The 67,664-nt window shown below is 37.8% G+C and overlaps 1 protein-coding gene and 1 pseudogene across 1 annotated transcript; both read right to left on the bottom strand.

The window, feature by feature from the left end:
- Nucleotides 1-7,763: 7,763 nt before the first annotated feature.
- LOC115419869 (serine/threonine-protein kinase 35-like) lies at nt 7,764-23,588 on the bottom strand. Its single transcript, XM_030134936.1, has 3 exons — nt 22,894-23,588; nt 17,610-18,349; nt 7,764-10,425 (listed from the first exon to the last, which is right to left on the bottom strand). The coding sequence occupies exons 1-2, from the start codon at nt 23,453-23,455 to the stop codon at nt 17,631-17,633; spliced, it is 1,281 nt and encodes a 426-aa protein (XP_029990796.1). The 5' UTR covers nt 23,456-23,588; the 3' UTR covers nt 7,764-10,425; nt 17,610-17,630.
- A 2,474-nt stretch (nt 23,589-26,062) lies between these two features.
- Nucleotides 26,063-65,732, bottom strand: LOC115419886 (helicase with zinc finger domain 2-like; annotated as a pseudogene).
- Between the last annotated feature and the right edge of the window lie 1,932 nt (nt 65,733-67,664).

Below are 67,664 nucleotides of genomic sequence, written 5' to 3'. Positions count from 1 at the left end.
CAGTTTTTATCATACTATACTATGACCATTTTTTTTAAATCATACTTAACTATGACCATTTTTTAAAATCATATTATACTATGACCATTTTTTATTTCATACTATGACCTTTTTTTTTATCATACTACACTATGACCTTTTTTTTTTATCATACAATACTGTGACTATTTTTTTTAAATCATACTTAACTATGACCATTTTTTTAAATCATATTATACTATGACCATTTTTTTATTTCATACTATGACCTTTTTTTTTTTTTATCATACTATACTATGACCTTTTTTTTTGTCATACTAAACTATGAGCATTTTTTATCATATTATACTATGACCATTTTTTATCATACTATACTATGACCTTGTTTTTTTTATCATACTATACTATGACTATTTTTTTTTAAATCATACTTAACTATGACCATTTTTTAAAATCATGCTAAACTATGACCATTTTTTTTTATCATACTATACTATGACTATTTTTTTTAAATCATACTTAACTGTGACCATTTTTTAAAATCATATTATACTATGACCATTTTTTATTTCATACTATGACCTTTTTTTTTTTATCATACTATACTATGACAATTTTTTTTAATCATACAATACTATGACTATTTTTTTAAAATCATACTTAACTATGACCATTTTTTAAAATCATACTACACTATGACCATTTTTTTTTATCATACTATACTATGACCTTTTTTTTTTTATCATACTATAGTATGACCAGTTTTTTTTTTATCATACTATACTATCATCTTTTTTTTTATCATACTAAACTATGACTTTTTTTTTTATCATACTATACTATGACCATTTTTTTTTATCATACTATACTATGACCATTTTTTTTAAATCATACTTAACTATGACCATTTTTTATCATATTACACTATGACCATTCTTTTTGTGATACTATACTATGACCTTTTTTTTTCATCATACTAAACTATGACCATTTTTTTTAATCATACTATACTATGACCATTTTTTTTCATACTATACTATGACCTTTTATTTTATCATACTATACTGACCTTTTTTTTTTTTTTTTTATCATACTACACGATGACTTTTTTTTATCATACTATACTATGACCATTTTTTTTATCACACTAAACTATGACCATTTTTTATCATACTATACTATGACAATTTTTTATTTCATACTATGACCTTTTTTTTAATCATACTATACTATGACCAGTTTTTTTTTTTATCATACTATACTATCATCTTTTTTTTTTTTTATCATACTGAACTATGACCATTGGTTATCATACTATTCTGTGACCTTTTTTTTTCAATCATATTATACTATGACTATTTTTTTTAAATCATACTTAACTATGACCATTCTTTTTATGAAACTATACTATGACCATTTTTTTTATCATACTATATTATCATCTTTTTTTTTTTATCATACTATACTATCATTTTTTTAATCATACTATACTATGATCATTTTTTTAATCATACTATACTATGACCATTTTTTATCATACTATACTATGACCATTTTTTATCATACTATACTATGACCATTTTTTTTTAATCATACTATACTATGACCATTTTTTTTTTAATCATACTATACTATGACCATTTTTTATCATACTATACTATGACCATTTTTTTTAATCATACTTAACTATGAGCATTTTTTATCATATTATACCATGACCATTTTTTATCATACTATACTTTGACCTTTTTCTTTTTTTTATCATACTATACTATGACCAGTTTTTTTTTTTTTTTTATCATACTATACTATGACCTTTTGTTTTGTCATACTAAACTATGAGCATTTTTTATCATATTATACTATGACCATTTTTTATCATACTATACTATGACCTTGTTTTGTTTTTTTATCATACTATACTATGACTATTTTTTTTAAATCATACTTAACTGTGACCATTTTTTAAAATCATATTATACTATGACCATTTTTTATTTCATACTATGACCTTTTTTTTTTTATCATACTATACTATGACCTTGTTTTTTTATCATACTATACTATGACCTTTTTTTTTTTTATCATACAATACTGTGACTATTTTTTTTAAATCATACTTAACTATGACCATTTTTTAAAATCATATTATACTATGACCATTTTTTATTTCATACTATGACCTTTTTTTTTATCATACTACACTATGACCTTTTTTTTTTATCATACTATACTATGACCATTTTTTTTATCATACAATACTGTGACTATTTTTTTTAAATCATACTTAACTATGACCATTTTTTAAAATCATATTATACTATGACCATTTTTTATTTCATACTATGACCTTTTTTTTTATCATACTACACTATGACCTTTTTTTTTTTATCATACTATACTATGACCATTTTTTTTTTATCATACTATACTTTGACCATTTTTTTTTTTTATCATACTATACTATGACCATTTTTTTATCATACTATACTATGACCTTTTATTTTATCATACTATACTGACCTTTTTTTTTTTATCATACTACACAATGACTTTTTTTTATCATACTATACTATGACCATTTTTTTTTATCACACTAAACTATGACCTTTTTTTTTTTATCACACTAAACTATGACCATTTTTTATCATACTATACTATGACAATTTTTTATTTCATACTATGACCATTTTTTTTTATCATACTATACTATGACAATTTTTTATTTCATCCTATGACCATTTTTTTTTATCATACTATACTATAACCATTTTTTAAATCATACTTAACTATGAGCATTTTTTATCATATTATACTATGACCATTTTTTATCATACTATACTATGAGCAGTTTTTTTTTTTTTTATCATACTATACTATGACCTTTTTTTTTTTTTTTATCATACTATACTATGACTATTTTTTTTAAATCATACTTAAGTATGAGCATTTTTTATCATATTATACTATGACCATTTTTTTAATACTATACTATGACCATTTTTTTTTATCATACTGTACTGACCTTTTTTTTTTTATCATACTATACTATGACTATTTTTTTTAAATCATACTTAACTATGAGCATTTTTTTTTATCATATTATACTATGACCATTTTTTTTTTATCATACTATACTATGACCAGTTTTTTTTTTTTTTATCATACTATACTATCATCTTTTTTTTTTTTTATCATACTGAACTATGACCATTGGTTATCATACTATTCTGTGACCTTTTTTTTTTCAATCATATTATACTATGACTATTTTTTTTAAATCATACTTAACTATGACCATTCTTTTTATGATACTATACTATGACCATTTTTTTTATCATACTATTCTATGACCAGTTTTTTTTTATCATACTATATTATCATCTTTTTTTTTTTATCATACTATACTATCATTTTTTTTAATCATACTATACTATGATCATTTTTTTAATCATACTATACTATGATCATTTTTTTTAATCATACTTAACTATGAGCATTTTTTTATCATATTATACCATGACCATTTTTTTATCATACTATACTTTGACCTTTTTTTTTTTTTATCATACTATACTATTACTATTTTTTTTTATCATACTATACTATGACCAGTTTTTTTTTTTTTTATCATACTATATTATGACCATTTTTTTATTTCATACTATGACCTTTTTTTTTTTTTTTTTATCATACTATATATGACCTTTTTTTTTGTCATACTAAACTATGAGCATTTTTTATCATACTATACTATGACCATTTTTATCATACTATACTATGACCTTGTTTTTTTTTTATCATACTATACTATGACTATTTTTTTTAAATCATACTTAACTGTGACCATTTTTTAAAATCATATTATACTATGACCATTTTTTATTTCATACTATGACCTTTTTTTTTTTTATCATACTATACTATGACCTTGTTTTTTTTATCATACTATACTATGACCTTTTTTTTTTTTTTTATCATACTATACTATGACCATTTTTTTTTTATCATACTATACTATGACTATTTTTTTAAATCATACTTAACTATGACCATTTTTTAAAATCATATTATACTATGACCATTTTTTATTTCATACTATGACCTTTTTTTTTTATCATACTATACTATGACCTTTTTTTTTTTATCATACTATACTATGACCTTTTTTTTTTATCATACTATACTGTGACTATTTTTTTTTACAATCATACTTAACTATGACATTTTTTTAAATCATATGATACTAGACCATATTTTTATTTCAATACTATGACCTTTTTTTTTTATCATACTACACTATGACCTTTTTTTTTTTATCATACTATACTATGACCATTTTTTTTATCATACAATACTGTGACTATTTTTTTTAAATCATACTTAACTATGACCATTTTTTAAAATCATATTATACTATGACCATTTTTTATTTCATACTATGACCTTTTTTTTTTATCATACTATACTATGACCTTTTTTTTTTAATCATACTATACTATGACCATTTTTTTTATCATACAATACTGTGACTATTTTTTTTAAATCATACTTAACTATGACCATTTTTTAAAATCATATTATACTATGACCATTTTTTATTTCATACTATGACCTTTTTTTTTATCATACTATACTTTGACCTTTTTTTTTTTTTTATCATACTATACTATGACCATTTTTTTTATCATACTATACTATGACCTTTTATTTTATCATACTATACTGACCTTTTTTTTTTTATCATACTACACAATGACTTTTTTTTATCATACTATACTATGACCATTTTTTTTTATCACACTAAACTATGACCATTTTTTATCATACTATACTATGACAATTTTTTATTTCATACTATGACCATTTTTTTTTATCATACTATACTATGACAATTTTTTATTTCATCCTATGACCATTTTTTTTATCATACTATACTATAACCATTTTTTAAATCATACTTAACTATGAGCATTTTTTATCATATTATACTATGACCATTTTTTATCATACTATACTATGAGCAGTTTTTTTTTTTTTATCATACTATACTATGACCTTTTTTTTTTTTTTATCATACTATACTATGACTATTTTTTTTAAATCATACTTAAGTATGAGCATTTTTTATCATATTATACTATGACCATTTTTTTAATACTATACTATGACCATTTTTTTTTATCATACTGTACTGACCTTTTTTTTTTATCATACTATACTATGACTATTTTTTTTAAATCATACTTAACTATGAGCATTTTTTTTTATCATATTATACTATGACCATTTTTTTTTTATCATACTATACTATGACCAGTTTTTTTTTTTTTATCATACTATACTATCATCTTTTTTTTTTTTTATCATACTGAACTATGACCATTGGTTATCATACTATTCTGTGACCTTTTTTTTTTCAATCATATTATACTATGACTATTTTTTTTAAATCATACTTAACTATGACCATTCTTTTTATGATACTATACTATGACCATTTTTTTTATCATACTATTCTATGACCAGTTTTTTTTATCATACTATATTATCATCTTTTTTTTTTTTTATCATACTATACTATCATTTTTTTTAATCATACTATACTATGATCATTTTTTTTAATCATACTTAACTATGAGCATTTTTTTATCATATTATACCATGACCATTTTTTTATCATACTATACTTTGACCTTTTTTTTTTTTTTATCATACTATACTATTACTATTTTTTTTTATCATACTATACTATGACCAGTTTTTTTTTTTTTTTATCATACTATATTATGACCATTTTTTTATTTCATACTATGACCTTTTTTTTTTTTATCATACTATACTATGACCTTTTTTTTTGTCATACTAAACTATGAGCATTTTTTATCATATTATACTATGACCATTTTTTATTTCATACTATGACCTTTTTTTTTTTTTTATCATACTATACTATGACCTTGTTTTTTTTATCATACTATACTATGACCTTGTTTTTTTTTTTTATCATACTATACTATGACCATTTTTTTTTTATCATACTATACTATGACTATTTTTTTTAAAATCATACTTAACTATGACCATTTTTTAAAATCATATTATACTATGACCATTTTTTATTTCATACTATGACCATTTTTTTTTTATCATACTACACTATGACCTTTTTTTTTTATCATTCTATACTATGACCTTTTTTTTTTTTTTATCATACTATACTTTGACCATTTTTTTTTATCATACTATACTATGACCATTTTTTTTATCATACTATACTATGACCATTTTTCATTTTATACTGACTTTTTTTTTTTATCATACTATACTATGACTATTTTTTAAAATCATACGTAACTGAGCATTTTTCATCATATTATACTATGACCATTTTTTTTTATCATACTATACTATGATCATTTTTTTTTATCATACTAAACTGACCATTTTTTATCATACCATACTATGACCTTTTTTTTTTCATCAAACTATACTGTGACCAGTAGTTTTTATCATGCTATACTATGACCGTTTTTTATTTTATACTGACTTTTTTTTTATCATACTATACTGTGACTATTTTTTAAAATCATACTTAACTGAGCATTTTTTAATCATATTATACTATGACCATTTTTTATCATACTATACTATGACCTTTTTTTTTTTTTATCATACTATACTATTCCCATTTTTTTTTTATCATCCTAAACTATGACCTTTTTTTTTTTTTTATCATACTATAGTATGACCTTTTTTTTTTTTTTTATCATATTATATTATGACTATTTTTAAAAAAAAATCATAGTTAAGTATGAGCATTTTTTATCATGACCATTTTTTTTTTCATCATATTGTACTATGACTATTTTTTTTAAAATCATACTTAAGTATGAGCATTTTTTTATCATCTTATACTATGACCTTTTTTTATGATAGTATACTATGACCTTTTTTTTTATATATATATTATACTATGACTATTTTTTTAAAATCATACTTAAGTATGACCATTTTTTTATCATATTATACTATGACCATTTTTTTTCATACTATACTATAACCTTTTTTTTTTTTTTATCATACTAAACTATGACCATTTGTTATCATACTATACTATGACCAGTTTTTTTTTATCATACTATATTTTGACCAGTTTTTTTTTCATCATAATATACTTTTTTTTTTTTATCATACTAAACTATGACCATTTTTTTTATCATACTATACAATGCCCTTTTTTTTATCATACTAAACTATGACCATTTTTCATTTTATACTGACTTTTTTTTTTTTATCATACTATACTATGACTATTTTTTAAAATCATACTTAACTGAGCATTTTTCATCATAATATACTTTTTTTTTTTTATCATACTAAACTATGACCATTTTTGTTTATCATACTATACAATGCCCTTTTTTTATCATACTATACTATGACCATTTTTCATTTTATACTATGACTTTTTTTTTTTTTTAATCATACTATACTATTACCATTTTTCATTTTATACTGACTTTTTTTTATCATACTATACTATGACTATTTTTTAAAATCATACTTAACTGAGCATTTTTCATCATATTATACTATGACCATTTTTTATCATACTATACTATGAACATTTTTTTTATCATACTAAACTGACCAGTTTTCATCATTCTAAACTATGACCATTTTTATCATAGTATACTATAACCATTTTTTTTTTTTTATCATACTATACTATGACACTGATTTTAAGTCATTTTTTTTAGTTTAATAAAAATACACATTCATTTTCAGGTATTTTCAACCTTTATTCAACAAGAATTTGTCTTTATTCAAAGTCAGAATAAAAAACATGATTCTTTCACACATGGCTTACGGAACGTGAACTAAACGAATGTCGAATGTGGATCCAGGACGTTGCATAGAAGCGAAGCACACGGAAAACTATCTGGTCCAGAGGCGACATTGGTACTGGAGATGGACCCGTCAAACGCCCACCGACCGATTCAGACGACTGGAAAAACATCAGTTATCGGTAACACCTCACTGTCGGCTGAAATATACGACCAGTTTCACATTTTAACCAGATACTTTCACATTTTAACAGGATACTTTCCAATTCTTCAGGATATATTCATGTTAAACCCAGATATTTGTTAGGTTTTAACAGGATGTTGTCACATTTTTACTACATAAACTTAGATTTCAATAAACTTTTTATCAACATAAATTAGGATGAAATAAACAAAAACAGGATAAAATTCTAGAAATGTTTTGTACGTTGTTATAAATTATCGTAAAAATCTATGAACATGAAATATCTGGTCATAATGTGAGGACTTTCTACTTTCTGTTCCGTTGTATTCGTATTGACAGTGATGTGCATCCTTTTTTCTAGATCAGCATCTGATTAATCGACCAAAGAGGGCGGAGTCTGTTCGACCGACGGACAGCGGAAGTGGCGGCATGTGCTGAGATAATGTCGTGTAAACGCGGCTGCGACAGAAACGCGTCGCTGAAAACCTTTAACAGACACAAAAGGGAAACAAAAGTAAAAAAATACTGAAAGTCATGAAATGAAACCTGGAAAAAAACGACAGAAACCGAATGTACATGAGGTAGAACGATTAAAGAACGATTTTAAACAGGAACGACGAACGGCTTCAGCATCTGGATTCAGAGGAAAACATCTGAAACTAAACGACCAGGTTCAGGAAAACAAACAGATGAGGTAGAGCCATCAAAGAAGAAAGAAGAGAAGATTCAACCTTTGGATTAGGAGGAAAAGATGAGCCAGAACGTTAGCGCTGCAATGATCAGGTCAGTTATTGTTTGACGAATCGACTCTTTTCTGAGTCGTTTAAAGGGAAAAAGGATCGTTTTCGGAGGAACTCTTCTACTCGTTGCAGATCTAGATTCTCTGAAGCCGTTTTTCATCGACAGGTTCACTTTCTTTCCTCTACGACTGAAGTTCCCTTAGTTTCTCCTAAATAACGACTTGTTTAACGTCACGTCTTTGATTCCCTTTCACTCGGACAATCGGAGTCCAAACCCACGTCCCTCGCCGTCCCTTTACCCAGAATTCCACTCACCTCCAGCCCCCGAAGCAGGAGGCGTGTCGCGGCTCATCGAGGTTGACTACGGTTCCTGTTCCTGAGTTTCAAGGCACCGGAGGTAGAAACAAAGATCTGAACACAAACCGAATTTTCAAGCGTCCACTGAGTCACATTTACAACGAAGACGTCGCACCGTCATCACCACGGAAACGAAAGACGAAGCGGTTCGCAGACGTGTCATTTACAGGCTGGAATCAAACGAATACAGTTACTGAAATCCAACGGCCGTGAAGAGACGCTTTTACTACAAATATACATTTTACTTTTAGGTTTGATTTTGATTGTTCTACGACTAAATTTGTCAAATGTTCAATATCTTTTGTCTTTTACAAATAATCACAAATAACCAAATGGTTTATTGATATAATTATTCGTATGGACTAGGTTTTCCTCCCAGCTTTAGTACCAGATCCATCGTAGACAGAAGCCGCGTTCGAAGCCTTCAGCTCAGTTTCACGGAACGACACAAGGAAACTAAAGTCACATCAGACAAAACCATTTCACATTTTACAGAGAAACCATCACATTGTCTGTTCATGTAAAGTTAAACGCTGTGAGACGTGGAGACACGCCTCAGAGCTCAAATGTCCGGAGGAGCCTGAACGCAGCAACACAAACCCCCCCACCCCCCCGGAGACGCCGTTTCCCGTCAGGTAACAAAGAAACGAACCGAAATCCAGAGCGGGAGACGTCATCCAACATCTGACACATCCGTTTTACATTAAACTAATATTTTCTATGATTATCATGAAATAAAACATTGTGCCTTAGTTTTATTTTGTTTAAATTGTCAAATTAAAGGCAGAAAATGTTTAGTTTTGCTTCATTTTGCTGCTTATTCTCACATTGAATAAATATTTCACCACCGTAACAGCTGAATGTTTCTATCTCTACTTTAAACTTTTACGTGTTTTTTCCACCGTGTTAAATAAACCTCCGACTGTTCTCCTTATTTGACTCAATGTTGTGTTAAACCACAGACGACGGCCGACTTTCTGTCTGGTTTTTTTCAAGATAAAGATGTGTCGTTCATCTGGACGATGATCGACAACGTGGGATTGGATCAGAACGAGTCGAAGAGTCCGACACTGAAGCGCCGTGTTCCGGGCGCCGTCCCAGTGTTCCTGTCGCTGGGCGTGGTCAAAGTGCACGTGGTCCTGTAGCGTCAAACAAACGGTCCGGGTTCTGGTCAGAGTTTGTGGTGTCGGGTCGGGAAAAGGACCCGAGTCAGGCTGTAAACAGGTCGGGTTTCACAGTCGGGTCCGTTCCCTCTGATTCCCTTTAGTTCAGGTTCACAGTGTTCAGGTGGAAACAGATCCAGCAGCAGCAAAACCTGGACAGACACAGGACGACAGCGGAACCAGGACACGTTACACAACATATGAACACACACACACACACACACACACCTGTTTAACATCTGGTCCAGTTTTACCACATTTAAGGAAACACAAACCTCCAAAAAATTCAACCAGAAAAAACACTAAAATGTTCTCATCAAGTTAAATCCACAACAAACATCAAGTCATTATTTGTTTAAAGACTTTTAAGTCATGAGTGAAAGATGAAAAAAAAATCTGACATTTCTATGTGGAGTTAAATTCACAGAAAATACAGACGACGGGAAAACTTTAGTTATTGGTAACACATCACTGTCAGGTCCAATTTCACATTTTAACAGGATACTTTCCAATTTTTCAGGATATATTCATGGTAAACCCAGATACTTTTTAGGTTTCAACAAGATATTTTCACAGTTTTACCACATAAAAACTCTTGTATAAAATATTCTTGTATTTTATTCTATTTTGGGTTTTTTATTCTTCTGTATGACACTGTTTTTAATTGTACAGCTGTTTGATGTCTTTAATCAATTCTTGTATTTTATTCCTTTATTTTGTTTTTTATTTGTTCTTCTGTACAGCACTTTGGTCCACTGTAGTTGTTTTAAAGAGCTTTACAAATAAAGTAGACAGAGAGAGAGAGAGAGAGAGAGCTTAATTGTTAATCTTCCCCTGTAGGTCGCTTTGGAAAAAAGTGTCTGCAGAATACATAAATGTACATAAACTGTAATTTGTTAAAGTATTAACATAAATTAGGGAGAAAAAAAAAAACGACAGAAAAACAGGCAAAATTCTATAAATGTTTTGTATGTTATAAAGTACTGTAAAAATCTAAACAGGGTTTGTACACATTTTTCAAGGTCCAATTGAAGCACTTTTCAAGGCCTTTTAAGGGTAGTTCTAAAAATTTTCCAGTACAGGACCTTATCACTGAAGTAAAATACATATGTATACGAATACATATACTCATGATTATTTTTGTCACTTTTTATCACAATGATGTACATTGTATTATGCTATAAACACCTAAAATTATGTTTCATAAGAGCAAAAAGTTTAGAAATTAAAGAAGAACACAAAGTTTTATCCAAAAAAGTTAAGCCACTTAGTGTTCTTTGGACACACTCGCGCTGAGACAAAGGTTATGATAAAAATGTACCTGGAGTCGAACTGAGAACACCCGCTAATTTTTTTTTTTGACATAAAGTTTTATTTTTCGTGTCTCACCTCTCTGTAAGTAGCTTTAGCTCAGCATCTAACCTGGCAGAGTTAATATTAAAAATAAATAAATCATCACATCACAGGGTTAGAATTGCAAGCACTTTCAAGCACTTCGACTAAAATTCCAGCACTTTCCAGACCTTGAAAACACAACATTGAAATTCAAACATTTTCAAGGATTTCAAGCACCTGTACAAACCCTGTATTGAACATGAAATACCTGCTTATAATGTGAGGACTTTCTACTCTGTTTTACTCATCCTGACAATGATGTCCATCCCTAGAGGGCGGAGTCTGTTCGACCAACGGACAGAGGATGCGACAGTGTGTGCTGAGATAATGTCGTGTAAATGTGGCGGCGACAGGAATGTAGAAAATGCAGCATTTAAGATGAAAACATCAGGGAAATCTCATAAATATGAGTTAGTGTCTTGAAATGAGATGTTAGGATCTCCTGGTTATGACTTAAGTCAATCACTGTCCATTGAATATTAATGATATTAAAAAAAGAGGCTCTAAAATCCAATAGAACAGGTGATGATTCAATTAAACTGAACTTGAACTGTAACGACACGTTAAAACAGTTACTGATAATAAAACAAATGACTGAAGATGATTAAACAGGAAAACACTGATGAAACTGTTCAGTGAATCCTGAGACAGATTCAGGTTCTAGTTCTGGTAAATCCAGGGTTTCTGCAGGTTTCAGCTAATCTAATTGAATGCTTTTGAATGCCCTTTTAATGCCACTTTAAAACACATTTAATGCCCATGTCCAACTGCAGACACACTTTTATATCTAGTTTTATGACAGTTTACCGTCCACAGGCTTTAACCAGGTTCTAAATAGTTCCTCCTCCAATCACTTCCGCTGAAACTTGCATTTTCCCATTTTTCCCACATTTACTAATATTCGCTCTGCTCTTTTGCCACAGCATGAACACGCTCACAGCACGCTGCATTCCAAGCATCCGCCGCTGTGACTTCATACATCAGCCATAAACAACAGAAAATTCAAGGGTTCCACCTGTCAATCATCACACTATACTTCCAATCCAAATTATTCAATGTTTATAGAATCAAAATAAATTGTGAACAACAATACTTTTTTCCATCAAGTGTATTTAATTTTTTAATGCCTCTGGACATCAAATTTAAGGTGTTTTAATGCCATTTAAGGCACTAATTTTCACAAAATCTATTTAATGACTTAATGCTTTTTAATGACCTGCAGAAACCCTGTAAATCAGCTCTTACTGACATGAAAACATGAATAAAACTGTTGGAAGCATCAACTTTAAAACATGGATTTGACATAAACATCCATAGAAACTAAAGACAATGATGGATGATGATGTGTCGAACCCACTCTGATTATTCTCATGTTAAATAATCACAATGTGGTCGTTATGTAATGACTGCGATGGCCTGCTGTGATGACTCCGCCCCCATCGACCCCACCCCCTGTGGACCGGCTGAGGCCCAGGTCCAGGTCCAGGTCCTGGTCTACTGTGTGATGTGTAGGTGCTCGGCCTCACAGCGGCTGATGACGGTCACGTACACTCTTAACAGTTACATAAGTGACTTAAACAGAGTCCCACGGTGGAATTAAAGCTGTACGTTTAAGCGGCACCCGCTGACCGCTCACTTTCAAGATCCGTGAGAGTCTGGATCTGGATCGAATCAATAAAACACCCATGGGTTAAAAAAGTATGCGACATAAAGCAGATGTGGTTGGTACGACCGAATCCAACAGCACTGTATTTATACAACTTCTGCTTCATTTTCATTTGTTTCTTTTAAAACATTCTATTTAAATTATTTTGTCTTAATGTTTTACTGAGTGGATTTTTAACTCCCGTCTTGTAGGACTTTGAGATTTGTCTACCACAGGTATAAAGTGCATTACAAATAAAATTATTATTATTATAATTAGAAAATAATACAACAATACAAGATTGGTACGAGATCATCTTGCAAATATTCAAAATGGAAAAAATCAGAATCCAGAGAGATAAATTTGATCATATTTGGCACAAATGGATCAAGTTTGTATCCTCTAGCCCCCAAAATTTGTATCACTCCTGATGTCCTATTTTTATAATCTCCCTGTATTTATTCTTCATTTCATGTTTTTCTGCATAAACTTGTGTAATGTTTAAAGAGCCCAGAGGCATTGTAACGCTATGATTGTTTTTAAGTGAGAAATACAGAAACTGTAAGCACCCAGTTTATATGTTAGTTTTTTTTGTTTGTTTTTTTTTTTACACTTTTGTATGTATAAAATAAGAAATACGAAAAGGGCTCTAATAGACAATATCTGTATGAATGGTAATGTTGGAGATATTTTGTCACCTCTTTCAATAAAAACAAAATTTAAAAAAGAAAGAAAATAAGAGCAGTTTTTAGTCAAATAACCTACAAATTCAAAAACCCGAACCCCAGCCCAAGGACCTGAATCCAACAGAAACCTGAAAAAGCCCCAGACTTCACAAAGACCTGGTCGTGATCAATGGATGATCTGAATGAGAGACAACGCAGATTTAGAGGAAACTAGCCATTAAACCAGCAGAACATGCCTGGTGCTGGGTCCTCGTGGATCTGGTCCCAGCAGCAGAGGAGGTTACATAAGATGGATGGTGGTTGGTTCAACAGAACAAAAGCCGCCCTCGTCCTCGGTGCAACAGAGTATTATAGGATGTGAGCCTGAGGCCGAGCGCTGAGCCGCCACCCTGTCTGCTTTATCATCCGTCGTCATAAACGTTCTGCACTGGAACATGTACAAACGGATCTGTGTCCATATGACACGCGCCTGCTTATGTCACCACTACTGGTTTCAACACAGAGAACATGACAGGTCGACCATAAACAGCTGAAAAATCCACTGACACTCACAGAAATTAACTTTAACTTCATCAAAAAAACAACTAAACAAACAATAAGTGTGAATTTACTTTAACTAATCCACATGTTATTTTGGACACTAATATAATTCAGTAATTCTTGTTAAAGTTCTCAAATATTATCCAATGGGTGAAGTCAAGGGAAGGTTAATATCTGGTCAAAAATATCGAATTACAATAATCTACACCAAACGTATATTTTGAGTAGGTAATTACTTATATTTTCAGGAAAATGTATTTTAAAATGAGAAAAAAATATTTGGAGGAGTTTTATGAGTGTGAATGTTTGGAAAGTATTTAATTCTTTAATGCCTCTGGACATCAAATTTAATGCTTTTTAATGCCATTTAAGGTCTTAATTTTCACAAAATCTATTTAATGACTTTTAATTAAGGCTGTGTATCGGCAAGAATCTAGTGATATGATACAAATCACAATACTAGGATCATGATACGATCTATCACGCTATATCATGATACTGTTAAAAAGGCAATTTTTTTGTTTGTTTCTTTTTTAAAAATGATTATTTCCTTGAAGAATTGAATTACAGCATAAATCTGAAAAATACTAAACACATTTTTATTTGATCCCAACATGATCTAATGTTATATAACAAAATGTTCCTGAGTTCAAACTGAAATTGTGTTTTACAGACATTCCAGTTTCAGATCCTGTTCAAATGTTCAGATTCTATTAGTTCACAACTAACATTAGAACAGGATTTGAGTTCAATCCCAACAAAAGAACGAACATTATTTAATAAAAGAGTGTTAAATAAGAATAAATAACATTATAAACAAAAAAGAAAAACAAAAATTAACTTCCACAATATCTGAATTTGAATAAATACCTAAAAATATCGATACAGTATTTTTTAATATTGATACAGTATTGTGAAACGAAATATTGCGATATATTGCAGAACCAATATTTTCTAACAGCCCTTCTTTTAATGCTTTTTAAGGACCTGCAGAAACCCTGTACAAACATTTGGCTCATTTTAACATTGTTAAGGAACATTTTTCTTAGTAAATGAAATTGGCATTTCTTTAGGTGAATTGAGAAATATCACAATATTATCATTATCGAAATACTGTACACCCACATCGCAAGTTTTGCCAATATCGTGCAGCCCTGGTGAAGAATTACAGTTTTAATAAGGTGATAACAATGCACACTGTTCTTCCATCTTTGTGTATATTTTCTTTAAGAATCAGTTAAAACACAAATGTTCCACAGCTTTTTGTTTTAGTGACATATTTTAGTTGAATTCAGTAAATTTTCTTGCTCTACCTTGAGGTTCCTGAAATATGCTGTTTTTCTAACCCTTTGGCATTTTCTGACCATAAAGTTCACAGTTAACAACCCTAAATAACAGTGTTTTATAATGTTTTACATAGCCTTTATGACATTCAATCAAAATAAAGGAAGTTAAGAAAATAAGCACCAAATGGACCAGTCAGGGGTGTTTTATCTTTTATGTGTTTTAGGTCGTTTTTGAGGAAGACGGAACTAAATAACAAAGAGGTAAATCAACCTGAGTGCAGATTAGGGTCAAATCCTCCTTTTTAAAGTGATTTAATCAGTTTGACTTCAGGTTAAACTGTGTCAGGGGAGGCTTCAGTAACTGACGAGTTCTTCTTTATCTCCAACACTGTGAGAGTTAAACACATTTTCTTCAGGAAATCAACAGATGGCGTTGACAGAGCTGTGGACTCCTGTTATTAATCTAAAATCATCTGGACTTGAAGAAGTTATAGGAGACGCCCAGAGTTTTGTACAATATGCCAAATAAATCATCCAACATTTCCCTGTGAGTTATTAAAATCAAACAGTTCAATAAAAACTCAGAACTACTGGTTGTGTATAAAGTTTACACTATGTGTGGATCACATGGCAGGAGCAGAAATGACAACACTGAGGCATTATGGGATAAAAATAAATAAATAACGGACACGGTCAGTGACACAATGGCTCCAAGATGATGTTAATTCTTCACATGGTTCAAGGGGCGCAAGACGGTACATGATATTTATTTTTTATGCTATATTGAACATTTTTATGTGTTTACTTGGACACTGCGATGTGTTTTGAATTTTATATCAGACATTTATTGAATCTACTTTTATATTAGTATGTTGGGACTTGTCTATCACCTGGACTTGGAGACATTCATTAACTGAAATATGCAGTCGTCATTTCTGTTTTGTATTTCGTCAATCGTTCCCTCAAGAGCAGGGGTCTCAAACTCTTTCAGGGGCCACATCCAGCCCGATTTGATCCCCAGTGGGCCGGACCAGTAAAATAATAGTATTATAACCTATAAATGATGACAACTCCAAATTGTTGTCTTTGTTTTAGTGCAAAAAACCCCCATTAAATTATGAAAATACTTACTTTTCTAAACTATCCAAACAAAAAAGATGTGAATAACCTGAAAAAACTAAAATTTCCAAAGAAAAATAAGTGCAATTTTAACAATACTCTGCCTCAACTTATCATTTCTACATATGTATTATGGATCAGATCTACAAAGACACTAAACACTTAGTAACAGCCAAAAAAATTGTTGAAATTGTGCCTAATTTTCTTTAGACATTTCAGGTTGATCATATTTGTTCAGGTTATTCGTGTTTCATTGTTACAGGATAGGTTGTAAATTTTTTCATAAGTTAATATTTTTTGCACTAAAACAAAGACAAAAATTTGAAGTTGTCATTATTTATAGACAGAATGTAAGATTATTTTTTTCACATCAAATCGAGAAGAAAATATGGAGTCATTATATTCTGTAGGTTATTCTGCTGTTATTATTTGACTGTAGATCAAATAAGTCTGTATGTGGAATCTGAACTAACATAAATTCCACAGCCTTGACTGGAATTTTTGCACTTTGCCTATTCATCACACGGGCCGGACTGGAACCTTTGTCGGGACACATTTGGCCCCCGGGCCACATGTTTGAGACCCCTGCTCAAGAGAGAGAGAAATAAATGTTGAACAGATCAGTATGAAGCGTGTCGTTGGTTCTGTCGGACCTGTGTACGTACCTGTAAATGCGCCGTCCAGGGTCACGCGGCACACGTGACTCGGTCCATCCTGGCGTGCAGCTCAAAGGCGTCAGGCCGGTCCTGCGGGTTGACGGCGAGCATGTCCTGCAGCAGCTTCTTGACGCCGTCAGACATGCAGGAGCGGCGCTTCTGGGGAATGTCCAGTACCATCTTTGGATTCTCCAGCAGCGCCTCGCCCACCGGTACGATGTCACTGCCCTGCTTCACGTAAGACCCCAGCAGCTCCCGTTTGGACTCGGCGTCGATGAACGTGATCCGCTCCAGCATGGCCCAGATGATGATTCCCAGGGCGAAGATGTCCGCCTTGGCTGTGTAGTGCCCTTCCCACACCTCCGGTGCCATGTAGAAGTCAGAGCCGCACGCCGACGACAACCAGAACTTATTGACATTAATGTTTTTGTTCTTGTCCTCGCCATCTTTGCCTTCGCCATTGTTTCCGAAACCGGCGCAGACTTTACTCAGTCCAAAGTCGGCCACTTTGAGGACTGCAGACCCCGACCTCTCGGAGATGAGGATGTTGTCCGGTTTCAGGTCTCGGTGGACAATGTTGTTCTCGTGCAGGAAGGCGACGGCGCTGGTCAGCTGGAGCATGAAACTGTTGTTGGTCCGAGGGTTGGGTCTCCGGGACAGGATGAACTGGTTGAGGTCGCCGCCTTCGCAGAACTCCATAACGAACCAGAGGTAACAGGGCTCCTCTGGCGGACTCAGGACTCTCTCACCTGAAACAAAACCAGAACAGAACCAGGGTTCCTACAAGTTAAATTTAAGACTTTTTAAGACCTTTTTGAGACAACTTAGAACAGAATTTAATGCCTGTTTTATGGCCATACTGGCAAAAATGTATGACTCCTAGAATCTAGGAAAATGCATTTATTTACTCCAACGCCTTGATTCCCACCTTTCCAAGTCCTTCACACCAGGGCAAAGTTAGCAACAGTTGGTTCCTAATTTAAATATAACTTGTTGGATTGCAGACTGATCTCATGAAATGTATGTCACGCCAGTTCTTATGGCATTTGGCGTGCTTTACGTACAAATTTTCATTGTTTTGCGTGTTATTCAACGCCATTTGATCACGTGTCAATGTACGCCAACATCTCCAGTTTACATATCTGTAACTGCTAACCCGAACCGCATGGTATTTTACGCAGCGTGAACATACACGAGGAAAGCTTATAATGCGTACAGATAACACACCAATTAAAAGTGGCACGTTATCTATATACAATTCATATCACGTTGTGGATTGGAAAGGGTGGAAATGAGTAGACTAATGTTACTTTCTTTGCAGTTTGGACATTTCCCACATACATTTAAACATATTTATGGCAGTTTATGGCAACACAATTTAAGACCTACTGTATCAAATTTAATACCTTTTAAAGACTTTTTTAACATAATTAAATGCAGATTTGTAAATTCAAGACTTAAGACTTTTTAAGACCCCGCAGGATCCCTGAGAACAGACCTCAGAGATGATTTATCTCCACAATCCACATCAGGAAACACAGGATACAATCTGATGTTACATAATGTTACACTACACGCTTATTCTATATCCTATCAGCTGCCACACCCATGATTCACAGTGAACCACAAACACTGATACACTACTTACAACACAAAAGATCCCTGTTGTTAAACCAGGACTGTGTGATCTAGCATCTGCTGCCACAAACAGCTGAGATGACCTGCCCTGACTGACCTTTATTTTATTCCCTGTTGTACAAACTCCTGCAGGTTAGCGTGGACAGAGTGACAGAATAAAGAATCACTAGAAATGGACCGAAATCCCCCCGCTGTCCCAGAACCACTGATGCACAAACAGTGATACAACCCTCTCTACACTGCATCACTACAGCACAGTTCAACAATACAACCCCAAGTAAAAACCGATCAATATCTACAACCTCACTTGGACAAAAAGAACCTATTCTCCTCTGGTTTCATGGTGACTGCCTGAGGGGCCGAGTTATTGTGTTACCATCTTCTGTTGAGAGTTGCACATGAAAGACAATGACTATGTCAGTGGGTAAAGAAGACACTTAAGCTGAAGCAAATACAATTATGTCAATTAACCTGGAAAAGAGTAGAGTGGGTGGAGTTAAAGCAGCTGTTCTCAATATAACTCAGGACCTGTGTTTAACTAAAGACCTGAACATCCACTGTTGACCTACACCACCTACCAAGGTTCTAATAATTTTGGATTTTTCATTCTAGTTTAGTTTTATTTAGTTGGGACTTTTTTTTCTAATTCAGCTAGTTTTGATTAGTTTTTACAGCAGGTTTGCTAGTTTTTATTAGCTTTTGTTATTTTCTAAATGCTTAGTTTTAGTATTAGTTTTAGTTTAGTTGTAGTTCAGTGGTCTCTTTTCTCTTCTTCTCTGTCGTCATATTCAAATAAATCCCAGACAGGACTCTGCTGCTTTCTCCCAACTTTAGTCTCCATGTTTCCAGGTAGAGTGGGGACCAGAAGACAACTGGAAACCACAAGTGAACACAAGTGACGGACTGTGAATTGTTGTATGGTGACAGCACAGAAAACTGAGAGAGACAAAGAAATCCATTTAACATCAATCTGACATTGACAAAGACAAAAATGAAGGGAATTTTATCCAGAATTTTTATCCGTTTTAGTTAATTTTGTAAACACACAATACAGTTTCAGTTAGTTATGTTTTTTTTTCTTTTAATTCTAGTTTTTATTTATTTTAGTTAACAAAAATGTTTTTACAATTCTAGTTTTCGTCATTTCGTTAGTTTTAGTTAACGATAATAACCTTGCCACCTACCAATGTAAAATGTTTATTATCTTTTGATCCACTAATCCTATCAATACATGTCAATAATTGGTGTAAAATACAGTTCTTCATTTTTTCATGGTCATCAGATATGACCCATTTGGACGTTCAGAGGCTCCATAGTTCCCATGGAACCACCATCATCTTCTACAATGATGATTCACCAGTAAAACCCATGGAGTTGAATTGATAGATTTTGAAGAAAAAAAAAAAGCGCCACTTTTTGTTCAGTTTTCTGTTTTGATCTGTTTTGACCTGAAATTTGTTAAGAAAAATAAGTGCAATTTTAACAATATTCTGCCTCAGTTTATCATTTACACATGCATTACATCTTATAGTGAATCTACAAATACACAAAGCATTTAGTAACCAGCAGAATATTGTTAAATTACACTTACTTCTCTTAAGACATTTCAGGTTGTTCATATTTGTTCACATTTTTCGTGAAAGAATAGTTTGCAGATGTAGACACTTTCTTGTAACTGTACTTTTTTTTTTTTTTTTTTTTTACAATAAAAACAAGAGACAAAATTGGAGTTATCATTATTTATAGGTTATTATGACAGTATTTTACTGTTCTGATCCACTTGAGATCACATTGGTCTGAATGTGGAACCTAAACTAAAATGATTTTAACATCCTTGATTGTTAATATCTTCAGTGTAACTTTTTCATTTAACAAATTCATCCAGTGGGCCAGATTGTACCCTTTGGTTGGCCACTTCTGACCCACAGGCCATATGTTTGAGACCAGATGTACATAAATTTGGAAGTCAACAGAAGAATAATTCTGTCTTTAAAGGCTAATCCCTGAGACATTAAATAATGATCCATTTTTACAGAATTCAGCCCAGGGAAGGACTTACTGATAAGAACATATTCCACATGTTGATCCCTACATTGAGAGTACATTATTCTAATTAGTCAAAAATCATAATGAACGTTACTGATTCTTATGAAAATTAATAACGTGAACAGTAACTACCTTTATTAAACACATACCTTTCAGTTGTTTATTTAACTTAATTACCCTGTGTTCATGGATGTGCTTATGACATGACTTACAAATCAATATTTAGCCTAAATCCAGATTTCAGTTCAGTGAGTGAATAAAACTAACTGGAGATGGGAATGTCTCCTCCACCACTGTGACATCTCCTGCCCTTTTCCTTTTCCTTAGACAAACTTTATTGATCCACAAGGGAAATTACTTGGTCACAATAGCTCAGCTGCATACAAAAACACCCCTGAAAAAACAAAACCACTCTTGGGAAAAAAAAGGCGTTTCCTTAAAAGCCTGTGTGTGGACAATATTTAACTAAATTACAGCTTCCTGAGACTCTTCTGAACCAGTTCAACACAAATGCAACATGCTTTGACTTGTGTTATAAAATTCCTGTCAAAGAGGAGCCATTTAGGATGAAGGCTTAGGTCACACAAAACCATAAACACACCTAGACCTCCCCAACAACACCACAAATAACAATAATATATATGAAGAGGAAACAAAGCCAGAAGCTGAAACCAGGATGTGATGTAACAGAAAAGGGAGGGGGTGTTTACTGACCCTAAAAATAAGTCAATATTTCACACAGTTAGTCTTGTTGCTCATTTTGTACAGGGTTAAGGGTCAAAGGTGTTGAGGCAAACATTATCTTAAAAGTTTTATGCGTTATGTTCTGACCATAAAGAAGAGTCTGAAATCACAAGTAACCATCTTTTGTGTCGTTTTTGTCTTGTTAAATAACAGTTCAGATCGCACTAATTGTCTTTATTTTGATTTAGTGTAGATTAGAAATACTGTGCATGTATTCAACAATGTTTCAACGGTAGGAGAGGCAGTAAAATGGTTCATGCTGTCCTTTCTTTCAGCTCATTTGTCTGAGCTGAGGTGTGGGGTCATAAAATATGCTTTCATAACAGTCACCGCAGAGCCGCCATCTTACTAGGGGCTGCACATAACGTTCGCTCACACAAATTACGATCATCTGGCTTTAATGAATGATCCTCACGTTACAAAAATAAACTATTTAAATAGTACAGCCCATGTGCTGTTGACTTTGACTATTTTAATCATAGTTTTGAATTTAGAGCGGGTTTCGCACAAACCAGACTTTACTTTCTCCTCAGAACTCTTTGTCTCATCTCTTTGCTGTTGTCAAACACTTTATATAACGAACGGCAGCAGTTATTCATTAAACATCAGTATGAACAGAACTTCGCCGTGTTCGCCTTCAGCTGAAAACTACTCTGTTTGTTTATACTCTCAGTCTTTAACGGAGGATATTACAGCTGAGGTTTGTTTGTGGAGAACCGTCCCCTACCAACATGGCGGCGGTTTCGTAAACTCCAAACTGCCTCAGTTCTACTGTCTGCTCCGTTCATACCTCACATTTAGGACCCGCTGCTTAAGTAAACACCGATTAAAGCGTTAACGTAACTCACCCCCCACGGTATCTCACCTTTAAGTGACGTCTCCACCAGCCGCAGGTACTGTCTGGACCGTTTGTTTCCGTGGCTCATCTTCTGGGCCATCCCGTTCTTCTGCAGGACACACTCCTCCAGCTGAACCACATTTTCGTGCCGTTTCTCCAGACTGGCCAGCGCCCAGAACTCCTGCAGGGCTAGCTCCACGTTCTCCGGGGCGTCGCACCGCAGCTTCTTCACGGCGACTCGAGCCCCGGTCCTCCGCGCCACCGCCTCGTACACCACCCCGTACGTCCCCCGACCCACCTCCCGCAGCAGGCTGTACCGGGGCGCCGTCACCCTGCGCTCCAGCCCGTCCAGCTTCAACAGCTCGGCGTCCTCCTCCGTGGCCCGGTCCAGGTCCCGGTCCCGGTCCCGCTCCATGACATGGCCCTCTTCCGTGTTCCCCACGCGCAGACACCGCAGCACACCGCGCCGTTCGCCTCGCGCCCCGGTTCGTCGTGTGCAGCTGGATCGCGCGCTCCGCCGGTTGCCTCCAAAAACCGTCTCCATACGAAAAACTAAGACGTGAACGTTAAACGGGGAAAACGGCCCCATTTTGGAACCGACACCGCGTCTGTGAGTTCCGGCGCTCCGGTTAGGCCAATGTATGTACACAAACAGGAAAGAAGTTGAAATGTAGGTTAAAGAGGGGGAGGAAAACAAAAGGAGTTCGGCTAATGCTAGCAACAGCACGAGACAAAGCTTCCGGTCGGCGCCTTCAAAATAAAGGTAGCCATAGCAACAATGAACAACCTCAGCATTTAAACCCAGGCTGTCAAACTCATTTTTATTCTGGGGTCATATTCAGCCACATTTGATCTTCAGTGGGCCGGAACTAGTGCAATAATAACATCATAACCTATAAATAAGGACAACTCCAAATTTTTTAGCGCAAAAAAATAACATTAAATGATGAAACTATTTCTATCCAAATCAAAAAAGATGTGAATACCTGGAAAAAACTGAAATTTCTGAAGAAAAATATGTGCAATTTGATCAATAATCTGCCTCAACTTATGATTTCTACATGTGCATTACAGATCAGATCTACCAAGACACAAAACAGGCAGAATATTGTTAAAATTACACTTATTTTCTTTCAGACATCAAGGGTTGTTAATATTTGTTCAGGTTATTGAAATTTTATCGTTAAAGGAGATCAGAATTTAATGACGTTATGTTTATCAGCATAATGTCATATTATTTTACTCACATTAAACCAAGAAGCACATGTGGAGTCTTTATTTCTAGGTTATTATGCTGTTATTTTTGAGTTTGATGCCCTTGACTGTTAATATCTTCAGGGTAATTTTTGCATTTAGCACTTTGTAAATTCATCTTGCAGACCAGACTGGAACCTTTGGAGGGACAGCTTTGGCCCCCGGGACGCATGTTTGACACCTGTGATTTAAACTTCTGATCATCACTTGTCAAAACTCAATGGTCCAAAAGGTCAAATGCATCCAAAATAACAGTAGTGAAACTTTACCAGGTATGAGTGACTAATAATTGTAAATTCAGTCCAAATGCTGGTTGGCTGTAGTTTCACAGATACAGTCTTGGTTCAAAATGTGAAATAGTGAGAATTAATAACAGAATGAGTTTTAGGCCAAATGAATGTTTGTGTCAGAGTAAAACACTGTACATTACAATACATTCACTTTACAGGTCCTTTATACAGGAGCATTTATAAATCTATTGGATAAATTGACATAAACCTATTTATACTGTATGTGGAGTAACACTTCATGATATACATTAAAAACAGCAGATAAGCAGCATTTTGGTCATTTGGTTTATATTCATTTTATGAAATTATGTAAAATTTAACACTTTTAATCTCTCAGGAAGATTAGTTGTAAAATAAATTATAGACCAGTATTACCACACTCCCATATTGATGAAAATATAATAGTATGTATCTCCTGTTTTCATTAATTGACATATACTTACTGTGCAAAAATACTATTGAAATGCTGTTCTTACCTTCTACATGTCTTGTCTTATTTATTTAGTTCCAAAATATAATTAACTCCACTACAAGCTGTGTAAACTTATTTGGTTCTGTACCACTATAAGGGTATCTTATCAAGGTTGGTGCTTTTATTTCTGAAGTCGTCAAACACCTCACTTCCGGTCTGTTTGGCGCCGTTGACGCAGTTTGATGCAGCCCAGAGGCTCTTCAGATCAGACCATTTGTCCAGAACATGGGGTTCTTTAAGGTGTTCAGTAACTGTTGGTTTGTTTGTCTGCCGGTAAAAGTTAGATAAAACTGAAACCCGTCCTAGTGCTGAACCTTTCCGTTTGCAGTTGTCTTATTCTTTGTTCTTTATCTCCATCCGCAGGGCGATTCCCGGTGAAGACAACAGACCGGAAAACCAGCCCCGTAAGTCCGCTTAGACTAAAGAGATGGACCTTTAAAGGATTTTACGGACATACTTTTCAGAGGTCAACTGATACATTAACAGTTAATGTCATTTTCGCCTCCGGTTCCTGTCTTTATTTCCATTTTCTCCCCCCGCAGGTCGTACTCAGATGGTTTCTTCCGCTGTTCCCAATTCAGCATGTTGTGGCACGTGCGCGCGTCCTCGTCCCGCAGTAACATGTGTCGGACCACGTTGGACGATGACGTAACATGTAACGCATCAGTTTAAACCCTGACGTCAAAGAACAGGAAGAAACATGTTATTCCCGTCGACGAATAACAATAAGAAATGTATTAATAAATTAAAACAAAAAATAGTATAATATAAATAGTAATTAAACTAACTAGTAACTAAAATAAAATAGTAAAAAAAAGTAATACAATGAAATAAAAATAAAATAATACATTTAAAAAATAAATAAAATAAATAATAATTACAAGCGATGTGCACAGTTTATTTGCCCTTTGCTTTCTCCTACTGCTGCTGTAATCAGTGAATTTCCTTGTTGTGGGATCAGTAGTTTCATCTGATCTTATTTTAAAGCTGAAGGTCACATTCTGTTTCATTATCTTCTGATCTGAACAAGTTACTGTAAGAGGGCAAAATCTGAAGAACGGATGAATTAATGAGAAATACTGGGGCTTCTCTCAACACTTGCACAATTTTTCTCAAAACTAATATCACAAGGAATACTTTCCTGACAGAAAATAAAAGAAATAACTAATGAATTAACACATTAAAGCCCATAAAGTCATTTTAATGGCATTGTCAGTCTATTGTATTAAATAGAGAATATACAATATCAATAAAAACATCACCGTACAAACAAGCATGTCGCCCTGAAAATTTAAACACAATTAATTTAAAGACTTAAAACGCAGTCACTTATGGCTTCAAATATACAGTGATACTGACACATGAACGTGGATGATGTCCACAGATACAAAAGGACAAGTCTACAAAAATATGAGCAGAGTCAAGCTGGTCCCAATGTAAAAACAAATCTGACAATCTGACTTTCACTCAAGTTTTGTAAATGAATCAACATATTTAAGAATTTCATTCTTGTCTTTGGTCACATAAGCTCTGGTTAAAGCTAATTCTACGTTTTGTGAGATCATTTGTGTGTTCTGTCTCAGATGTTCGTGTCGTATTAACCGACTGAAAACTCAACGGACGGTGAATCCAAACATCAGACTTTTCAGACACAACGAACTGAAATCTTGTCTGCATCAGTCACTGCGTTTTGACGTTTGTAGAAGTCGAGCAAATGTCTCCAAGTTGGGTTTCTGCTGAGCAGCTGCTGGTTCCCTGTGAGCAGAAGGACACATCCAGGTTCAGAAGGTTTAAAGGTAAAAAACATCACTGATGAGTAGGGCTGGACGAAAATATGGGTTCTGCAATATATCGTGATATTTCATTTCACAATACTGTATCAATATTAAAAAGTACTGTATGGATATTTTTAGGTATGTATTCAAATGGAGATATTGTGGAGGTTCATTTTTGTTTTTTTGTTTTTCTCTATTGTTTCTATCTTATTTATTATTATTCAACACTGTTTTATTAAATAATGGTTATTTGAATCTTCCTAAACACTTTTTTCTGTCTGAGAGGCAGATGGGAGTTCCTTTGGAAACTAGGAGAATTAGAAACGTGTTGTGATAGAACATTAGATCCTGTTCTGATCAAATAAAAACGTGTTTAGTATTTGTACATATTTGTGGTGTAATTCAATCCTTCCAGGAAATAATCATTAAAAAAAAAAGAAACAAACAAAAATTGCCTTTTTAACAGTATCATGATATATCATGATATATCATATCATGATCCTAGTATTGTGATTTGTATCGTATTGCCAGATTCTTGCCAATACACAGGCCTACTGATGAGGCAGATAAAGGGTTAACATATCTGTCCAACTAATACCACCGGATAAAACCCTTCACATCCCATCTGACGCCAGTGGAGGTTTCTAAATCTCAAGGAAAGATTTGTCAAGGATCAAATAAATCCTCAAAGCAGAAGAAAAATCTGACCTCTTCACTAGTGTAAAAAGACATTAAAGGAGTGATATTTAGCTTTTTTTAAATGGAATTCTTCCTTTTCCCTCATGTCCCTGTGGTCTCCATAAACTGTAAATGCTCTGCTTGGCTCTGAATTCTTCATTCATTCAACTCCACAGGTCCATCTGCAACACTATTTCTGACTAATGACACCACAAAGGGGGTTTGGAGCGCTGGCCCTTTAAATGCACAGGAGACACTTCAGGCCCCGCCCCCTCCAGGTTATTGGCTGTGCTGCTCTGTCCTGTTCAACCAACACCTGAACATTTTAGGTCATGGGCTCCAAGTTTGGACAGATTTTCAGTTTTTACTACAACCACTGATGACAACAAACAATTATGTCGAACTGGAGAAATGTTGGACTGAAGTCTGGACCTGATATGAGCAAATGTGGAGACGGAACTGGTTAGAGACGCAACTAATTAAGAAGGAATTAAAATAAGTTGAAGAAATCCACTTGATTTTTGCCAAAGTGAATATGGGTCAAAACATGGTATTGGAAATCTCTCTGACCGGACATTACAGAGACAATTTGACAGGTTAGTGTTGCTAAATGACCCACAGTTTTACTTTTAAATTCATTTTTGCTTTAGTTGGACCATCAGGGATGATCCAAAACAAGGAGCTACTTTATACTGAAATAAATGTTGGAATGGAAATCAGTTAAAGTTGGCTCTCTGATGGGACAGGACTGTGTTTGGACCCATATAAAGATAGTTTTGCAGCACCTGGAGGGTTCAAATTCAAATGTTTTGAACTATTAGGGTCCAAATACACAAATAATGCTGCGTTTCCACTATGTGGAACCGACTCGACTCGACTCGACTCGACTCGGGTACCAGGTACTATTCCTGGAGGCCATTTCCATTACAGGATACTACCAAAGTTACAGTACCTGGACACCAAAGCTCACGCCACCGAGGACAGAACTGTGTGAACCTCCCTGAGCGACCACAGAGTGTAGTTTTACAGACTGTCATGTGGGTTAACCTCCTGGTATATTTACTGTAAACTTCTGCATCTGTTTGTTTAAGATGGCGTGTCGCACACTGATGACGCAATGACGCAGAAAGAACTCCCTGACCAACCAGTGGTCTGCAGTGTTTACACGTCACATTGTAGTATCTCTTGGAACCTCAGAAGAGTAGATACCAAAAAACTAGTACCAGGTATCAGATTCCAGGTTGTTTTCATAATGGAAACATAAAAAGGCCAAGATGAGCCGACACCACACAGTCAAAATGCACCATAAATGAACCAAAGACTAATAAAAGTGGGTTTAGCAAAATATGACCCCTTTAAATCTAATCATCAGCTGATTTTTATGTGAAATAAGACAGTTTTATTTACATTAAATATAGAAATGCATCCAAAATAAATGGAACATCTAGAGGAAAATAAAATCATTCAAAAATAGAAATATGAAAAAAGAGAGCAAATAACAGATGAAATCCTAATGCAGAGCGTAATGTAATGGTTGAATGAGTAAAGCCGTCCTGAATTTATTAACAGTAAATACAGTGAATTAAGAATTAACGAAGAGTTCAACCACAGAAACATCAAAGATGTTAATGGATTTATAAATACCCCCCTTTAGGACAAATGGAAATAAAGTTTGTGTCACATAAACGGTACTTCTTTATTATTATACTTAGTTTTCTATTAAATCTACTACCATGTGAGTAGAAGTGTTATTGATCAGGACCTTTTCTGATCAGATTCATTAATCAATCAGAAGGAAGGACTCTGGTCTATGAAGGAAAAGTCTATACCTGACAGATGGGTTTGGAGAAACATCTGATGATCAGGCCATAACTTTCTGTGTTACGCTGCCACCTACTGGTCAATGTGGGTTAAAAGCTTCGATTCTCCACAAAGAGTCTCTGAATTTACAGTCTGAACAAGACAACAAAATGACTAAAAGAATCACCTGGATATTGATAGGAGCTAATGGGACTACTGACCTGTTTTGTGTCACATGACTGGTCACATGACTGGTCCATCCCAGTATTAATTCTGTTCCTTTTGTCCAAAAGAATCCAAGGTTCACAAATGTCAAAAGTGTTTTTCCATAAAATTATTCCAGTTGTGAAATGGTTCCTGTAAAGTCCATTGTTTGTCTGTAGTAAATCCTCAGGAATGTTTCCAGTAAAAGCGTTTGGCTCAGTTTGGATCGGTTTGGATCGGTTTGGCTCAGTTTGGATCGGTTTGGCTCAGTTTGGCTCAGTTTGGATCGGTTTGGATCGGTTGGTCACCTGACACTAAAAGTCCACAGCTCCTTTTAGGTTTTACCTAGAAATCTAAAACTTCCTCCAGGTGTAGATGACAGGATGTAGAAGTCAGTAGATACTGTTGTGTGTCTGGGATAAGGCACGGTAAAGTTAGCTCAAATAATGTAAACCTGACGTAGTCCAGGTTGTAATTTATCCACTAAAACTAAAACAGGGAATGTTTTGAAACTAGAGGTTATTACCTTTAAATGAGGTGTCACTGATTAATTTAGTCCTTGTGGTTCTTCACTTCTAAGATTTGAAACTTAATAAATTAGAGAAAACACTAATTAGATGGAAGGAACAGGTTAAACTGTAAATAAATATGGATTTGACGTTTAATTGCAATAATTAAGGATATCTACTAATAGGAATGTGGTCATCATAACATTTTTGACCTTATCACTGAAACTTGAGTAAAAATCCTTTTACACTTAAGTCTAATTTGATAAAACCATGAACAATAATTATATAAGAAAAAGTATTTTAATAGGAAGTAATTTTATTTATTTTTTTATTACTTACTTATTACTCAACTTAATTACCCACTGAGTTGATGTGTAACAGGTTGAAGGTCAGGTCTGGTCCCAGGGGTCGGACCGATACTGAATATGAACATGTTTTATTTCAGTGGTGGAAAAGTGGAACTCCCTTCCTCCTAATATCAGACAGTTGGACAGCTATGCATGATTTCAAAAACACCCAAAGCTTTGGTTAAAACCCACACAAATGTGCAATCATTAATATTTGCACTTGCTTCACTAGTTTGTTCTTTGACACCCATACCCACTGTTTCCAAAACTTATGATTGTGTTTATAACTTTAATGTATTACTTTTACTTTGTCTTAATTGTTCGTCTGCCTGTTTAATAGACTTTGTATATCTTCTTATGGCTCTAGCTTTGTATTAACTGCTGGTTGCCTGCCCAGGGACTACAGATGCTAATTAACTGTTAGCTAACTCTGGTGCAATTGTAAAATTGTGCGTTATCCCTGTAAAAGAAACGATAAACTAAACTAAACTACGGACAATTTGACCCAAATGGTTAATTTTCATTAATTTGAGATATAAAGGCTTTGTTTTTATGCTTAAGCTACTGAGCTTTTTTTAGAATGTGTTGCAATAATTGAACTTGTAATAGGTTTAAGTCGTCTGTCTGGGTTTATACAACACCAGTCCAGTAGGTCTGACATATTTGGACGCAGAAATGCTGTGAGTTCGTTCGCTTTACTTCTCTAAGTCTGAACTGTGTGGAGGTGTTTTTCTTCTTACCGATGATGCACAGTCCCTCCTTGGCTCTGGTGATGGCCACGTTTATCTGGTTTGGATCTCCCACAAAGCCCAGGTGTTTGGAAAGCCACCCCCTCTCTGGTTCGACCTCCATCTCTTCACTTGGTACCGAGCACACGGTCGATATGATCACGTAACGCCATTCACTTCCTACAAGGAAACACGCATAACATTACAGGACGAACCAGAGGTCTTTCTAACTGGAATAAAACCCTGAACATCTACAGGTTTTCAGAGGCTCAAACTACTTGGATTTCATATGATCTTGCTTCTTCTGTGGATGTATCCTGATGACCTGCATGTTGAACCCTGACACTACACAGACTGGATGTTCGAAGGTCCAGGAGTTTTTTGACACCTTGGCTTTTCGTGACGGTGGTGACAGTGATTCCCTCCATCTTCTTCTCCTTCAGCTCCATTTTGATTTCCGATACTTGGGCGTTGTAGGGCGATATGATCACGATGCCCTGCTGTTGGATCTTGGCGTTCTCCACCAGCATCTGTGCTATCTCCACCTTCAAAGAACCAAATAATGCATATGGTTGGAAGCAGCGCTCAGCAGGTTCAGACTGTTTTCAGATGCACGGTCAAAAATTAAAGAACAAAAAAACCTGAAATCTCACACCACTGGGACTTGGGCCGACTCGACTCAACTCAACTTTAAGAACAACCACTATTTAAAAAAAGTGCTGTACATTAATCACAAAAACAAAACTATAAAACAAAAAATATAAAACAATAAAAAGAGTAAAAACAATAAAAGCACTAAAGCAAAAGCAGAGTTTCATGTTGGATCAAAAGGAGTAAAAAGAGGTTTTAAATTTTAGAATTGGACAGTGAAGGGGCGTGTCTAAAGTGCAAAGGCAGGTAATTCCATAAATTCCCTTTGACCTGTCATGTATTTCACTTTTTTGAGTCTTGTGATAAAGCACTACCTTTGGGTTGACTGGGATCAAATCTTTTGTGACGCATTAGGATTTTATTTCTAGTTACGGAGTTTTGTGTCTAACAGAAAACTGAGCGAAGGCGTAACACAAGAATGGTGATGATCCCACGTTCATGTTCTGGTTAATACTGGATCTAGGTTCTGATGACAGATCGAAATGCTTTGACAGATCTATTTCCAAAGTCAAAGGTTTCACCCACACTAAAGCATTTCAACAATCTCCATCTAAACCTGAAACGCAAGCGAAAAGCAAAGAATAATCACAAATATTTCAACAAACACATGAAACCCAAAGGGGCCCAGTACAGTACCACTTTCTTCCTCTCTTCACGGTTCGCTTTGGAGTTCTCGTTGCCCTTCGCCGTGCTGACGACCAAACTGACCGTCTTTCCTCTGATGTCTCCGAAAACGATCGGCATGGTAACCTTGTCCACCAGCAGGACGCTGTTCGGCTGCTCCACACCGGTTTTAAGCTGTGCGTTATAAAACTCCTCTGATGGGAACCTGCAGATGTCCCTGTGCTGCGGAGTCAAGCAGTTGGAAGATGTGGGTTAAAATGATGATTCTAAGTCCATCCTCTGGATACCAACAGGTCACATGATCTCACCATTCTGTACTGGGTGTCCAGCATCACAGCCCTCTTCTCGTGGGTGGTGTAGTAGCGCTCAAACAGAGACCTGGACATCCCCAACTTTCGCACTTGCTCATTCAACACGATTGGACGTAACTGTTTGTGGTCGCCGATCAACACAATCTGGTGTCATAAAGTACATGTAAGCAGGAAATTCAGTATCACATCAACAATCCAGTTTAGAAAAATATGGTTCAATGATCTGGAGTCAACAACACTTCAGGCCGGTCATCAGAATTCAGACATTTCTAGAAACCATGGATTTGCATCATCCCAGTGTTTTTTGTCACTGTGTCTGTTTACATAACCATAAAAATCCAAACACTGTCAGGAATCAGATAATTGTAATAATCAGATATATATATATATATATATATATATATATATATATATATATATATATATATATATATATATTTATATATATATATATATATGTGTGTGTGTGTGTTGCCCTCTGAGCCATTGCATCAAAATCACATTTTGATGTAAATGTGATTGAATGTAATCTATGTCATCCAATTTTTATGCAATATATGGGCATTAAAAAAAATTGTTTGTTTTTTTTTTTGCATCAAAGAATACGATTTGTTTACACGGCATTTAAAGGGTTACAAACCTGACAGCTGTTGAGTATTTGGTATTTTTGTTTACAGCACAAGTGGATGGAATACAAAAATGTAAAAAAAAAAAAGGATAAAATAAATTGTATGACATTTTTTTTGACATTGCTACGGCCCTGTCCAGATTATGTGCTTTTGGTGATTCCGAAGGGCCTCTGGGTGACGATACCGCAGGGTTGAATACTGATCAACTCCAACACACATCATTTCTTCAGTGATTTCACAGGAGGCGGGGCTGTGGTGATCAGCTGATGAACACACCTTCTCTGGCTTGTTGCAGACCAGTGGGATCATGGCCTGGGGTTCGGTCGCCATTGCGCATTCGTCGATGAGGATCTGTCTTGCGCTGACCGTCTTGGTCAGGCTCGGCGTGGACGCCTGCGTGCACGTGCACAGAATGACGTCGTGTCTTTCCAGCTCATATATACGAGCCTTTTGGAGAAGCTGCTTGTACCTGAAGGGAAAAACCGTCCATGAACATTTTCATTTCACGTCTCATTTGGATGTTAAAAGGTTCCATCAGATTTTTCTGTACATTCTGTACATACAGGAAGTGCATTAAACTGAACTTACTCTTTCACCTCGTCTGCAGTCAGATGTTCCTTTGCCTTAATGCGTTTGTCAAAGGCTCGTATTTGGGTTGAAAAAGGGTTTTGTGGTTCTCTCATGCGGTGATGGAGGGTGATGCTCCTAGAACCATGTCACATATGATGATGTTAGCAAACAAGTTTTATAGCTTTTAAAGGAGTGATATTTATCTTTTTTCAATGGCATTCTCTCTTTTCCCTCATGTCCCTGTGGTCTCCATAAACTGTAAATGCTCTGCTTGGCTCTGAATTCTTCATTCATTCAACTCCACAGGTCCATCTGCAACACTATTTCTGACTAATGACACCACAAAGGGGGTTTGGAGCGCTAGCCCTTTAAATGCACAAGAGACACTTGAGGCCCCGCCCCCTCTAGGTTATTGGCTGTGCTGCTCTGTCCTGTTCAACCAACAACTGAACATTTGAGGTGATGGGCTCCAAGTCTGGACAGATTTTCAGTCTGGACTACAACCGCTGATGACGACAAACAATTACGGAGAAAAACTGGAGAAATGTTGGACTGAAGTCTGGACCTGAAACGTGCAAATGTTGTGACGTAGCTAGTTATAGACGTAACAAATTAAGCAGAAATTCAAACAGGTTGTAGAAATCCACTCAATTTTTGCCCAAATGAAGATAAATATAGTTTTGCAGCAGCTGGAGGATTCAAATTCAAACTGTCTGAACTATTAGGGTCCAAATACACAAAGAAATGAAGCACAGACTAAGAAAAGTGGGTTTAGACAAATATGAGCCTTTAAATATTAAGGATCAGATCCACAGAGATGGATTGTGTTACTAATAGTGTTATGGGTGGGAGGAAGAACCTGGAGATGGCCCACACAGAGGAGACTAGAAAAGCATTGGGAGAGCACAGACCTCCACCAAGACAGATCTGCCCCCCCCCCCCCCCCCCCATCACCACAAAAATTTAATCATTTCTTCCTTGTGCCAGTATCAACATTTCCTGAAATTTTCATGAAAATCTGTCCATAACTTTTTGAGTTCTCTTGCTAACAGACAAAAAAAAAAACCTGGCAAAAACATAACCTCCTTGGCGAAGGTAACCAGATACAAACATATAAATGAAAAATGTGTGGTAAATGGGATTTCAGTGTTCAGTGTAAATGTCCACAGAGTCCACATTCCACAGTGGATGTGGACAATTTAGATCCACATACAAGAGATTGTTCTAAGCTACAGGTGGATCCAACTGGAGGCTAATCAGTCGTTTGGAATTTGGATGAATTTCTGAAAATGTCTCAGTGATGACAGATGGAAAACTGTAGATGTTGTGACCTTGCTGTGACCTTGAACTTTGTCCTACTGGAACCAAAATGGACTGGGTTGGTCCCAGGGCCTAGGCCTATCTGTGGGGAAGATCTGGGAAAGATGGGTGGAAGAGTTTTACACTGAAGATGAACAAACACACAAACAAACACACAAAGCAAAGTGATCACAGTACCTCCTGGTGGAGGTAAACTTGCAGACTCCACACAGAAAGGGCCTCCCCCTGGTGGCCAGTGTTGGAACCAAACCAGAACCTGTGACTATACTAACCACCACACCACTGTGTCAACACCCGATATCATTAAACATAAATTCAATCTAATTCCAGCCTCAGAAACTCACAGATTTGTAGAAAAAGAGGGATACAGTGTGTGACTGAGTTAGTGTTCTGTTTAACTGTGGGATTGTACAAGACCCAAACGCTGTCCTGTCCTCATGTAGATCTGGTCCTGAGTGTCAAAAACCACTGTGATTACATACTGTAACATTTCATTACCGGAGCTTGGGGTTCGCTGGCTCATTGCGGCGTGACATGTGAGAGAACTGAAGTCTACATTCTGGAAAAGGGTAATCCACCATCTCCACTTGTTGACCATAGACCCTGAGGAGTTTTGGCTTTCCTCCGAACTTCAACAGAAACTCTGTTGCCATAGTAACAAACACATGCAGCGTCAGAGAAACAACAGAAAGAATGAAATCCCGACAGGTAAAGAAACTCACCTGCAACGACGTCGACAGACTTATTGGAAGGACCGCAGTAGAGAATGACTGATTTCTTGTTCTGATCCTTCGGGTCCACAGATGTCCACGGGTTCTCCAAGTTCAGCTCAAAGAAGCAGTGCACGATGTACGCTCCGACTATTGTCTTTCCGGTTCCTGACAGACAAGCAAGAGAAATGTTTTATCATTTACAGAAAGAAAAGAAATAATGTTGTTACATCCTCCGCAAGAACTCTGTTATTTTTTTTTTTGCGCAGTTTGTTCTCGACACATCATCCAGACACAACATTTTCCTCATGTGGTGTCCAGCTGCTATTGTGCGCTTAGACATTTGAAGTGGCCGTGGTAAAGAAAGGTTAAAACTTAGCTGGTTTTATTATAGCCATTGGGAAATTTGGTCATCGTGGCGGCATCTGCAGTGACGCAGACGCTAAACTGGTCCGTTGTGGTGAAGAGGGAGCAAGCCGAAAGGCGACGCTCTTCATTTATCATCAGTCTACGTTCCAACCCTCACCTATGCTCATGAGCTCTGGGTAATGACCGAAAGAATGAGGTCACGGGTACAAGCGGCCGAAATGAGTTTCCTCCACAGGGTGGCCAGGCTCAGCCTTATGCCGCGTTTCTACTGCGTGGAACCGGCTCAGCTCGACTCGGTATTCCTGCAGACTGTTTCCATTACAGGGTACTACTGACTTTTCAGTACCTGGTCGTCATAGCGATGTGGCGCGTTACTTCTGTGTCATCTGCTCAGAGTTGCTGATAAACTCGCTTGTTGCGTGTTGTCTCATCTGAATTTTTATGTCGGCCACCAAAGACTGAACCTCCTGGAGCGACCATGGTGTAGTTTTGGGCTGTTCTCATGTGGGTTAATGGATCCACAGATTTACTGTCCACTAACACATCTGTTTTGGTAAAAGGGTGGGGCACAGAGAAAACTGTCTGACCAATCAGTGGTCTGCAGTGTTTACACGTCACCTTTTAGTGTCTGGTCCCCAGACCTGGAACCTCGGTGGAGGTGAGACCAAAAAAGTAGTACCGGGCACCAGATTCCAGGTCCTTTTTCGTAATGGAAACGGAAAAGGACGAGTCGAGTTGAGCTGATACCACGCAGTGGAAACGGGGCATTAGAGATAGAGTGAGGAGCTCGGACATCCAGGAGGGACTCAACTGGCTCCTCCACGTCCAGAGGAGTCAGTTGAGGTGGTTCGGTCATCTAGTGAGGACACCTCCTGGACGCTTCCTGGGGAGGTGTTCCAGGCATGTCCAACCAGGAGGAGACCTCAGGGCTGACCCAGGACACGCTGGAGGGATTATGTCTCTGGACTGGCCTGGGAACGTCTCGGAATTCTCCTGGAAGAGCTGGTGGAAGTGGCTGGGGAGAGGGCTGTCCGGGCTTCTGTGCTGAGGCTGCTGCCCCCGCGACCCAGACCCGGATAAGCAGATGAAGACGGGACGGTACAGGAAATATGGTCTCTGCATTTTACCCACAATCCACACACAGCATTAGCTTTAGGAATTAGCATCAGCACATAGCATACATTAGTATCAGTGAGCTGCAAACTGAAGGCCTCAGGGACCAAGTCCAGACCTGTATCAGCACCGTGGTCAGGGTCCGACAGGAGAATTAACCTACAGCGGTGGAAAAAAGTTTTGTTCGCCCCGTGGATTTGGGATGCATTACCTTAAGAATCAATCTTAAGTCACTGAATTGTGCCAATTATTGTTCCATTTTCCAAACCCACATACTCCCTTCTGCACACTCTCACTTCCATTTTTTGTTGTAAACCAAGGTTATTATCGTTAAAGAAAAACTAACGAAATGACGAAAACTAGAATTGTAAAAACATTTTCATTAACTGAAATAAATAAAACTAGAATTAAAGAAAAAAACTATAACTAACTGAAACTGTACTGTGTGTTTACTAAACTAACTAAAACAGATGAAAATTCTGGATCCAATTCCCTTGGTTTGGTCTTTGTCAATGTCAGATTGATGTTCAGTGGATTTTCTTTGTCTCTCTCAGTTTTCTGTGCTGTCTCCATACGACACTTTTGCTCCGTCACTTGTGTTCACTTGTGGTTTCCAGTCGTCTTCTGGTCCCCACTCTACCTGGAAACATGGAGACTAAAGCAGCAGAGTCCTGTCTGGGATTGATTTGAATACGACCACAGAGAAGAAGAGAAAAGAGACCACTGAACTACAACTGAACTACAACTGAACTACAACTAAACTACAACTAAACTACAACTGAACTACAACTGAACTACAACTGAACTACAACTAAACTACAACTGAACTACAACTGAACTACAACTGAACTACAACTGAACTACAACTGAACTACAACTAAACTACAACTAAACTACAACTGAACTACAACTGAACTACAACTGAACTACAACTAAACTAAAACTGAACTACAACTAAACTACAACTGAACTACAACTAAACTACAACTAAACTACAACTGAACTACAACTGAACTACAACTAAACTACAACTGAACTACAACTAAACTACAACTGAACTACAACTGAACTACAACTAAACTACAACTGAACTACAACTAAACTACAACTGAACTACAACTGAACTACAACTAAACTACAACTAAACTACAACTGAACTACAACTAAACTACAACTGAACTACAACTAAACTACAACTGAACTACAACTAAGCATTTAGGAAAAAAATGAAAACTAATAAAAACTATCAAACCTGCTCTAAAAACAAATTAAAACGAACTGAATTAGAGAAAAAAAAGTCCAAACTAAATAAAACTGAACTAGAATGAAAATCCAGAACTATTAGAACCTTGTTGTAAACAAAAACATTATTTCCAAAATGTTAAGGGTGCCCAAAGCTTTTACCCATGACTGTATATGTACCTATTTTTCTAATGGCTGAGGAAACCAGAGAGAGCAGGAAAACCCAAAACACAAAGGCTCTGGTCTGAGTGGAGGACGTCTGTGGAGGTCTATACATGAGGTTTTTGTGAAGGATGAAATGTCCTAACCAAACATGAACTTTGTTCTAGTTCTTGCCACCTTGACAACATGAACACACTTCTCAGTTCTTGTGCAGTGTGTAATAGTCTTTATGGTAACAGGAGTTGTTGTTCTTACCAGGCGGCCCTTGGATGAGTGTGAAGGTGTTTTCTATAGCTTTATCCACAGCTGTGAGCTGGCTGTAGTTAAGGTCTGACATGCCTGGTATCCGTCTCCGAACCACGGACCCCGACAGTACTGCAAAAATAAAATACAGGCAAAAGAGTACATCAGACACTCAGGGCCAGATTAACACTTCATTGTACCCTGGGCAATAATATTCAAGGGCCCCATCATCACAACCCCAGGATCCCTATAATCTGGCAAAATACAGAATAAGTTCCAGGAATATATGTAAATATACCCCATACTTCAATATCTAACTATCATCAAATGCATTTTGATGTACAAATGTGTAAATGCTCGTAGAACTACAAGTGCACCACTATAGCCTCTTGTCAAGGCCACTCACTTGCATATGATGATATGAAAACAAAACACATTAGCATCAGTATAATCTAAAATTGATCCACTACACTACGTTCTTTAAATTTTCAGCTTTTTTAATGTCCCTCTCCTTTTTTAATTTTCGTTTGGCGCTCCCACTTAGCTGCTTCTCCATGTTTGCAATGTTTTGATTCATGTACGTCACGTATGTCGCGTAGTTCTTGACGTCTCACATCCCGCTCAGTGCACGCACGTTGATTTGCGTCACCGCTGATTCGCTTTTTGGACTGACCAATGAGGAGAGGGTCTGAGCTCACGGTCACAGACAGCAGGAGCAGGGTTTCTGTGCAGTGCAATGGCTCCGGCCAGCGGACAGTTTCATTTATAAGCAAAAGATAACCAGATATTTTCGTTATGCCCGAGCTACCCAGGGCCCTTCAGAGGTCGCGGGCCCCTGGGCAATTGCCCAGTTGCCCATATGGTTAATCTGGGCTTGGAGACACTTGAATGACATCCCACAGGTGTTTCCACAGTTTGCTGCTCATTTTCAGACTTACCTTCTCGTGGAATGCGTAGTCCAAGTGCGATGGCCTTCACAAGGTCACAGGCAACAGGAATGTTACCCACAGCATCCTCCGCCCGTCTGGAAAATATACATCATCAGCAGTTTAATGTCAAACTGTTTTGGGTTGAGGATATAATATTAACATGTTTGGGTCCTAATGTTTTAGTTAAATTAAATGGAGTGAATTTTGTGCATTTAATATGAACTCAAATTTCTGACTTTAATTGATTTTAGGAGAATATTTGGGAAGGATAAGAAAAATATCAGTTCAAACTGCTACCAAATTAAGGAACCTGCTCGAGAAGCAGAAATTCTTCATGAAACAACCCATGTGCTTTTGTACAGTCTTACAGTACAACTATTCAATAATACTCATTAGTTCAAGGAGGTGACGTATTAATGATCCTTTTGCAGTTCCACATGAACCCTCCAGTGTCCTGATCAGAGAGGTCCCTCTTAAACTTTTGGACAAACTCCACTTTCAGTCACTGGAACTGAATATTAGAACAGTTTTCCGCTCAGCAGAACAGACTCCCAGTCATCTGCCTCCTTCAAATCACCACGGAAACACTGGATGAAGGAAAACCAGACCTGGTTCCATCAGTAGATTGTCCTCACTGTTGTTGTTCTGTGTGTTTTTTAGGATGTTTTGTCTTTTGTCAGCTGTCTTTCCTGTCACCTGCCTAAAGACTACAGATGGAAATGAGCACTGCTGCTACAATCTGACAGATTTACAGCTGACACTGTTGTAGATGTTCGTTAATATGCACTGTCCCTAATAATAAATAATAAATAACCACCAGAAGTGTGTAATCTGTGCATTACTGTAGTAATGTCAAATGTTTTTCAGTTGTTTTTAACTTTTTCTTTCATCAACTTGAGTCATAAACAAAAACACCAATACTTAATTCCTGTTGTATGTTTTAACCCCTTAAATATCATGTTTGTAATGTAACTCTCTCTGAACTCCTAATAACACACAACACCAAATACACACTGTTGTCACTTTATCCACCTGCTAATTGCACTGTTAATTACTTACCATTACACAATAATAATTACCATAACAGGTACTGTTATAATCTCACACAGTATATTGTATATTTTGAAACTTTATCTTACTTGTTTATTCTCTCTTACTTGTTTATTTTATTTATTTTCCACTGCATGCTTCTTATCTACTCCATGTTTTATGTTTGCACCAAACCACTAAAGTAAATTCCTGGTAATGTGAATCCTGTTTATTTACATGCTAATAAACACAATTCTGATTCTGTAAACAAACCATGTTTTTTGGTGCAAACATTCAAAACACCTTTTTTTTCAATATACTATATAAAAATTGGATTACTTTGTTTGTTTGTTTTTTGCAGCCTGGCATATGTCAATGATTATCCGCTACACTGGTCAATATGCATTATTATTTTTTGTTCTAGGTCAAATGCTATAATCCTAATACTCAGTGTTTCCTGTGGAACTCAGTGTTATTATATATTATACATATGTATAATAAGTCTAATGTGATGGTGATGATGTTTTGTATCAAATGAATGGCGTGGTGGCCAGGACTTTCTCCTGGTGGTGCACCATGGGAAAACTTTACCAGCAGTAATGCTGCTAATACGAATACTAATGTTACGTTTGCTGTAGTGCAGGGCTCACCAACACGGTGCCCGTGGGCACCAGGTCGCCCACAGGGCCCACGCGAGTGGCCCGCAGGCCTGTTCTAAAATAGAACTAGTTCAGGGTTCTCCAACACGTTGCTCGCGGTCTACCGGTGGTTCGCCAGTGGTCACTAATATAAGAACACAAAGCTGATTGGTCATTTGGTAGAACAGGTCTAAATTTCCACCCAATCAAAATTACAAGTGTCCCCCTCCCGAGATGAAACGGTCAACTAGCTGTCAATCAAACTTTAGTGCTGGTTTGCTGTCTGTCATTGGAGAGGGGCGGGCCCAGGATGAGCCAGATGCCAGGCAGGTAGTGGGTTTAGCCCCGCAACCATGTGGACGGAGTTTAGTCAGGAGTTATTTTCACCAACGATGAGGCACGGACTAATGTTTGACTAATGTGAAAGACGAGTGTGTGTGTGTGTGTGTGTGTGGTGCGTTCTGGAAGTCCGTAAAAGATGCAACGTGGAGCAGAACTTCACCAAAGTTCACAGCAGCTGTTCTGGAGGTCTCCAGTGGGAATCAGCCTCCGTGAACAGAAGGTAAAAGAGCTGAAAACTCCAGTCCAAACCAACAGTCCATGTTCAGTAAACTGACCAGGACCAGCTCCAGCAGAACCATCAGTGAAGTGGTCCACATCCTGGACCAGCACAAACATATGTGTTCTATCTGCGCATGCGCTCAGACAGCTGCAGTCGGACCTGAACAGGTGCGTCTGCGTTTGACTCCAGTGTGAGGACTGTAGAAGTGACGGGGACGTTGCATTCATGTGCACAAAGTTCTGGTTTTAATTCATGTTTTGACAAAATATGTGAATTAGAAAAGGTCAAATCCTTCAGAAAAACAGCAGCACATGCTGGTGAAGTTTATTGTGTGAGTGACAACGTTCCTTTTCACAGTTTCAGAGTATTAAAATGCACATACAGGTGTGTATTTGTTTTAGTAATTCTATAAAAATATGCAGGATTGTTCCATTCATAATTTCTGACATAGTATTAAAATATTTAGGAATACAGCAGCAAAGGCTTGTATTTGTTTTTTTCTACTTTTGATTTTCTTAAAGTAAAATAATAGTTTCATATTAAACACTTTTTAAGTATTGTAAATGTTAAAACAAAGATATATAAATAAATAAAATAAATGAAGAGCACAATGTTACAAACGTATGATACAAAATATGTGTATAAAAATAGCTATGTAAATAAATGCTGCTAAATTAGAGTAGCCCTCCGGCAACTTCATTAGGTAAAAGTAGCCCAGAGAAGAGAAAAGGTTGGAGACCCCTGCTGTAGATAATGCTGTTCATAGCTTATTAAAATACACCATCTAGTGGCCATTGTCTGTGTACTTTGTGTAGAATAGTAGAAGAAGAATTAGACAGGAAGTCATTAAAACATTCTCACCGCAGTACATGACAGCTCTACTTTCCTTTAGTTTCTTTTATTTTGGTGTTTGTTAAAGCATCGTCCGTAAGTACTATACGGTAGAAATGATTGCACACTTTATACATTGTTGTTTGGTTGTGCATTTGAGTGTCGGAATGTTCTTAATGATCTCTAAAATGTATAAAAGCGGTACACTAATCGTTATGCTAACCGTGATGCTAACCGCGATGCTAGCGGTCTCAGCTCATTGTTCATATGTGGATGTACTGGTTGTATTCTGTGATCATTTTTAGACATGATTACTGATATGGATATTTCCATTTTTTCTGTATCATTACAGTTTCACAAAAAATAAGAATATTCAGTAAATTCCATTGATCATCCCCCGGAGTCCGTGAAGTTTCTGGATTCATGATTAGCTGTTTGGAAAGCTGCTTCAGCAACTAGTGAGGCCATTTACAACTAATACCACCATAAAATGTGTCAGTGTGCATTATTTACTCACTTTGGAGAAGGGTGCTGGTGGAGTAATTTTCCATTGTTTACAATGTGCGGCTGATTTTAGTGGCTGGATCAGAAATGTAAAAATCATGGAAAAATTAACTCTTGAATTCTCACCTAATGCAAATTGTGCAAATAATAAGACCTTTTATAACATGAAGTGCAAAGTGTGCACAATATGCTCACCTGGATACTGGAAGCTTAAATAGTGTCATGAATCAGTGTAAAGCGTAGATGGGGGTGAGTGAAATGTGGACTTACATGTTGGAAGCATCTTCGGGATGATTTCAACAGTGAAACTTGTGTTGCTCTTGTAGATACAGTCAGGGATGTTTTTCATCGGTAGATAGTTGATGTAGAAATTCACCGTACGTCCAGAGTCTGAAGGGCTTTTCTTCTCCTTGTCTTGTGTTGTGACTCCATGAGCCACCCATGTGAATTTGTCAGGGTCCACCAGAGCAGGATGTGACTCTTCCAGAGTTGAAATCAGGTCCAGGCCTCTTTTTCGTACGCACAATAAACACTTTGAAAGGTTGCATTCGATGGCCCACTCCTCGATCCGCGTTGCGGTAAGAAGAAGCTTCCCGTCAGCGTGTCTTCCTGATGACTGAATTTTCACCACCAGGTCTTCGATGATGATGCTGTTGCCTTCACGGACCGCAGAAAAGGCAGATTCCATCTTACACAGGGGTTTCCAGATGTTCACATAGTCTCCGGACTCCGATAGTATAGCTTTGAATGATTATCAGCAGGCTGTGAGAAGCAGGTGATGGGGTTGTGGACGTGTTCCACACAGACCTCAAACTTTGGTGTGATGTTGACCAACTGAATTGCAGGTATCAGGTAAGCCCTCTTTAACTCAGATGTCATTTGGACCCTGAAGGGTGTCGCCTGGTCGCAACAGGAGACTGATGTCAACCTCATGCTCCTCCTCCTCTCCCTCCTCCTGCTCAGAAGGACATGAGTTGATCTGGGTTTGAGGAAACACTGGCTTAGTCTCTGCAGATAGTATGAGCTTCTTTGCATCATCCCATGTTTCTTTCTTAATTGCTTCAATGGTTGACTTCCACATTTGTCCTGGAAGTTCAATGCGTGGGCCACAGTCTGGAGGTGTTTTCAGCTGTTGGTGGAACTCTTCTTTGTTTGCTGCGTAGATCCTCCTCCTCCATAGGAGTGTGATGCAGTGCTTGTCCTCATCATAAAGTGGTTGATCCTCCAGTTGCAAATCTCTGTACATGACTGGAACATTCTCTGGAAAGACGTTCTTGTTAAAAGGAAACGCCACCAAAAAGCTCTCTGTGTCCGGCTCTGCATTTACCACAAAGGCTAGTTTTGGCACGTTCTGTTTCCTCATGCTCACTGCGTATGATATTTTTTCAGCCTTTTTTCATACTCACTGGCGTCCTTCATCTTCTGCTCGAAGGGGTTGCACAGAGATGTAATCTGCATTGTTGTGTATGGGACATTCTTCTCACATATGACAGAGTGTAGAAGCCTCTGCAGAACGACGTCCATGTACCTGCGAATTGGCGAAGATGCGTAAGTGTAAGGGTTCACTTTCAGTGAGTAGTGTCCAACCTTCGCATCCTCCGACGAGTTGGAGCGGATGAAATAAGCTTTATTGAGCACTTTCTGAACTGATTAGTGAGCGGAATAAGCTGAGGGTGGATGTCATCTGCAGCAACCAGGTCCACCATTTTGTCGATATCATTGTCTCTTGCGGCTCTTTGGATGTCTTCCCAAACCTTGGGGAGAATGTGGAACTTCTCACAGGTTGTGTCTTCTTCATCACAGTCAACTTCATTCCACACACAAAAGACACTGGTATGAGTTCTGCACATTCTGTCTGAATTCTTCAACCTTGTCGACATACCGGTCGTTTCTGGCAGCGGAGAGGTGCCAAACTCCTTGTTTTTGTGGATCTGGTCAGTTTCTTGGATGTCTGGACATTGAACGACACATTGAGCTCTTCGATCATCAGATGGGCTTTGCGCTGCCCTGGCCGTCGATCTTCATCTGGTTGAGCGTAAACCCAGTTCTTAAGCCTTCTCTTCCGTTGAGCTTTGCAAAACGATAAAGCGATCATGACACAGCATTCTACTGGGTCAAAGTTGGGTTCTCTTTGCGTCCTGTGGTGATTATTTTCTCTGCTTCCTTATATGACAGTTTCCTGTCTGATCTAATTGTTGAAAGCTGGAACTTGGGTTCTCCTTCGACTTCGTATGTTTTTTGTCAACTCTGAACAACAGTGAAACCACCCTGCGGTCCTTGTTTGGCAGAAGGCTGAAGTGTTCCTTGATTAACTTGGGAGGGAAAACATATCTTTGGGTTTTTCACCGCTGCTACCGCTGTAATATGTTGTACCGCGGTGTTTTGCATCTTCATCTAATTTCCCACCGTGAGTCACGAAGCTCGACCACGTCTGCGATGTGGACTCCCACCTCATAATGGTCTCTATCTTCTCTGACGCTGATGGCATCATCCAGGTCTTCAGCAACTTCTGGATCGATGGTGAAAGTTGTAACCTCACGCATGTTTTTCCTGAGGGACTTGTCCTCGTCCTCTGTGGAAAAAACCGGTGAGTGGCGTATATTGTAGATGGACTTTAAATTCTTTATTCAGAAGTCTGAGTCCATGTCCAAAGATGGTCCAGCTGGAAGAATGTCTATCACCTTGCCCAATGGACAGAAACCAGTCTTCTCTCCAGCCAATCACTTGCACCAGAAACACATATTCTGTTTGAGGCTTTCGTTAAGAGGTTCAGACGCTACAATTGACCAGTATCCATCAGTTTGCTCCCATATTGGAATGACGTTGCGGTTTCCTCTGCTGATCAGGATGCGGATCTTCGGGTCAGATTTTTGTGATGGGCACCATCATCCGTCTGATGTACTTGTCATCATAGTTTTGACTCGGTTTGCTGTGAATCTACATCTCCAATGTGCACACGAGGACCCGTGCAGTTCATCCTCCTTGGTGATGCTGACCACGGTCGCTGTCTGTACGATGACCTCGTCTCCGGTGAATGCCCTTCCCAGGCTCCGCCTCCCCTTCACCCTGATGCGTGTGTTGGGACTGTCGAATGGGAATGACGTAGCCTGATTGTATGTCTCTCTGACCAGTGTTCCATGCTTGAACATCCGTGGTGTTTTGTAACTAACGCTAAAGCTCTGGGTCAGGTCAGTGCTGTCATACGATGGACTGGAGTTCGAAGCTTTGGAATCGAAAGCCATCTTCTGCTGAACCACACTCTGCTGTAACGCTTCATAACCAGCCTTTACTCTTGCAGAATGGCATCAGTTAAAATGCTATTTTCTTCCACAGGTTTCCCACTTTTGAAACTTCGCCATTTCTGCAACTTCTTTTTCAAAGAAGTCTTTGGTGAAATACTGCGGGGTTGGCGCTGTGATTGTTGATGCAGTGGTCAATGAAGTTCTTCCAGATCTGTGAGCATTTGCCGAAGCAGCAGAGCGCGATGGCGTCGCCGACCGCGACCACCAACGACTGAGCTCGAGTCATGGCGGTGTGTCAGCACACGGGCGTCGTTGAACAGCTCCAGACCGGGCAGGTGAGAGGTTTCCAGGCTGTCGCGGGTGTGAACGGAGGTGATGATGATGCTCCTGAACTGTCTGCCTGTTAAACCATGAGGAAAAGTCAACATGTGAACCGGGATGGATGATGAACCACAACCATAATTATCTTCACATAAACATTTTATAATTAAAATGAGATTGATTTCACTATAACCCTTAACGGTCTAGATCAGGGTGTCAAACTCATTGTAGTTCAGTTCCACATTCAGGCCAATGTAACCTCAAGTGGGCCGGACCAAAAACAATAATAACTTATAATAATGACAACTTCTATTTTTTGTCTTTGTTTTAGTGCAAAAGAACAAACCAAAAAAAATCAAAAACATTAATTTATGAAAATATTACATTTACAAACTATCCAAACAAAAAAGGTTTGAATAACCTGAAAAAACTGAAATTTCTTAAGAAAATTAAGTGCAATTTTAACAATATTATCCCTTAACTTATACATGTGCATGATGGATCAGATCTACAAAGGCACAAAACATTTAGTAACAACCAGAATATTGTTAAATTGCACTGAATTTTCTTGAGACATCTCAGGTTATTCTCCTTTTATTGTTAAAGGATAATTTGTTCATGTAAATATTTCATAATTTAATGTTTTTATGTTATTTCTGCACTATACCAAGAAGAACATTTTTAAGTTGTCATTATTCATCGCATAACATGATATTTTTTCCACATTAACCAAGAAGAAAATTTGGAGTCATTATGTAGAGGTCATTCTGTGATTATTTTCCTTGAGATCACAATGGTCTGTATGTGGAACTTGAACTAAAACTAGTTCAACACTCTTGGTTGATTGTATCTTCAGTGTAATTTTACACTATCCAAGTTCATCCCATGGGCCAGATTGGACCCACGGCCACATGTTTGACACCCCTGGTCTAGCTCATGCCTGTGTGATTACATCACATGATATTTTCAATAATATAAAAATAAGGTCATCTAGAGCGCTTCAACTGTTCGACTTCAAGTGCAGACTTAAAACTCCCTCCCAGGTTTTGCTTGACGTTGACAGACCGTGTAAAAGCCAAGATTTGATCTGAGGTTTTTCACCATGGTTTCCCTGTTTTATTTGTATTTTTGTCATTTTACACCCGTAGAAAAAGTGAACAAAGAATCTGAGTTTCTGTTACAACACGCCATTGATGTCCATGTGATTGACAGCAGGAGTTAAAGCCAATCACAGATCAATACACACATATCTTCACCTCTTACTGTACGGAATGGATCAGTCCTTTGTCCATAAACTAAACCTAATCAACATAATGGGTTGAATCCCTCATCTGTCTACTTTTACCAACCAATAGGCACTCTGAATCACTAAGGCCCGCCCTATTCCAGTTTAATGTATAGAGGAATGAGGAGAGACAGGACAGAAATAGACCATATAGACCTGTTCAACATGAGACGCCCCCTCTGTGGGATGGACACGAGTTTTACTGCACGGCATCAAGAAAAAAAAAAAAATCAATATTCAAGATGAAAATATTGGAAATATTATGTGATTAGTATTAGTGTTGTCATTTACACACATCTAATGAATGTTTATCTGTTATTCAGTCTCATTTATTTTACATTTGATGAAAATGGACATGTTATGCTCAAAAGACGGTATTACAATATTAATTTCAGACATGTTTTCTACACTTACCTATTATTTTATTCATATAGTCCACGAACTTTGTGAAGCTCAGACTTCGTTAAACATATTTCACCCACAAACACTTCATGCACAAGAGTGAAGTTGTGTTTACACAAGAGATTTGAACAGACTCACAAATCTGTCTTCAGATTTTCAGGGTTTTGGCTGAATTATCCTTTTCTACAGTGAACTAGGACAAAATTAGGAAAGTATCTTCAAAAGGTAAATTTAAAGAAGTGTGTAGATATCAAGAAAATCCCATTAGAGCCCTGAGGGTTACATAAAAAAGCACTAAATCGGAGGCTGTAGTGTGGTTTGTCTTGTTGCACAAGCATTTTTTTTTACCTCCGCCAGGAGGTTCTGTTTTTGCCAGCGTTGGTCTGTCTGCCTGTCTGTCCATGTGCAAGATAACTCTAAAAGTATGGACGGATTTGGATGAAAATTTCAGGAATGTTGATACTGGCACAAGGAAGAATGGTTTAAATTTTGGTGGCGACTGATCTGCCTTGGCGGTAGTCTGCGCTCTCCAAACGCTTTTCTAGTTATGCTTTTTTTTGTCATTTTCACTGGTTTTATTACTAGTTTTTACTGCTTTTGTTATTTATGCTGTGTTGATTCTTGGGTTGTTTTTGCATCTCGTTTCTTTTTAGGTCACTTTCATCTCATTTCAACTTTTCTGTCATTATTCTTTACATGATTTCTCACTTATTTAGTTTTTTTTACAAATAATTTCACAAGAGAAAAGCCATCTGATTCTTCAATTTTAAAAATAAGAAAGAATTTGACATTTATCATCAAACTTACTGGATATCAAGTTACATATCACATGAGCTCTGATTTAAATGAGACACAATCTACTACGTGAGTATAATTGTACATTACCTTGTACATTTGCCAGATTCTGAACTCTGACTTTACTCAGGCCTTCCTTCGAAAGCGCTGCTCTGATTTGTCGAACCTGTAAGTGAAAAAAAACAACACCAAACAAAAAAAAACAAGAAAATATCAACATCTCTGACATCTTTGACATTCTCACACTTCCTTAACCATTTAAACTCCAAATAATATGAATTGTTTATCTATATGTTCCTGGATTATTGCATTTAACCCACAAAGACCAGCGACAAAAAAAACATCTACTGATCTAAACTGTTTAATAGCTGTTGAGCCACTTATCCTAGCAATACATGTCAATTATTGGTGTAAAATACAGTTCTTCATCTTTCATGGTCATCAGATATGACCATATTTGGACGTTCAGAAGCTCCAGAGTGAATGTGGAAACACCGCCATCTTCTACAACACTGAGCCTGTTTACATGACTATAAAAATCCAAAACCTGTTATTAATCAGATACTTATAATAATCAGATCTGAAGCATTTATATTCACTTCAGAAATGTGATCATTGAAAACCCTCGTTTAGATGCTCCGGTCCATTATCAGATTTCTTTCGGCGTACGTATGTAAAGTAATGACAGTAGACTCAAACTTCCTGTTATTGTCTGCTGCTCTCCTTAGACAACATAACTTCCATTTCTACAATTTTAATTGTGTTTACACATGCACAGACATAAAAGAATCAAATAACTCAGATTAACCTGTATAGATGCAGGATGATATCGGGAGTATTGAGGAGAATCCAAGTGTATTAATCAGATTCTCATAATCAGATTATCCTGTTTACATGATCACCTGTGTTACAACCCGAAGGTGAAACATATTTACAAAGGACAACCGGAGTCAAAAGTGTAATTCAAAAGAACATATTTTATTCTGTTTGATTATTTTTGTTTCGTTATTCGTTGATTCACTTCTTTTGTTGAAAACAAGCTGCTTTTAACTGCAGAATCCAACCCCTTTTAGACCCTGTGCCCAAAGTAACAAAAGAAAGACCAGAGTGGACCAGCAAAACAAACATAAGGACGGTGCGCTGGAAGGCCAACCCCATACAGGGCCGTAGGAGCTGCCAGCGCACTGCTACCATATCAAAAACAAACCACAAAATAAGTCCTAATGAAAGAAAAGCGAAAACAGGACGTCCAGACCACCTGGCCAAACAAAGAGCAAAAGCAAACAAAGGCTGACAAAAGCCACGCTGGCATGCAGCAACTTGCATGGAGTGGAGTGGATTGGAGTGGAGCATAGTGGAGTGGAGTGGAGCATAGTGGAAGCAGAGTGGAGTGGAGTGGAGCATAGTGGAGTGGAGCAGAGTGGAGTGGAGCAGAGTGGAGTGGAGCAGAGGGGAGTGGAGTGGAGTGGAGTGGAGCGGAGTGGAGTGGAGTGGAGCAGAGTGGAGTGGAGTGGAGTGAGCAGAGTGGAGTGGAGCAGAGTGGAGTGGAGCAGAGTGGAGTGGAGTGGAGCATAGTGGAGCAGAGTGGAGTGGAGCGGAGTGGAGTGGAGCGGAGTGGAGTGAGCAGAGGTGGAGTGGAGCGGATGAACACCTCGACATGCACGCTCTGGACGCTGGCACCGCTGGAGGAGGGGGAGAGAGAGAGAGCGAGCTGCCCCACGGGCTCGACTATATAGCGCCACTGGCACCAAAACCAATTAAGTTTCAACATAAAAATGAGAAAAATACGACTAAGGACAAAAAAATAGTTAACCTAGAGAAATGTAATCGACTAGGTCAAATTTCTCCATAATTATCGCTAAAAATAGACCAAAGTCGAAAGAAGAAAAAGGCCGGAAAAAATAATGCACAGCACCAAACACCTGAATAATCTGACTACTCCAGAAATCGGATAATGATCGGAGTCCTAGTGTGTATGTGAACAGGCACTGATTCACCAGTAAGAGTGTTTTCTATATTTTGTGTTAATGTAAGTCGATTGTGTTTGAGTCTTGTGATAATTGTGGACAGATGAGCGTGGGGGTGGCCTCACCTGACATCCCTCTGACAGAACACAGATGGATCCTTGGTCCTGAACCCCCCGTCGACGGCCATGTCTGGAGGATGTCTTTCACTGCTTCGACCACGCTGACCACCTCCTGTTTGTTGTACCCACATAGACCACTTGTCCAGGATGCACCCCCCCTCACGTGGAAGAACTTGAGGGCGTGGCCGTCGGGAGGAGGCGGACAGCTGCGCTCGCTTGATGACATCGCCGCTGACATAGAAATGATCGAGACGAATTCCACGATCTCTTGAGTCGAGCGATAGTTTTCGCTGAAGATGATTCTGCTGTTCTGCTCCGTTTCACAGGTTTGGCCTTGATAGAAGTGGAACAAACGAGTAAGAAGCGTGTGATTGGATCGGTCGTGGTCGTCCACTGAGAAAAAGCTTAGGGCCCATTTGCATGTGGTCTCCGGCCAAACCACCCTGGTGTCGGGTCCGGCCAGACCGAGCGGCTCAGGGCTTCGCACTCCAGCATCTGAGACGCTTCGTCGATCAGATGTGGCTGAAATATCCGTCTGGAAGCTTCAACTCGTGGAAGCGTCGTGCCATCAATGTGGTGGTTATGACAATGTTGTGTTGATCCAGGACGGCCTTCGGTGGAAGTAGAAAATCCTTCTTTTCGTTGAGGAAACAGTATTTTAAAGTGTCTCATCTGTGGCGAACAGCGTGTTCCCCTGTCTGTTTGCTTTTATTCGAATCGGTTTTATTCGATATGTTTGTCGTCAATAAATGGATGGTAGTGCTCACGGACGTACAGGTCTGCAGAACTGACAGGAAATAAAAAAAAAACCCTCATGGTTAATTGGTCTAAAGCAGAGGCAGAAGTTTAACGACACTAGTGAAAGAGCAATGGTAACCATGGTAACCATTCCTTTACTGATCCACTAATTATCAAGGCTTGATCACTCAGCCTGACTTTACTGGACTGGATTTATGGCTCAGAGTAACTGGTTGTCATAGCAACACAACGTAAACACTGTGAGGATGTTGTCGTTAGTGCGACTGCGATATGTTATGAAGAACATGTTCCTATTAGTAGATATCTTTAATTATTCCCATAAAAGTCAAATCAGTATTATTTACAGTTTAATCTGTTCCTTCCATCTAATTTTAAATTTTTTCCTATTTACCAAATTTCAAAGCTTACAACTGAAGAACCACAGGGACTAATTAAACCCAGTTAAAGGTGAAAACCTCTAGTTTCACAACATTTAGTTTTTTATTATGTGGACAAAACACACCTGAACTACAAAGACTAGTCCCAATAACTTCCCTCACTATCCAGGTGATTCTGTCACTATTAGGCTTTGTAGTTCAGGAACACCGTAAAAAAACTTATCAACTTTGCAAAGAATCTAACCTTTATAACAAGGTATAACATGTCTATATTAACAAATGTTTAATTATAGAAACTTTAATGCATTTAACACAAAATGGTGACTGGATCCAGTGGGAATGAAAGGGTTAAAGGCTGAGTTTTAGTTCTGATCCAAAACTGAAGAACCCACTTGGTTATTTTTGGCTATAAAGTAGTTGTAAAAAATGTAACAGGACAAAAACACGTGTAGTCTCTGATTTTACGCTGTTCAATGGCTTTATAAATTCACCAGGGGTAATTAACCGACAGTTTACTGTGACTTATCATAGATTTAGGGGTAAATATTTAACCGCTGCTAAAAGCCAGGTTTGACATTCACCTTCACTGAAGATCCATGTGAGTAAAACAATACAAAACATGACATAAAATTCTTCAGATCAGGGACAGACTGATCCAGAATACACCGATCATCATTTTTTTTAAAGCGCCAACACAAACTAGCAGTTACATATAAATAAATGTGGATCTGTTGAAGGAAGTGTTACCATGGTAACCTCTCCATTGGTGGGCGTTACCTGTTAGTGTACGTGCATATCAGTATTTTGTTGTCGGGCTTCCTGCAGAGCTCTCTGGCTGCTGTAGCGAGTGTGAAGGTTTTTCCGGTTCCGAAGGGTCCGTAGATGAGCAGCGGTGCCCAGTGCCTGTTTTATCGGATCTCCTGTGATGAAGTCAACGGCCGACTGCTGCTTGGCGTTGAGCCCGTCGCAGCGGACGCCGTTGACAGGGACGCTGCAGCTCTGGAGGTCCGGCATCACACGCCTGGTGTCTGGAAGCAGGTCCACAGCCTTGTGCATGGTGCAGAAGCTTTGGCGGTTCATCTGAAACTGGACCTCCATCTCGTAGGTTCTGTCGGCCCGGATGTCCAGGTCGGAGCAGCACCTTCTGCTCAGCTGCAGGTACATTTGGTTCTCCATGGTCTGCTCATGCAGGATGCTGGCTTCGTAGACTTTACTGCCGTGGCCGGTCGAAGGCCGCAGGGCGACCAGGCTGACTGGACGCTCCGGCGTAGAGCCAGGCCTTCTGGGGTGTCGGGTGTGAGGTTACATGGAACCGGCACGGCGCAGACCACCTCCCTTCCAGGACCCGTTTTATTCGACACATTCATGCCCATCGTCGTGATCTCTCCACAAACATTAAGTCTGAAGAAAATAAGAACAAAATGGTTAAATGGTGAGCCGTCTGCTTGGTGAGTCACAGCCGAGTCCAGAACCCCTGAAGGTAGAGGCTGGGATGGGAATCGAGAACAGGTTCTGGTAGAGAATGAATTCCCAGCAGCTCAGTTCCTTGGAATCATTAATGTGTTTGCTTAAAGGTGTGGGAGACTTTCGTGACCAGTGTTTCCTCAGATCTGTCCGTCCTCAGTCCTATCCTCAGTTTCATTCGTCTGTTCGTCTGTCTGTCGTTCCTCAGCTGCATCTCTTCCATTACAGTGAACAGTCTCTTAGTTCCATCCACCACAAACAGACCATGTGTTTACATTCAGAGCCGGAGGGAACTCGGGCATCTTCGGAATTTTGTCTCGACGTGCATTGTGGGAAATGCCCACTCCGCTGTCTGACAGCAGCAGCTGGAACAGACACGAGGCGAAACGGCAGGAGCTCCCTTCCCTCTGTGCGTACTCCTCCAGCCGTTTCCGTGCATGTTTTTTTTATCCATATAATATCATATGGTCACGCTGCTGCAAAATTCCTCAGATGTCCCAGTTCCCTCCCGGCTCTGCTTGTAAACATATGGACTGTTTCTGGTGGATGGAACTAAGAAACTGTTCACCGTAATGGAAGACATTCATCTGAGGAATGACAGACAGACGACAGACGAATGAAACTGAGGACAGGACTGAGGATGGACAGATCTGAGGAACATTGCTCACGAAAGTCTCCCGCACCTTTAACAGTTCCGGTTCTGCGACATCACCACATCAAATACATCACACGTCATTTCCATATTTTGTTTGAGAAGACTCTGAAGTCTGGTTGGGTTTCACCGGTGAAGACTATTTACAACAGTTGCAGAGCTTCCATTACGACAGGATTAAATACCTGCACAAACATTTAACCACAGCATCCAATTAAATGGCACTAGTTGGAACGTCTCTGATTGGCTGCTTAGTGAAGGGGGTGGTGCCTCTGGAGTCTACAGCAAGGCGTCCTCTGTCACAGCCGTTAATGTTAAACTCCTCAGGGTTCTATCGATACTGTTCATGTTAGCGTCATTTCACCGTCAACCTGCTTTCCTATTGTTTATGAATAATCTTCATGTCCTAGAACTACATTCAGATGATGACCATGGTCCTTTTACTACCCCTTTAGAACCCTTTGGCAGGTTTGTTCCAATCCAATGCCAAAATGTTTGTGCATATTTGACGTGAAAAGTTAATGCAAACAAAGCCGTTTACACCACAGTTTATTCCATAATCCAATGATAGAGAATTGCATCAATATGTGATTTTGATGATGGAACTGGAATCGCTAAATTCTTATCGGTTCCAATCCTTACATTAAAGTAAACTGCCTGAACAACCGTGTTCTTCCACTGGCGTTCCCCAAGGCTGTGTGTTGTCACCACTACTCTTCATCCTTTACACAAACGTGTCAGAGCAGACTACACGAAGTGACTTTAAGTACAGCTGATACAGTCGTAACTGAGGCATCCTACCTGCAACTGAATATGACAAACTACAACTATGTTCATCCATTTCAGGAGGAAAACTCACCGGCACAAACACGCTTTAATTAAAGGTCAGACCACTGATTATGTGCAACAGGTTATATATTTTTGTGAGTTGTTTATGTTGTGTGCATTAATCCCCTCTTTTTATTGTTGTATTTTGATAAAGTGACTGAGAAACAGATGTTAACACTCATTATAACTAAGGCTGTGTATCAGCAAGAATCTGGTGATATGCAAATCACAATACTAGGATCACAAAACGATATATCATGATACTGTTAAAAGGCAATTTTTTTGGGGGGGTTTTTTTTTAAAGATTAATTCTGGAAGAATTGAATTACAGCAGAAATCTGCACAAATACTAAACACATTTATCTTAATCACAAAGGATCTAATGTTATATCACAAAATGTTTCTAATTCTAGTTTCCAACGGAACTGCCTCTCCGACAGTAAAAAGTTTTAGGAGGATTCAAAGAACCATTATTTAATAAAACACTGTTAAAAAATAATAAATAAATATAAACAAAAAAAAAACAAAAAACTCAAATGAACCTCCACAATATCTGCATTTGAATAAATACCTAAAAATATCGATACAGTACTTTTTAATATCGATGTAGTATTGGGAACTGAAATATCACCACACATTGCAGAGCTGATCTTTTCTAACAGCCCTAGTTCTAACTGTGAAACACAACTTGTGTAAAAGTCAGTACAGCTGGTGACTTGTACCTTGATACGACCTGGTCTTCTGCTCGCTCCTCGCCGTACAGGAACTGATGCATTCTGTCCTTGTAGTTTCTGGTTCAGAGGCGTTTGGCTGTAGGAGGATGTGAACTGGAAGCTGACGAGCGGAGGTTTGTACTCCTTCAGCAGCTCCTCCTGTTCTTCGGTCCGGGACGAACAGGGGACGACGGCCCTGTTCCCTCGGTGCCAGCGCTCGGTGTTTTTGGAAGCGGCTCCGCGGGTCACGGCGGGTTCTTCTGCGTCGTCCGGCGTCGGCTGCCCGGCTCTGACCCGGAGCTTCGTCAGCAGCACCGGCCTCACGTCGAAGTCCAGCACCAGCCACTGCTCATACAGGCCCGGGACGGAGGGCGTGAAGGTCACGCTGAGGTCATAGGTCGCGTCCGGGCGGAGGAAAGCCTGGCCTGACGAGTAGATGCAGCAGGATTTGAACGGACACCCAGCGAGAAGGACGCTCCAGGTTCCTGCTTCAGCAACGCCACATGCACAAGCTGCCTCTGAAGATGAGCAACGTGTGGTTTAAGGTTCGAAACACGACTGTCTGGTCATCAGCATAGTTTATTTGATACATACTCTAATACTTTATTCATCCCAGGGGAAATTATTGTACAGCTGCTCCATATGTGTGTGTGTGTACATTTATAACCACCTAATAACCACATAATTATAATTACAACAATATTTTTTACACTTATTTACCTACATTTGTTTTCTTTTACTTATATTGATAAGTCTTGAACATACTGTCCAAATTTCTGTTGTAACTGTGTTCGATAGTGTTTTACTAGGTATATTTAGTGTGTTTTACTAGGTATATTAGTGTGTTTTAGTAGGTATATTTAGTGTGTTTTAGTAGGTATATTTAGTGTGTTTTACTAGGTATATTTAGTGTGTTTTACTAGGTATATTTAGTGTGTTTTACTAGGTATTTAGTGTGTTTTACTAGGTATATTGTGTGTTTAGTAGGTATATTGTGTGTTTTACTAGGTATATGTGTTTCTAGGTATATTTAGTGTGTTAGTTGGTATATTTAGTGTGTTTTACAGGTATATTTAGTGTGTTTTAGTAGGTATATTTAGTGTGTTTTAGTAGGTATATTTAGTGTTTTTAGTAGGTATATTTAGTGTGTTTTAGTAGGTATATTAGTGTGTTTTAGTAGGTATATTTAGTGTGTTTTAGTAGGTATATTTAGTGTTAGTTGGTATATTTAGTGTGTTTTACTAGGTATATTAGTGTGTTTTAGTAGGTATATTTAGTGTGTTTTACTAGGTATATTTAGTGTGTTTTACTAGGTATATTAGTGTGTTTTACTAGGTATATTTAGTGTGTTTTAGTAGGTATATTTAGTGTGTTTTAGTAGGTATATTTAGTGTGTTTTAGTAGGTATATTTAGTGTTTTTAGTAGGTATATTTAGTGTGTTTTAGTAGGTATATTTAGTGTGTTTGTTAGGATTATAGGATGTTTTCTGATTCTTCCGTAGTCTTCTCTGGTGTGTGAATAACAGTTTGACCTTTGACTTAGTTGCTCTGCTCTATCTCCTGTCTAACTTGCTAGACTAAATCATGTACATTCCTGTTTGTAACTGTCAGTTTCATGGCCCTCCGTGCGTCCTTGGAGCTCACAGAAGTGAAAACACTAGTACCATGTTAAATGCCAGGCACTCATTCCTCTGCTGAACAGAACGGACAGTATTATCTGTTCCTATGCAGATTACTGTAAGTATACCTGACACCAGTCACTGATCACACTACCCATGTTTAACCACAACATGTGTGTGTGAGGGTGTATGTGTGTGTGTATGTGTATATATATATATACTTTAAAAACCATTAATAAAAATAGGACCAATGTCCCCCACATGTTCTATCAAGAATCAGTAAGTTGAATTTGCGGGGTTGTCAGGTTTTGTCAGTTTATCAGGTAGAAGTGGATGTTATTTTCAATAAATTAGATGAAAGTCCATATATGACTTCCTATCAGTGATCAATAGTAACTATACTGATAGATGTAATCATTTCCATGTTATAACCCATCACAATGAGGTCCACTATAAGTAAAAGCCTGTTTTTAATGTTTCAAAAATTCATCAAAATTTCCAAAATCTAAATTTCTCCAAACTGTGAACAAACTCTTTAGACATTGTCCCAAGGAAACTACATAAAAAATGTAAATGAATCTGACCAGTAGTTTCTTGGCAGATGTTAACCACACAGACAGAGCATACAGTGGTTTTTACTGACATGGGTGGAAATCGTACCTCTGTTTCAACGTGGAAATTCCACTTCTGCGTCACATCCATCTGGTCACAGCTCACAGTTAAATCTTCATCACAGGAGACGCTGACATCATCCACATGTTCTGACATCTGTTCAAAATGAAATAAATGAATGCAATGAAAGCAATGGTAGCCGACTCATTTACACCCATTTCAACCCAACAATTTATATAAAAATTAATTAATTAATTAATTAATTAGTTAATTAAAATAAGGAGTCTGGCTCTGCTCCCGGTTTCTGCTGTTAAAGGTAGTTTTTCCTTCCACTGTCTCCACTCACTAGTGTTTACTCCTGGAGGATTCTGTTGGGTTTCTGTAAAGTGGCTTCAGTCTGGTTTTATTACTCTTTATAGAAAGTGTCATGAGAGAACTTTTGTAGTGATCTGGGGCTATATAAATAAAATTTGATTGATTGATTTGATTGGTTTTCTCCTGTAGGTCGCTTTGGAAAACAGCATCTGCCAAATGCATAAATGTAAATGTACATGGAAATTAGGAACCAATCATTGCTAACTTTGCAGCCCCCAGTGAGAAATGACCCAGAATGATGGGAATCAAGGTGTTGGAGGTAATAAATACATTTTCCTAAATTCAAGGACTCACAAATTTTCGCCAGTATGGCCATGAAATAGGCATTAAATTCTGTTCAAAGAAATTTTACAAAGTTCTTAAAAAGACTTTAATTTGTAGAAACCTGTAGGAACCCTGACTCTATCTACTGTCATTACTTGTATATTTCCATATTTAACCCATTCATGGTTCTATTTGAGCTCCATTCTATCCAGAAACATCAAACTAAACGTCTTATTGGTCTTAATGGACTGTGTAAATACCCCCATCCTCCCAACCCACCAAATCTTTTCATATTTTTAGTATTTTTTTTCACATGTTCAAGCATCATTTAATGGACTCAAAGAAAATAATATAGTGTAATCGATTACAAATGAGTCGATAGCTGCAGCTGTAGTTTGGATATCCAACCGTCTGGATACTCACGATGTAGACTTCGTTGCTGCTGTTTCTGTATTCCCCCAGCAGCTTTTCATTGTAACACATCAGACCCTGGGATTCGATGTTCTGTCGGATCTGCTTCACCTCCGCCACGCGCATCATCCACTCCTGAAGCTCCTCAGTGAATGAGCCTTAGGACACTGGGTCCCGTATTCACAGGTCTTAGGTCTACAACAAAACAAAACCAGACCAGACAGATGAAGGACGTGTCTAATACATGGACAGGAAGACGAGAACGTCCACTTAAATGTTAGGATGTCTCAGACACGGCGGCTGCTCAAAGGTCAAGGTCAAACAGGTAAAAGTGAGTGGAATCTGAGATAAAACACACACCCTTTTTGACTTGATTTGTGTTTGATCATCATTTACATACATGAGTGTTTCTCGAACATTTGACATTTTTGTGTTAAAGATGCTGTGATTCATAGTTTGGACTAGAGCCTGAACGATATGGGATTTTTGGGGCCGATACCGATACTGGGGGCTAAAAAAAGCCAATATCCAATATATCAGCCGATATCCGATATTAGCCGATATATGAAATAAACACTGATCTACACAGGTATAATAATCTGATATTTGATCATTGTGGACAGGTGGATAAACAGTTGCATAAATGTGTTTATCACAAATATAATTGACACAACTTTCAAACACAAACTATGCAATCACAAAAATAATTAGAGTAAAATCTGACTGAGCACAAAATTCTGTTTTCACTCAAATGTGGACGTGTCTGCCTCACAGCACTACAACTGCCCATGTGGACTAAGGACTAAACTGAGCATGTGCAGAGTGAATTAGGTCAGTCCTAAGTTGTTCCTGATTGGAGCAACTGCAAGAGTTACAACTGACCTGTGTTACAACTGTCCCCGTCTCCCCTACACTATTAACCCCAGGCCTGTCTGCAGAATGAAACTGTAAGGGAGACAGGAAGTGCATGGACATGGGGGTGTGGGGGGGTGAATACTTCATAAGGCGGGGGGGGGGGGGGGGGGATTATGATTATGTGATTGTTTGTGTGTGGGGGTGAAAGTGTCATTGTCTGAGCAGGAGTGAAAGTGAAACTAACACACTTTACTGTTCCTCTTATTCTCTGGGCAGCACACACACACACACACCACACACACAATCAGTGAGTGACAGAATCTCCGTGCAGCAAAAAAACTTCATATATCGGCTACATATTGGCCGATGTTTATTAATTGGTGATACGCTATAATCGGCCTGATTAATCGGCCGGCTGATTAATCGGTCGGGCTCTAGTTTGGACTCAGTGAACTGCATCTCAAGAAGCACGTCAACTTAACGTCATCTCATTCTTCAAAACAAAAGGTATTAACCTCCTGAGACCCAGGAAAGTACAAGTTTTGGCTTTGTTTAAATGAAATAATTGCCTATATTAGAAACATTGTGATGCAACAGTTTTTGTTTTGTTTTTTGCATTTCTTTAATATTCTTATGGACTGTCCTCTGCACTGGACAGTTTTACCCTTGGTCACACTGGCTGAAGGGTACTGTCATCAGTCGGTCGTCCGTTCGTCCGTCTGTCCGTGCAAAATCTTTGGCGTGCACTAAGTCAGGCCGAGGGTTTTCAACTACGCACACATGATGTTTTTTTTGTATAAAGCTGTGAAACTGTTGTCAGAAAACCCATAGCTGGGTCTGAGGAGGTTAAAGAGGTTTAAATGTGTTATCATGTCTATTCTGTTGTTTTTACTTGGTATTTTTACTTCACTGTTTTTAAGTGTGCAGCTGCTTTTCTGTCTTTTTAATCTGTTCTTGTATTTTAGTCTTTTATTTTGCTGTTTATTCTTCTGTACGACACTGTTTTAAGTGGACAGCTGTTTTGTGTTTTTTAATCGATTCTTGTATTTTTCTTTTTTTTGTTGTTTCCCTGTAATTCACTTTAGAAAAAGCATCTGCCAAATGCATAAATGTAAATGTAAATGTAAAAAGGTGAAAATTCCTCAACTCTGCTCATATTAAAGCTGCAGAAACATCTTCAACAGACCGTGATGGGAGGAAAGTTCTAATAACGACACTTCTGACCTTCTGAGTCTGAACAGTTTTCCCACAACACTGTTCAGTTACTGACAGAACTGGAACTGATGTTGGACTCAGTCCTCCATGTTCTTGTCAGCCTGAGTGTTTCGTACCTGTCACACATCCAGAACTCGGCGCGGCGGTCGTGGCGGCGGCCGGCGGCCTCTCCAGCGGACACTCGTGTCCTCAGACAGTAACTGGGCATGCTCCAAAGACGAGCAGTGTTTGTAGAAGCTCTCTGGAGACGACAGGACGAGGAGACACACTTTGCAATACATGGTGACCGCTTGGACTCCGCCCGCCCAGCTCCGCCCATCTGAAGGAGACAGCGAACGGGAAGCCCCGCCTGCTCCGCCAGCCACACCTCCATCTCCACCTGGCTCTGGGCGGAGCCGCAGTGGCTGGCGCCGTGCCAACAGGGCTTCCCCTCCCGGACGTGGCTGCAGTATTTGGGCGGGCCGTTGGCGGCGGCGGCCTCACCTGGTTGTAGACTGTTTCCTGTTGTCTGATTGGTGGTGGACCAACACCGGCTCCCACAGGTGGGCGGCGTCTGCTGAGCAGGTGTCGTTCCACTTTTTCACCGCCAGCTTTGGAGGCCGACCCTGGAAGCAGACTTTACACAGCTCCATGAACTCACCGGGGAAGTGTTGGAGGATGCGTTTGGCTTCGTCTTCTGGAGTTTTCTGTGTCGCTTCGGACTCGCCGATGAGTCGGAGGAGTTCCACGATGTTCAGGTTTCTGTCTCTGATGTAGTTCCAAACCGTGGCCTCCTCCTGGCTTCGGGCAACGTACAGTTGTCTCCATGTTGCCTGCATCCTAAATCCTCTATGAAGTATCGACAACTTCGTAGAGGACGTTTGGACCCATCCGGACACATGTGGGTCGGTCGGACACAGGCCTCCACTGGTTCGACGCTTTGTCTTTAGCGAGAAGGAGATTTCTGTTGCATTTGTGACTGACGGACCGAACGGCGTAGGTTACTTCTTTCTGCTTAACAGAGCAAACATCACATACAGCTTTCAGATCTAGAGTCGGTAGGAGGTCCGACGGTTCGGCCTCGGTGCTTTGAGCAGAAGCAGATCCTCCTCCGTCCAACCTGGCGACTAGTCGACACAGTTCCTCGTGGTCCAAGCCCTGACGCTTCTGAAACGTCCACACCGACGCCTCCTCCTCGCTCCGGGCGTAAAAGCAGCGATTCTTATGCTGGGTGCAGCCCTGGTCCTCCACAAAATGCCAACAAACCAGGTACTGGCTCGGGTTCGGGAAGGGGGGTCGACGTTTGATGGGCCTCCAGACGTCCGACCTCGGCCTCGACAGAGCAGGACGCTGCGTCCACACTGGTGTTGAACCGCCTTCAGTCTGTACGTGATCTCCTTGTCTTTGACGGAACATTTATCACAAACAAGTTTGAAGTCAAACGACTCTAAAAGTGGATCCAGTCTGGATGGAGGCGACATCTTGACAAATGTGTAACCATCAAGTCCAGTTTGGAAAAAATAATAGATAAACTAAATGAAGGGTTTTATCGACAGTAAACTGACAGCAGAAGCACCTCAGGTTTTAGATGAAACTCTGAAAAGAAAAGAAAAGACTGCGTTCAGAATAATGTGACATTTACAGCATCTGGATTTTACAAAACAGAAAGTTCAGTTCATGAGGAATGAACAGAATCACTCATATTTTTCATTCAAAGTGCGACTATACATTTAATCAGAATCACAAAATCAGCCTGAGTCCTTAACATTTTTGTTTTTATGCTAATTTTGTTGAATATTTGTTGTGACATTTGTGAATGATTCATCTGTGCATTTTCCAAGTAAAGTCGAGTCAAAATAGGTATAAATATTTATATAAATCATATTCTGACTTTTCTGACTCATCAGGGAAAATATTTCAAACTCGGAGCGATTTTGTCTCATTCTGTCAAAGTCTTAACGCAAATGAAATTATATTTTCACAATAAAACCTGCAGCAAAAACATTCAATGGCTGATGTACTTAATAAAAACTACTTTTCTTACATATCATTCTATGACACATTATTCTTTTTACTGTTACAGGTTTTTAAAAAACACAAAGAAAATTAGGTAGAGAGCAGTATAATGGGAAAAAATGTAAAATTAAAGGGTTTACATGTAGTCCTTGTACTGTCAAATATTAAAAATTATCCAAAAGTGCCATCGTAGTGTTTAGGAAAAAGATCTGTGAGGTTGTGCAAAGATAACAATACAGATATGAAGCTAGTGTAGGAAGGTTCGACTGTCTTCCACATATAACTATTAGAGGTAAATCTTCTATCAGACAGGGTGGTTGTTTGTTTGTTAACCTGCTTTACTAGTTTCAGGTACTTCCTGCCTGTGATGCTTCTGATGAAGGCTACAGGAAGTAGCTGAAACTAGTAAAGTAGGTAAACAAACAAATATGAAAGATACGAAGCAAAATTATCAGTTATAGAAACAGATAAATTCAAAAAATGTAAAAGAAGAACCAGACTCATGATGCACCGACTACAAAATTAGATAAATCATCATTATAAATATAAAAATAGTTGACGTTAAGAGTCCAAGTAGATTAACTGTATGAGTCAAGTTAATGTGATGAATAACTGATGAACAGAAGCTGCATCTTAAATCCATTAGATGGCAGAGTTGTGCATTTTTAGACTGAGTAAGGACAGACCGAAAACAGGAAATCACAGGTTCAGTTTCAGCTCGGATTACTGGTAAAGAGGATTCAATTAAAGTTTAACGGTGATAATGATGATTCACTATTAACATCTACAATACCATAGACTATTATGACTGATAATAATAATAATAATAACAATAATAATAATAATGTTTACAGTGGTTAAAATCTACTGTTTTAATGGAAATATATGTATAATTTCACAATAAAAGAATATGAGAAAAACAAGTATTCACCCCTGATAACGAGTTCAACCATTGATAATAATAATAATAATAATAATATAATAATAATAATATGGTTATTTACAGTCAAAATCTGCTTTTTAAAGAAAAATATATTCATAATTTAACAACAGTTAACAAATTGAAAAAAAACACAATTTAGACCACTACTACTACTACTACTACTACTACTACTGATAATACTACTACTACTACTACTACTACTGATACTACTACTACTACTGATACTACTACTACTACTACTACTACTACTACTACTACTACTACTACTACTACTACTACTACTACTACTAATACTACTACTACTACTACTACTGATAATACTACTACTACTGATAATACTACTACTACTACTACTACTACTACACTACTACTGATAATACTACTACTACTGATAATACTACTACTACACTACTACTACTACTACTACTGATAATACTACTACTACTGATACTACTACTACTACTACTACTACTACTGATAATACTACTACTACTACTACTACTACTACTAATAATAATAATATAATGCTAATAATATACTAATAATAATAATTATGACAATAATAATAATAATATAATAATATAATATAATAATAATAATAATAATAATATAATATATATGATAATAAATAATAATAATATAATGCTAATAATAATAATAATAATAAACTAATAATAATAATTATGATAATAATAATAATATGATGATGATGATGATGCTAATATAATAATAATTATGATAATAAATAATAATATAATAATAATATATAATAACACTAATAATATAATTATGATAATAATAATAATATAATAATCTAATAATAATACTATAAAATGCTAATATAATAATAATAATAATAATAATAATAATGCTAATAATAATATAATAGTGCTGGTGATGCTGCTGCTGTTACCGGTGTCCCAGACCTGGACTGGGCTGCTCCCTCTTCCTCCCTCTGAACTTTCCTGCCGGTCCCTGGTGGTCCCTGGTTCCATGTGGACTCCCGGGTCCAGATCCCGCTCCGGCTGTCAGACTGACACTGATCCGACCTCCTGACCCCCTGACCCGGCTCTGTTCACACCCGCTGTCCCCAGGAGGACCTCTTTTATGCGGCTGTCTGCTGAAAGCTGCCGCTCTAACTTTCGTTTCCTATTTTTTGCGTCAGCGTCGTCTTGGATGCTGGGCATGCGCAGTGAGTCGGAGTTGCATCGGATGCTGCTGAGGCTCCAGTTTCACTTCCTCTCACATAACAGTCGGATGATGGTTTGTTTTTATCATCACATTCATCTTAACTAGAGTTTAATAACATTTAACCCTTTACTCACTGTTGATGAGCTCAGATCCCTGAATAACAGTAATTCAGTGTTTTGTTTTGTTTTTGTTTTCTTTTGTAGTTTTTATTCAGAAAACACCATCATCTCCACACACCTTCAATCTCAAAAATAAAAGAAATAAATGTATTTAATAAATAAAATACACAATGTTAAAAAAGAAAATGATTGTCACTGAAACGGCTGATATCACTCATATTCTGGCTGTGTGGTTTTAAATCATCAGTTTCATCATATTCACCTGGGCTGAGGTGAACTGGTAGAGGTCAGAGTTCAACAGGTACATCATCATATCCACTGTGTGACGAACCAGCTGCAGATGACTGACATCAAACAGCTCCTGTTGGTTATTTTTGATGAGTTAGAAAAATTGGACCCTTTGCTGTGTTTAAGGGTAAAAATGACAGAATGAATAAATCTGTAAGTCATTAGAAGAAGTGAATTTGTGCATAAATGATCATTTTTGTAACATCATGACGATATATGTGATGTTGAGCAGGTAAAGGGATGATACGTTTGATTAATCGCAGATAAATATTATATTAAAACCAAACCAAAACATTTATACAGTAATCAGAGGAAAAGAAGAAGAAAAACAGGAGGAGGAGACGAAGAAGAAGAAAAGAAGATGAAGATGATGAAAGAAGAAGATGAAGAAAAAGAAGAAGATGAAGAAAAAGGAGGAGAGTGAGGAGAAGAGGATGAAGAAAAAGAAGAAGGAGGAGGAGAAGATGAAGAAGAAAATGAAGAAACTGAAGAAGGAGGAAGAGAAGGGGAGATGATGAAGAAGATGATGAAGAACGAGGAGGAGAAGATGAAGAAAAGAAATGAAGGAGCAGGATAAGCCGTGGCTTTGGATTCAACACAGACTCAGTGTTTTTGGCTCAGAGTTGTTCTTATTCTGTCTGTTTTTTGCCGAGTGTGTGCGATTGAACCGTGGTTTGGTCAGGTGGTGGTGGTGGTCGTCGTGGCGGCGGTTGTCATGGTGGTGGTCGTCATGGTGATCTTCTCGGGGTTGAGTTCTGGAAGGTTCTCTGTAGGATGAAGGTGTGAATACTGGACAGGAGGGTTCAGAGCTGCGCTCGCTCATTCGGACAGGTCCACCTGCCGCTCTTTGTTCCGGCGGACCTCGACGGCGTGGACTTCCTGTGAAAAGAGGAAACAAAACGAAATTTAAAGAACGGAGGAGGAGGGGGCAGCTTCTGCAGAAACGACACTGAAACTCAGAAATAGATGGTCTGAGGAAAGGTGGGATTTCACAGGAAGCCACGCCTCCTCAAACCTGTTCTTCACAGACAGACGTTTCCTGTGCACGAACCTTCACCCACATGTCTGACTGTAAACACGTCAAAAACACATAAAGCGCAGGAAGTGAGGTGGCATCTGTGTCCAAAGTGCAAACCTGACTTTGAATGAGTCACATTGTAGTCACTTTAAAGCAGGAGGAGTCCAACTCCTGTCGGCTCAGTTCCACATTCAGCCCAGTCTGATCTGAGGTGGGCCGCACCAGGAAATACCAGTGGAAAAGTCCAGTTATTTATGGCCAGGCTTATGTTCACAAAGGGCCCTTAAAACAGGAACTGCAGTGGCCCACAGGTGCAACAGGCCAAAAATACCCACTGTAAGAAAAAAACAGCCCCAAAAATCCCTGTAAGAAAGAAAGAGACAACAGCCAAAAATACCCACTGTAAGAAAAAAAACAGCCCCAAAAATACCCTGTAAGAAAAAAACAACCCAAAAATATCCACTGTAAGAAAGAA

The sequence above is a fragment of the Sphaeramia orbicularis genome, chromosome 5, assembly GCF_902148855.1.
Source record: "Sphaeramia orbicularis chromosome 5, fSphaOr1.1, whole genome shotgun sequence".
NCBI lineage: Eukaryota > Metazoa > Chordata > Actinopteri > Kurtiformes > Apogonidae > Sphaeramia > Sphaeramia orbicularis.
The sequence above is the reverse complement of the archived record's forward strand: the minus strand, read 5'-3'. Positions and strand labels throughout refer to the sequence as shown.

What these genes read in the sequence shown, in the direction of transcription:
- LOC115419869 (XM_030134936.1), bottom strand. Translation starts at nt 23,455, where the DNA reads ATGGGGCCGTTTTCCCCGTTTAACGTTCACGTCTTAGTTTTTCGTATG. An exon ending in GGTGGAGACGTCACTTAAAG is followed by an intron (nt 18,350 to 22,893) that starts GTGAGATACCGT and finishes GTTTTGTTTCAG; the next exon opens with GTGAGAGAGTCCTGAGTCCG.